Below are 72089 nucleotides of genomic sequence, written 5' to 3' on the forward strand. Positions count from 1 at the left end.
GCAGCGTCTCTGTATTGTTCAATGCATGTTCACATTCAGTGTTTACTGGCTCTGGGTTTGAACAGGAAGCAGCGTCTCTGTATTATTCAATGCATGTTCACGTTCAGGGTTTACTGGTTCTGGGTTTGAACAGGAAGCAGTGTCTCTGTATTGTTCAATGCATGTTCACGTTCAGGGTTTGCTTACAGTACTTACTGTTTTGCTGTAAATATTAACTAGTTAACTAGCTAGTCAGCTGATGACACTGATTTAAAGTACCTCCAGGGAATAATGACATTTATTAGCCTGCCTGAAGCCTAGATAAGAACCACAGCTGTGAATGGTTGTAGATACATCCATGTCATCACTGTATCTGAATGCAAAAAACAAAACAAAAACAACCATGTCATCAGTGTAGTTTGCTGAAACTGACAGTGTTGTACTGCACACATAAGTTTGCACTTGTTTAGTACACCATGTTTATGACTATTGTTATTATCACTATTGTTATTATCTCCATGTCACCTTTAGATGAGCACTAAGCGTGAGGACCATGAGGCCATGGGAGACAGAGAGAGAGTGGATGGTGAGGCTGAGGGCATTTGTCAGCTCTGGGGTGTGGTCTTCTGGAGGAGCCAATAGACCAGCCCCAGGGCAGCAGAAATGACATGAGCTCTATCAGAAATGAAAAGTGTAGAAAAATTAGTACCTGTTACTTATTACGCTCATTAGTTTGCAGGTCACTTGATGACAGAATGGGCAATGCGATGGTGTGGACAGTATCAGTCAGGTGAAGGACTGTACGCTGATTAACTCTCTCCAGGCTAAATAATGACTGTGATTGTTTCAGACTGAGAAATGCCCCATGCAGGCCCGTGGACAGACCAGCCTCTTTGCAGCGTCCGTGGCCTGTAATCAGAGGTGGGTAGAGTAAGCAAAAACTGTACTCAAGTAAAAATGTCAAGGTTCGGAACGGAGAATCGGACCCAAAAGCAGTTTCAGTTCGATGTTTTAATAAAGAAAAGATCTCTCAACACAAAAAGTCTTCAGACTCTCCAGGGAAAAAACAGGAACACAAGAACAGCACACAAAATGGCTGTAGAACAAAACTCAGGCAGACTAACTAAAAGGCAAAATGACAATTTCAGAACAGGTAGTATTCTAACAGGCAACTGGCAGGAAAACAAAAACAGGCTTTCAGTCTAGACAGACTCAGTCAAGATACTGGGACAATCTGACAAACCAGAGACAAGCAGAGGAAGGTATAAATAGACAGAGTAATCCAAACAAAAATGAGAAACAGGTGAACTCAGAAGGCGGGAAACGGACAAAGACAGGAAGTAGAAACACAAGTGAGGGGCGGGGTCGGAGTGACAGGGAAAACCAAAACAAACAAAAGCACATGGTAAAACAAAAACACAGAGTGACCAGCAGGAGGCCACAGAGTGACAGTCCAAGTGCAGGTGCTGACAAAAATATTGTTATTTTATTATAATAATGACTCAAGTAGAAATAAAAGTACTCATCAAAATAATAAATTGAGTATGAGTAAAAAAGAATCTCATAAAATGACTATTCAAGACGTGAGTGACTCCATGTGATGATTTATTACATCTATACTGTTTTACATTCAAATGTATCAGAATATCAGTTATGCCCAAAATAAAAATATAAAGATGCACTACTGAAATATCAGCAGTACAACTTATTACTGACTCATCTAAAGTTGGCAACACAGTGTCTTTCACTGATTTTCTCTGTAACATTTATTTGAAAAAGGTATGCATGTGTGCAGGGTTGTAGCTAAGAGTTCTGAGCCCCCATGCTCCATTACCAAGGGGTGGGTTGTGGCTAACAACCTTTTCTGAGTTTATTTCAGAACATAAAGCAACTAGAAAGAAGATCTCTGCACTGTTGTTTATTTGGGGACGTTAGAATTTGAAACGGAGAATGTTGCTACTTCTCTGTCAGAAGAGACAGAGACCAGAGGTATCAAAGCAGTGAATGTCGTAGAAGGTGTGCACATGTGGATAAAAATAATTTAATAAATAAAAGTAGCGAGAAGTGTTTAGTCTAATGTAATGGAGTGTAAGTATATTTTTTAAATCGTAAATGTACTCAAGTAAGTGAGTAAGTGAAAAGTGTTGTGCATTAAAACTATGATTTATTTAGTAGAATTTATTGGAAAAAGTTACTTAAGTACATGTAACACATTACTACCCACCTGTGTGTGTCTGTGTGGGCTCTTGTGTGTGTAACAGTGAGAGTTGATTTATATTTGTAAATGTATATGTAAAAGATCCATACATTATTTTCTCTATCACATGCACTCTCTCTCACTTTCTCTCTCTCTCTCTCTCTCTCTCTCTCTCTTTCACTGTCTCTCTCTCTCTCTCTGTTTCTCCTTCACACTTGTGTACACACACAGGCAAATACACTCTCAACATTTGAATAGAAGGTTTATGAGTCTTTGGCTCCAGATCTCAGGGATTGGGTGGTTAATAATTACACTATAATAACACTGAGAATTCAGCTGAAAAGTTTTAGTTTGACCAAATGCAATAGAAACATTTCACCAAACAACTCTTGGTCTGACAGCTGCACAACTCATCTGTGTTATCTTATTTTTGGTCATGCCACACTGAACTCTTGCAGTTCAGAACAGGAAGTTGTGTGGGAGATTTGTGTGGTTTCCTGATACAGCTACATCGCATGTCTGCTAAAACACAGATCATGTGCAGTGACAGGACTGACAAAAGTGCTGCACAGACACTCAGTTCCTGAAGAGATACTGCAGTGTAACAGGAGTGACTGTAAACAACCAACACATACGTGACAAAAAGAGTTCCTCATTCTGATGAAGTTCTGTGTTACCTCTCCATTAGTTCATACACTGTCATGGGCTCCACCACATTTACTCCACTGTCCAGTCTGTGTTCAGAGCCAGACACAGTCTGTGTTCAGGGCCAGACACAGTCTGTGTTCAGTTCCAGACACTGTTTCTGTTTGAGTAAAGCTTTTGGGACTCAGAGGTGGTAGAGATAATACCTAAATGTTGTAACATGTCCATATCACATGACTCTCAGACAAGCTTCCTGGCCTGAGCTGCAGGCCGTGTCAATCAAAGCCAGATGCTCTGTCATATGTTTCAACTAAAGATTATGAAATGTCAAAATAACCTGATCACTGAACAGAAGAGGAGGTTGAGGTCAGGAGCCCCACTGTCTGCTGGTCCTTCTAGTAACAGAAAGTGAAAACATGACTTCCTCAAAGTTCATTGTCAGAGTATCTGTTGAAAGCAGTTTCTGACTGGGACTCAAGTATTGGGGCAGGACTTCCTCGAAGAGCGGAAGACCAAATGCCAACTGAAACTTTCCGTGCACCATTTTAACATGAAAACATCCTTCAAGGTAAATGAATTTTATTTACTCAAACATTATGAAATGTACATTATGCATATACAAATGTTTGTATTATATGCTGTTTACTATTTTAGCTGCTTTACCATTACATAAATATTGAGTTTAACATGAGTTTAAGTTGTGAGAAATGTTGGTCTTTATCAGGAAACAGAAACGTGCTGTGGACTGAAGTTGTGTATTATCTTAAAATGATTGAGAAAAGTCACTGAGTAAAAACTAGTTTGTTCTGCCATTTGTCAAAACCACAAAGACTGTCTTTCATTTTTACACTCTAAACTCCAAACACTGATTGACACACACACACACACACACACACACACACACACACACACACACACACACACATACACACACATATATATGAATATATATGTGTGTGTGTGTTTATATACATACATACATACATACATATATATATATATATATTAACATAATGTGTGTTGGCCCAGAAAAGGGTGGACCATTTAGTTTGCCACACACATCAGACAACCAGCCAAATACCAGGTTCTGACTGTACTTATGCTTTTAAAAAAAAAAAAAAACATTGTAATTTTGACATTAAATTTTAAAGTAAAATGAGAAAATCATATGGAGTGATGTCACACGTGATGAGCATAACAGGTGTTTAACAAACATATAGTAAGCATTTAATAATCTCAGAGAGATTTATAAATCTCATTATAAATAGTAAACTGTGATGTCGATGCACTTGGTAAAATGAGACATAAAATTCACTTCCTTCTTCTTCTTGCATTGTTCAGGAAATGACCATTCGATGGCAGCAGTATAACAAACTGCAAAACTGCAATGTTTTATACAAGCGCTCTTCACAAAAAGCTGGTAATTCGCTGATGAGTAAACTAGTATTTTTACACTCTAAAGTCCAAAGACTGATTGACAGACCAATATTATATAGATATGTATCCCACTGGTAAAGAGCAGAGAGTGTAATTCTGCTATCAGGGGACACCAGAGTTGAGTTCTTGCGATGCTTTTTGTATATGAACCTGCCTTATCTGCACTTTTATTGTACTGCTAATTGTGTTAAATCAAATGAAGTTAAACCTTAGATTTTATCATAACAGAGGCAACACTGAAACTGAAAAACCAAGAGAGTTGCGTAATGGGTGTTGTCCCAGAAAAGGGTGGACCATTTGGTTTGCCACACACATCAGACAACCAGCCAGATACAAAGTTCCAATTGTACTGATGCTTTTTCCTAAAACATGTTGTATTTATTTTGACATTAATCAGTAAATTTTAAAGTAAAGTGAGAAAATAATATGGTGTGATGTCACACGTGATGAGCATAACAGGTGTTTAAAAAACTTTAATAATCTCAGAGAGATTTCTAAATCTCATTATAAATAGTAAACTGTGATGTGGATGCACTTGGTAAAATGAGACATGAAATTCACTTCAGTGTTCTTCTTGCATTGTTCAGGAAATGACCATTAGATGGCTGCAGTATAACAAACTGCAAAACTGCAAAGTTTTATACATGTGCTCTTTCCAAAAAAAGAGGGTAATTCAGTGATACAGATGAGTAAACTGTTTCTTTTACCACATGACAAAAGACAGAGTAATAGACTTCAGCTATAGTGATGCTCTATTTAAAACTAGTTCTTTTACCACATGACAAAAGATGAAGGAATAGATTCCAGCTGTGGTGATGCTCTATTTAAAACTAGTTCTTTTACCACATGACAAGAGATGGAGTAATACATTCCAGCTAAAGTAATTCTTTATTTAAAACTAGTTGTGCACAAACTACCAATTAACAAGTGTTTAACAAAAAGTATTTCCCTGGCATTTAAAAATCATTTCATGATCATAATAAATATTGACTGTGTACTCATCCTAAAACAGGTCTGAACTGTTTAGTGTCCATTATGCAGGATAGTCTGTGTGGTGGATGTGCATGGTGGAGACAGGTGCAAACACTGTTCTTTATATTAAAGTGTGAAATGTGGACTGATCTCTGGGCTGTGTTGTTCAGGACTCCTCAGCAGACTCCTGGGCAGGTCCTAAATGACTTATTAGTCTTTTAGAAGACTTCACATGCTTTGACATAATGCTTTAGTGATTTCTGTCCTATTGATGCTTCATGTGTATCATTGTGAAGTAATTATGAAATAGACATGTTGTAAATTAGACACTTATAAAATCACTTTAATCATAACTTTAATCATAGTCACCTATGTGTGAGCTCTTGAGACCTATTATATCAGTCAGGTCCTAATGATGGACTATATCACACACAGTCCTGACAGTGTGAGCTCTCATGACCTATTATATCTGTCAGGTCCTAATGGTGGACTCAGTCCTGGCAGTGTTGTAGGTGAAAACATTGTAAATGTGGTCTTTGAGCTGAATATTATTTTATAATAATGTCTCATTCTTCACATGCTCCCCAGTGATTCAAGATGTCAGCTGTTCCACAGATCCTGCTGAGAACTGTGGAAGAGCTGGAGAGAGCAGAACTGAAGAGGTTTCAGTGGTACCTGACTACAGAGAATGCAGTAGAAGGCTTCTCTCACATCCCAAAGGCTCAGCTGGAAAATGCTGATGTACAGGACACAGTGGATAAGATGGTGGAGAGATATGAACCAAGAGGTGCTGTGGAGATCACACTGCTCATCCTGAGGAAGATGGAGCAGAATAACCTGGCTGGGAAGTTAGAGAGTAAACTCAGAGAAGGTAATACAGCTCACATGACATTTACAACACAAATGTTTATGTTTCTCAAGGATAAGGTGTTACCTTCTGTGAGTAAAGCAAATACATAAAACAGTTTTTGAACAATGTGGAAATATAAGTATGATTAATGGAGATGGAGCATGAGGCTTCAGCACATAACACACAGCAGTATAGTGTTCTCTGAAACATCTGAGAGTTTCCTCAGTTTGTCCAGTGCAGCCTTCAGTAACTGTGTTTTATCAGAGTGTAATCATATCAAACGATAACAGTGCATCTCCTCATGATACAATGGAAGAAGACTCTTTACTGAATAGAAAGTTTCACTTGACGTGTCTCTTTGGATACAACCAATAGCATATGCTTCTGTTGATGGACAAAATTTAATGTTCAAAGGTATACAAAGTTGGAATTACAATGTATACATGAAGCTTTTGGATGATGATCCTGGCAACTGATGCCGGGGAGTTTTTTCACAAAGAAAAAGTTTTGATTGGCTGGATAAATGGGATCGAACATCGAAACCGTCCAATAAGAATGATCATCAGCTCCTCTCCGTTTTGACTTTTAGCACTGACAGGGAATCACATGCTTAACAATTCTGCCTCAGCCAAAATCATGACCTCATGCTCCACAGTGAGAGTTTTTGATTTTTTAATTTTTTGATTTCCACTTTTTCATGTTACAGCATCTACCTTCCAGCTGCTCCACTCTCATTGACTATTGTCAGTGTCAGTTCTGACAAGATTATCTCACACCACACAGCCTGTGCTGTCTTAGATCTCAGACAATATGTTACAGTAAAACCCTGCCATCCCAGACTGTCTCTCTTTCCTTTTAATTAAAACTATATCTACGAACCATCAAACCACTCACCACTGAATACAAACCTTTTATGAGGCCTTCATCTGACCAAATTCATATTTGCAAACAGTTAACATTAATCACAGCAACGTGACATTGATACATATCACAGAAAAACAAATTCTGAATAAATCAAGCACACCTCAGCTGTCTTATTTAGTCCACAAATACCCAGCAGCTCATTTTAATGGTAACATTATAACATGGGTTGATTTCACTAAATGTGGATCAGTGCAAGTTCATAGCAGGTCACAAAATATGATGCTAATGGGAGAGGATCACTCATTATGGTAAAAATTCCAAAATGAGTGCAAAGCATGAGAAATCCTGCTGGTAGTCTACAGACTCATGTCCTGCTCTCAGAGCAGCTTACTTACTGTTTATTTCCCCTGGACTGATCAGTTTGGTTTTAAATCACATGCAACAGACATGTGACCAAAAACCAACTCCTTACACTGAAGTGGCTGATTAAGGGCACATGCCAGGAAACTGTATTTATACTTGTAGTGAAAATTTTATCTACTCACTAAATAAGTAAAAGTTGAGTAACTGGAGGAAAACTGAATGTTTGCTGAAACTAAACCTGTGTCTCTTTTTCATCTGTTAATGTGTTTATGTGTGTCATATACAGTCAGTAGATTTTTTACATCATGTTCATTTAAATTATCTAAACATACACACATTTGAAAAAAAATACTGCAATTGTATATATATGATTGGAAAAATGCAGTAATCATAATGGCATGATTCACAGTTTCTCTCTTTCTCTCTTCCTCTGTCTGTCTTTTTGCCTCACTGTGGGACTGAAATCTGAAGAAGGGTCTATTCAGAACAGTGCAGTCACTCCAGCTGAGTCCACTTCACTCCAGACAAACATCTCAGCTCAGAATGAAGGTTTGGTTCATTTCGCTCAGACAAAAGACATTGCATTTGGACAGCTATGAACTGATTTGTCATTGCAAAAATCAGTTTTTGATGCTCCTCTCAGATGCAGATGCAGGGAGATTATTCTGACTTAGTCTTTGGGTCACACATTTAAATACTGGTTCTATATCACCAAGGGGTGAATGATCTTCCCTGTCAGATCTCACCACTACACTCATCATCTGTGTCAAATGTCCCATTATATTCTGTAGTTTGACTTCAAAGTATTTATCTTGTTTTGAAAAATCTTCATTTTACTGGATTGCTGGATTTCATTTCAGTTATTTTCACATTTTACAGATTAACTTGGTGTAATAATTCCCTGTTTTATACAGTTTCTCCTATTACAAGGCACATCAAAGTCCTATAAGCTCATAGAAAGCTGATATTGATAGTTTAATAGTGGTAAACTGGATGAGTAGATCAGTTGCCATCAGAAGTTTCTGAGACACTGTCTCTCTCCCTTCCCTCCTCCCACCACTGAAAAAAAAAAACAGTCAAAAACAAAAGTATTTATACTGATCAGTTTCTGGACCAAATGAAATCACATCAACACAGAGTAATGAAAATGTGACTGCATACTTTGAAGACACGTATATATATATTTAGCAAGCCAGTGAATTCTGATTTCTAAATTTGAAATTGTCCATTTCCTTTGACCCAGTTTTGCCAGATTATGAAGCTGTCAGAATCAAACTGAAGTCCAGTCTGAAGCAGAAATATGAGCGCATTTTGGATGGAACATCAGTGAGAGGCCATAGAAAGTTCCTGAATGATATTTACACTGATCTCTACATAGTGGAGGATGAGACTGGAGGAGTCATTCATGAACATGAGATTATGCAGGCTGAGGCATCAACTAGGAGATTTACTACAGAGGAAACTCCAATCACATGCAGTGACATTTTCAAAGTCCCATCTGATCCAAGTCGAAGAAACAGAAAAGTGCTGACTATGGGAATCGCTGGAGTGGGGAAAACTGTCTCAGTGAACAAATTCATACTGGACTGGGCAGAGGGAAAGACCAACCAGGACATAGATTTTATTTTTCCACTTCTTTTTCGTGAACTGAATTCAATAAAAGATAAAAACTACAGCCTGACAAAGTTGCTTCATGAATATTTTGAAGACTCTGCTGAACTACAGTCTCTTCCAGTTGGTGATGGTAAAGTCATGTTCATTTTTGATGGACTTGATGAGTGTTACTTTCCTCTTGTCTTTACTGAGACAGAGAAATTGAAAAAGATTGATCAGAATACATCATTGGGCACACTAATAACAAACCTAATCAAGGAAAATCTGCTTCCCTCTGCTCTCATCTGGATTACCTCCAGACCAGCAGCAGCCCATAAGATCCCTCGAGACTACATTGACCAAGTGACTGAAGTACGAGGATTCAGTGATAAACAAAAGGAAGAGTACTTTAAGAAGTACAATGACAAGGACCAGGAAATGGCCAAAAATATGATCTCACACATAAAGAAATCAAGGAGCCTCCACATCATGTGTCACATACCAGTCTTCTGCTGGATATCAGCCACTGTGCTTCAGCCAATGCTAGCCACAGACAGTAGTGAAGAACTCCCCACAACTCTGACGGGGATGTACACACAGTTTCTGATTTTCCAAATAAATCAAATGAAAGGGAAAGCAGAGGCTGATAACATCAGTCAAATGAAAGAAGGAGATATGGCTGAACACATCATTGTGAAGCTTGCAAAGTTGGCCTTCCTTCAGCTGGAGAAGGGTAATCTGATATTCTACAAGGAAGACCTGAGAGAATGTGGCATTGATGTCATTGATGAGGGTTCAGTGTACTCAGGAGTTTGCACACAGATATTCAGTCAAGAGCAGGGAGTCAGTCAGACAGTGGTGTTCAGCTTTGTGCATCTGAGTGTTCAAGAATTCCTTGCTGCGGCCTATGTGTTTCTCTCGCACTGCAATAATAAAGAGAATGTTCTTCGTCCTGATGCATTTTGGGATATCTTTAAAAGGAAGTCAAAGAAATTAAGTGATCTCCACAGATGTGCTATAGACAAGGCCTTAGAGAGTGAGAACGGACACCTGGACCTTTTCCTCCGCTTCCTTCTTGGCCTCTCACTGGAGTCCAATCAGCGACTCCTGAAAGAACTACTGCCACAAACAGCAATCAGAGCACAGAGTGTGGAGAAAACAGTCAACTACATCAAGAAGACACTCAACAAGAACATCTCATCAGAGAGGAGCATCAATCTCCTCTACTGTCTGAATGAACTGAAGGATGACTCCCTTGTGAATGAAATTCAAAAGTCCTTGGGCTCAGGATGTCTCTCAACAGAGAAACTGTCATCTGCACAGTGGTCAGCTCTGGTCTTTGTCCTGCTGATGTCAGAGGAGACTCAAGAAAAGTTTGAGCTGAAGAAATACAGAAGATCAGATGAAGGGTTGAAGACACTTCTGCCAGTACTGAAAAACACCAAACGGGCTCTGTAAGTATAAGAGTTTAGTGGTGCAGTTACTTTGGTTCATCATGTGTGCTCTAATCTACAGTGGCAGAACTTGCCCACTTGTTTCCTTCCAGAGAGAAGGACTGACAGGACTGTATCAGAGGGCAAGGATTTGGCTGCTTATGTAACATTCAAATGAGAACTCTGTATAATAATTAATAATAATAAATAAAGACTTGTAATAGAGTAACTAATCGACAGAGGAGTGTGTAATTTTAAAGCATTTTTTCATGAACTGTAATTATTTCTTTCTCTGTAGCTCTACTGATTACATCCATCAGTAAAGTAAACATCTGTCTGTCTGTCTGTCTCTCTCTCTCCCTCTCTCTCCCCTTAGACTAGCTGGTTGTAAACTCACTGCACAGTCCTGTTCATCTATAGCCTCAGTTCTACAGTTAGTAAACTGTCCCCTGAGAGAACTGGACCTGAGTAACAATGACCTTCAGGATTCGGGAGTGAAGTTTCTGTGTGTGGGACTGAAGAATCCACACTGTAAACTGGAGATACTGAGGTCAGTATTAGTCAGGAACTGAAAAATGGCAGGTTATCCTCTCTCAGGGCAGTTATACAGCCCCACTATTGAGTCTCTTCTGTGGAAACTGAAATGAGACCTTAAGTGGTTTCCAATAGCAGGAGACTATTGCACACCTGTCTGGTCATGAAGGCGTCTCCTCTCTCCATGGTACCTCTCAAGATTTCTTCCATTTTCTCCCCTTCTTACACCGGGGTTTTTGGGGGGATTTTTTTTGTCTGCTATGAGGACTCAGGGTTCCCATGCGTCCTGGAAAACCTTGTGTTGTGCTGGGAAATTATTCCAACATTCTCCTATTTTCATTTAGCTGAGAATGATCTACTAGACTAGCTATCAGCGCTCCCAAAGACGGATAGCATTACCATCTGAAAGAGCTAAGTTATGTTCAGGATCCTGACAATCAGTTGCTAGTTTATGGATGAGAGTATTTTGAATAGGCTGCTCTAAGTTATGTTGCAACAATTTATGTCACGTCCCATGGTAGCACATGCAGGTTGGATGACATTACAGTTTAAGTGGCCGAAACTCCAAATACAGCCCCTCCCCTGCTTACAACCTATGCAACTTACAATCATCTGTACATACAACCGAATAAAAAAATACTGTATAAATGTTAAAAAATAAAGAAAAAATACATGTAAATATAAAAACTACGGTTGGTCGTACGTCTACCAGTACGGCTGCGTGTGTACAACAGTGACTGTGAGACGATCACGGCATCTCTCTCTGCTCTGGTTCTCAGTTGCCGTTCGATAAGAACACATTATTCAAGCAAATCTAACGTCCCACTTACTTCTATTTCGAGATCTGACCAGTCAGTCAGAACGGAACATCGGACATTTATCAGAAAATGTAATGAAAGTTACATTATCCTTCAGATGTAGATATTAGTCACTGCTGGATGGTAACTGAGGTAGTTTTTTAAAGTTTAACATTACTTTCTTCTCTAGTTGTTATAAACAGTTCAATGCTATTAAATTGGTTCATGTTTGGTTCAGTTGCTAAAGTTGACATTTGTAATTCAACTCTGACTAGGAGCAGTAGTTATAAATATGTGTGGGCATTGTTGAGAGAGTTGAATGGGAAGCTGGGGTCAGAACAAAAATAAGAGCCCAACTGTATGTGAGTCAGATAATGGCTAAATACTGATGAGAATCAGCGGCATTTAAGACTCCTAGCAAACCCAACTCTACCTTTAAATCATACATTTAGATATGTAAATTAGGTATCCAGTTGTTTATTTTTTCAGTGATATGTTTTTTGCAGCATGAGTGAAAAGCGCCTGTATTTTCTCTAGACTTTCTGACTGTGGTATAACAGGGGAAGGATATGCAGCTCTGGTCTCAGCTCTTAAATCAAAACCCTCACACCTGATAGAGCTGGATCTGAGAGGGAACAACCCTGGAGACTCAGGAGTGAAGCTGGTCACTGATTTATTACATTTACTTAATAATACGGAGTGTAAACTGAAGACACTGAGGTGAGAAAGTTTCACAAAAGAGCATATAGTTGTGATAGAGCTGTAGAAGGCTGATTTCCACACCAGACTGACATGGTTAGAGTGAATCATTTTAACTTCTGTTCTTCCTGTGTACAGTTAATCATGCTGTTGGTAAACTAAACTGGGAACACCCCCAGACTCTAAAGGGGGGGTAGGAGCAGCAGTGACATATATATGTGTGTGCATATGTGTGAATATTTTTAAAACAACGATTCATGCTGCTCTCTCTACAGATTGTTGGAAACTGATGCTGCAGATAAAGCTTGTGATTTTCTGACTTGATATTTAGGCAGAAACCCTTTGACCTACTCAGAGCTGGATCTTGCCTTATTTCTTTCTCAGATATTTAGGACAATTGTAGCAGCAGACAGTTATTGAATGATGATTAACATAAACATACTCTTCCTCTCTCTGTAGGTTGTTGAAGAGTGATGCTGCAGAAAAAGCCTGTGTTTATCTGACTGAAGTTGTAGAAATAAACCCCTTACTCCTGACAGAGCTGGATCTGAGTGAGAGGAGGCCAGGAGACGCAGAAGTGAAGAAGTTCTGTCCTCTTCTGGAGGATTCACACTGCAAACTAACTAAACTTGGGTTAGTGGTTTCATTTGTTTTATTTATTCATTTATTTGTTTGTTTGTTTTGTTTTCTTTTTTTATTTTATTTAAACCTGACAACGAAAAATCTTCCAGATATAAAGAGAGTGGATGACATTCCTCTTTGTTTTCCCCCAGTGTACTGACTGCCAGAAAAGCATTACTGTACTGTAAGAGTGGACACTGGTTTTCATTTACATAAATAGGGAGAACACCCACCAAACATTAGAATAGTAGAGTAATGGATATTGATGAGATTTTTTTATCTATGTAATATTTTAGTGCAGTGCTACACGAAAGCTAAACAGTTTACTGCAGAAGGAAAAAAATATTACAACATTCATATTTTCAACAATCACCAGTATATTTACCAATATTTACTTTCCAATTTCTTTAGCAGAGGAAAGTTTACTAATAGCTGTCTCACCATGGAGAGCCAAACATTCAGAATATTCTTAAGAGATGCATTTTCTGCCATGTCATGATTTGACTTCTGGAATCAGTAATGGTTGTCATCCACCCTACCCCACCCCAACACTCTCTCTCTCACTACAGGCTTAATGACAGCAGTATAACAGAAGAAGGCTGTGCTGCTCTGACTTCAGCTCTGACATCAAACCCCTCACACCTGACAGAGCTGAATCTGAGTGGGAATAAACTAGGAGACTCAGGAGTGAAACACATCTCTGCTCTACTGGGGAATCCACACTGTAAACTACAGAAACTACTGTGAGTAATATGATGGTGAACAAAACTTTACATTTCTAAGATGACTTTGTATAGATGTAGTGTTTGCATTAAAATCTGTGATATGTTTATGACAGTAATACCTTATATTAGAAAGACATGGTGGGATATAAATGTTGCTGTTAAACTCTGTCCTAAGACACAGTGAGGCCAGTATCAGAAAATGAACATGTCCAATTGTTGATTTTTTTCAATGATATGTTTTTTTGCAGCATGAGTGAAAAACTCCTGTGTTTTCTCTAGACTTTCTGACTGTGGTATAACAGGTGAAGGGTATGCAGCTCTGGTCTCAGCTCTTAAATCAAAGCCCTCACACCTGATAGAGCTGGATCTGAGAGGGAACAACCCTGGAGACTCAGGGGTGAAGCTGGTCACTGATTTACTACATTTACTTAATAATACGGAGTGTAAACTGAAGACACTGAGGTGAGAAAATTTCACAAAAGAGCATATAGCCGTAATAGAGCTGTAGAAGGCTGATTTCCACACCAGACTGACATGGTTAGAGTGAATCATTTTAACTTCTGTTCTTCCTGTGTACAGTTAATCATGCTGTTGGTAAACTAAACTGGGAACACCCCCAGACTCTAAAGGGGGGGTAGGAGCAGCAGTGACATATATATGTTTGTGCATGTGTGTGAATATATTTTTAAAACAACGATTCATGCTCCTCTCTGTACAGGTTTTTGGAAACTGATGCTGCAGATAAAGCTTGTGATTTTCTGACTTGATATTTAGGCAGAAACCCTTTAACCTACTCAGAGCTGGATCTTGCCTTATTTCTTTCTCAGATATTTAGGACAATTGTAGCAGCAGACAGTTGTTGAATAATGATTAACATAAATACACTCTTCCTTTCTCTGTAGGTTGTTGAAGAGTGAAGCTGCAGAAAAAGCCTGTGTTTATCTGACTGAAGTTCTAGAAATAAACCCCTTACTCCTGACAGAGCTGGATCTGAGTGAGAGGAAACCAGGAGACGCAGAAGTGAAGAAGTTCTGTCCTCTTCTGGAGGATTCACACTGCAGACTGACTAAACTTGGGTTAGTGGTTTCATTTGTGTTGTTTATTTATTTATTTATTTATTTGTTTGTTTTGTTTTATTTTTCTTATTTTATTTAAACCTGACAACGAAAAATCTCCCAGATATAAAGAGAGTGGATGGCATTCCTCTTTGTTTTCCCCCAGTGTACTGACTGCCAGAAAAGCATTACTGTACTGTAAGAGTGGGCACTGGTTGTCATATATATAAATAGGGGGAATCGCGATTTGAAACAATGCTGTTAGCAAATCGCAAAGGCTGTGATTTAGGATATAGACGTTATGGAGCAGGTCTGACCTACGGTTCCTCTGAATGCTGAATGGGCCATCACAGTGTTGGGAGGTCTGATGTTTCTTGATAATGACAGCTGAAAAAAATGAGTGAGGGCTGCCATTGGCAACGGGTTTTGTGCTTCTGATTCACATCTTTATATCATTCCGCAAGTGGTCCGTTCACTTATCATAACGGAAATAAACAGCCAATCTGCAACAAGCTGATGAGTCTTTGTTTGTTTTGTTTTATTTTATCTAAATCTGACAACAGATATAAAGAGAGTGATGACATTCTGTGTTTTCCCCCAGTGTACTGACTGCCAGAAAAGCATTACTGTACTGTAAGAGCGGACACTGGTTTTCATACACTGTAAAAGATTGTCATGTAGATTAACAGTAGTGGCAGCAGGGTTGGCAGTAGTGTCCTGTTAATTTTACAGTTCTCCTACTGTACTCTACCTTACAGCGTGTTACTGTAACAGTACTGTCTACTGAATTACAGAACATTGCTGTGATTTCCTGATTTAACAGCAGAGTACTGGCAGCAGGGTAGGCAGCACATTACCATTTTACCAGTTTATTACTGTTATAATACCGTGTACTGAAACATGGTTTAGTGCTGTATTTTACTGAATTTACAGTTTACTAGTGGCAGCAGGGTAGCCAGTACAATATTGTTTTTTTACATTAACAATTTGACTATAGTCCCAAATACAGTATCATGTAGTCATTTTGGTAAACAGAGCATTAAACTGGTAGTATTGATGACAGCCAGTTACTAAGAATTAAGCATTGCTTTTACTGTAACCTTGATTAGCAACTGTAATGTGATATTCTATACAACATATACACTCTGAATGATTTATACAGGATTCAGACTACATGAATTCAGTCTGATTTTGACACAATTTGTCGTCGCGGATGAACTTTCACTGTCCGGCCCGAATATGAATGTCGGGAATGACCAACGGGCGTCTTTACGTCTTGTAGTGTGACATCTAAGAACAGTGATGTCACATCTGGGACGTCCAACGACGAAACACAACACACAACACGAGAAGTCTAGCATGTCAGAATTTTTGGTGTTTTCCGTCTAGTCTGACATCTCCTATGACATGTTCCATGACGTTGACCAATAGAACGAATGACAGTCGTCCTCCCCGACGACTAATGAATTTCTTCAAGGTCTTGAAAGGCAGCATATGATGATTGGTCAGGGTCATACTCGTAGTGTTGTCAGTCTCCCAGCCAAGACACCGCAAGAATTTATGGCACAATGATCGCCTAATCTGACATAGTGGCCATCGTGAAAGACAAAAATATCATGTGTTCTGATCTGATTAGTTAATTAAGATGCAGCAATAAAAACATTCTATGGAAAAGAAGAGTCTTAGAAAATATTAGATCAGTCATGTAACCGAACATTTATTAGAAAAAGACAGCACCAACTGAAACACTTAATTTGTTGATACAAACATACAGGTTTTTCCATAACAGTTGAAAATTTCAGGTTTCCATAACAGAACATGGCAGTTATGCAGTCATTCATCAACTGTTTAATAAACTTGGGGGAATGATGCACCTCACCACTGTGAGTATCACTGAAATCAGCCTTACCTACTAAATAATAATAAAAAAGTTAATGTTACTGCTGTTCTCTCCCGTCACATCGTGACAAGTGAAGAGGACGGCATGAGAGTGCTGCCAGTTCCACTCAAACAATAATCTGTTAAATGAACACAGTTTAACCAGAGCACAGATCTCCACCTAAAAGAACCAGGTGACTGTGATGGACTGGTGACCTGTCCAGGGTCTTTCCCCACCTTTCACCCTGTGAGCGCTGAGATAGTACTTGAGCGCATGGCCTAGTACTTAACACACATCAGTGGCATATCTCCTAACTAAAGAGCTCTACAACTTTATACTACTACAAGATGAAAACTACTAAAGTCTTGCCATTGTGAGCAGTTCATTGTTTACCCTCAATTAGGTTTGCTAGGTTAGTTACTAGTCTTTAGACTTGTAATAATTTACAGAAAACATCACACTTAATTTGCTATGCTAGTAACAGGGCACTACATCTTTTACAAAGACAATTACATTCACGGTGCATAGTTACCGTTACAACTACCACAATTAACAATCAACACAACACAAAGACTAAATGATAAACAATACACATAAACTTCTACTCGTCACAAAAAGGGAAACACAAACTGAACAATAATGAACTGGGGCTATAAAACTGTCCATTGCCCCAGGACATGCTGGGAAGTTCCGACCATATATCCCGGGAATATGGAGCATGTGCAAAAGATAGCATGCGGCTCACCCTCACCCTCCCTGAATCACTATATCTTGATCTATTTCATCAGAATTTTTGTTGCTTTACATTGAAGAAAACAAGAACGAATCATATAACAAATATAAACACATAAACAGTGAAACATATTTCTATTTTGGTAATAAAACACATGCCTTTGTTGGTCTTTTTGAGTGTAGCTTAGTTACCTTACTGAACACAAACAAACTCTGACTGTCATAACAAAGGTGACAATATTAAGCAAACATTGGCAGACAGATCAAATGTATTTCAACTCACCGTATGATTTGCTCAAAAAGTGCAGGATTCAGATGATAATCAGAAAGAAAGTCCAGAGTTGGCTTCATGACTTTGTGTTCAGTGTCTCCTCTAGAAATACAGTAGAGTTCTGTATTCACAGGGCCTCTCTGCAGTTGATTCTAACATCACCCCCAGAATGCAACACTGTTCACAGTGTATTGCAGTATTTTATGGGTAATGGCAAGCTGCCCATATATAATGCCCAGAATACATTGTTTTCTATGGTATAGTACAGTTTTAATGGGAAACAGGATGTTACTGTCAGAATTTGACTGTTTTCTTACAGTATTTTGTCACAGTGCATATAAAGTAATGAATTACAGTATTTGATGAATGAGGGTGGCTGCAAGAACAAAATGAAAGAAAAAACAGTTCAGAATTGACTTCAGTCATTTTCTCCATCCAGTAATTTACATAATTTTCAGAACCTCTGCGATGTCTAGACAAAGCTGATGTGTTTAGACAGGTCACAAAGACATTAACAGCAGTGTCTGAACCTCTCTCTCTCTCTCTCTCTTTGTCTCTCCCTCTCTCTCTCTCTCTCTCTGTCTGTCTCTCTCTCTCACTCTCTGGTTGGATGCTGGGTATGTGAGAGCATGTTCTCAGTGAAAGGACTGGGGAAAAAGGCTGTTCCCTTGAATTCTGTTTGTGTGTTTTTTTTCCTTGTCTGAACCATGAGTGAAATGTTTGTTCCCTTTACACAGCATTGTCTCACCCTTCATCCACAACATGAAACTGAGAAAAAAATCATGACATACCTGTGTTATCAGTCTACTGGACCAATGAAATCACTGTTATACACTGTTATTACCTGTTATTTATCTACTCATCAGCACTGATGTTTTAACACTGCACGAATAATATAGTATTGTCTATATTATGGATGCCTCCTGGGAAATGCTGTGTTTATGGAACAGCTACAAACGCGATATTTCAATATTTGAATATGAAAGATGGTTATAACATCAAAAATTCAATCAAACAACCATTTGTATGGATTAACATTTTTAATAATGTCATGATAGAACATCACCAAAGTACAGCCCTAGAAGGGATTTACAGGATCATTTTATTCTTTAAAAAGTCAATGTTTTGTTTTCCTTCTCCCTGTGTAGACTCAGAGACTATAACCTCACTCAGCAGTCCTGTGAAACTATCGCCTCAGCCCTGAAGTCAGTGAACTGCCCCCTGAGAGAACTGGACCTGAGTAACACTGGTCTTCAGGATTCAGGAGTGACGATGCTCTGTGCCGCACTAAAGAATCCAAACTGTAAACTGGAAATACTGAGGTCAGTCATTCTGAATTGAACAACTTGTTGATCATGTTTCTAGTCATTCTATTTATGTAAGTATTTTGTTCCAAACAAAATAAATATTTGGACAGTCTAGACAAAACTGATGCTTATAGACAGGTCACAGAGACATTTGTATCAGTGTGTGAATATTATCTTCTCTCTCTCTGATTGGATGCTGGGAGTGTGGGAGTGTGAGAGAACATGTTCACAATGAAAGGACGTTTTCCAAGGACATGAGTCTGTCCCTGTTTTTGATTTCTGTTTGTTTCTTTTCTTTCCTTGTGTGGTGGGAGAATGAGGAGATGAGAGACAGACAGACAGTCTAATGGGAGCTAGGCTGTAGCCAATCAAATCATGTTACTTTCCAGCTATTCATTGTGTGTTTGATTTAGATTTGACCATAGAGATCAATGACTTCATACTGATCCAGTCATGAGTCCAGTATAATGAGTGCACTCCTTTATATGTACTGTGATGGGTTTTCTGCTTTTGTTCTTTTTCCTCTGAGCTCTACACAGTCACTGATCCCCATAGTTAACACTGCAGTAGTGTATGAATCAGTCATGAAGTGAACACATCAAATCACATTATCTGACTTGATGAAAAAGATCAAAGCTGGGTCTAATGACAATAGTAAGACCAACAGTCAGGAGCAGAGTCACTCTCCAGAGGGAACAAACAGCATCATCAACAATGGCAGGTTTCTGATATTTCTAATCTTCTCACACAGTAGACTCTAAGAGTACAGTTACTCGTGTGAATAGGTTTGTTTCATTCATAATGACCTAGATTTAGGGTTTTGCTGTGCGTGTTACTTACTTTAATTCCACTCAAGCTGGACACTGGGACAAAGGGCAGTTTGATTAGTGAGAGTGATATCAGAGCAGTGAAAATAAAGCCTCACATTCACGGGAAGGCCGTACAGCTCAAGGCCTACAGTGGACAACACATGGAAACTAAGGGCACATACAGACTCAGAGTTAAAGTAAAGGAGAGAGAAGATCACCTTTTGTTTGTTGTGATATCAGATGGGCGTGACTGACTTTTGGGTGATGAGACTTGTGAGGACTTAGACCCAGTTAAAAGGGTTTACTGTATCAACAGCTCCAATGATCAGAGTCATAGTGTAGATGTAATTGTGAAGAGATTTCCAGATGTCTTTAAAGGGTTTGGTACTCTAGCATTCACATATACGATATTATTGAAGGACGACATACAGCCAGTAGTCCATGCTCCCAGGAGGATCCCAGAGCCACTTAGAGATTGTCTAAAGAAAGAGTTAGACAGAATGGTGTCTCTAGGAGTGATAAAGAAAGTGGAAGAGCCCACAGAATGGGTGAATTCAATGGTCTGTGTCAAAAAAGTGCTGATCTCCACATGTGCATGGACCCAAAAGATTTAAATGTGAATATCAAACCTAATGCAAACACGTTCAGATTTCTACAAGGGAAGACCACAAAGTACAGCACAAAGTAGTGTACATTTAGCACTACATTTGGGCATTTTTTGCTTTGGAAGGGAGCTTTCGTTTGAAATTTCCTCCGCTCCTGAAATATTTCACTGTGCCATGGGACATATTGTTGAGTGCATAGACGGTGTTTATGTTTATGTAGACAACATTGTGTTATGCAGTGTGTGTGTGTTTATGTAGACAACATTGTGTTATGGGGTGTGCATGTGTTTAGGTAGATGACATTGTTCTAAGGGGTCCACACTGGAGAAGCACAATGAAAGACTCACCAAAGTGCTTCACAGCATCCAGAGACATGGGTTACAGCTGAACAAAATAAAATGTCAGTTTGCTGTTAGAGAAATCATGTTTTTGGTGACAAGCTTTCAGGAGATGGTGTGAAGCTGGACAAGAACAATGTGCAAACGATCCTCAAAAAGCCCAGACCCAAAAAGTCTGTAGTACATGCAATGGGGATGATCAATCTCAGAAAATTCAGACTGAACCTGTCTTCAGTGTGACCGGTGAGAGAAGCTGTCAGATCTCGGCTCTTTTTGCTGTATTCATTACTGGAGTCATTAATCAATCTGATCAATCTATCATTATATAAGCAGAATTTATGAAATTTCATAGAGGACTTTGCAATCGGTCTTGCAATTTTAATATGAACTTGACTGACAGTTTTGTAAGTGCTGTCCTTTTTGATCGCTTATTTCTTATTTAAATTTTCATTAGTCTCTCCAGTTTAAAGTGTACAGTTAATTACAACTTGCGCTCATCCCATGTCCAAAAATTTCATACTGTGTGTTTGAGCAATTTAAGCAAATTTTTCTCTAGTTGAATTAATTCACCTAAACTTATAAGTTTTCATGCCTTTTCTTGTGTGTCTTTTGCTGTTGTCTGGATTAAAATGATCTCTTGTTATGCTGATTTATATGCTGAAATCTTGCTGTGCTGTGTCCAAGTGTGAGACAGAAGACATCACAGGATAGAACTGTACTCCACAACTAGTTTACATTTTACTTGTTCATATTTAACCATTTACTATATAGGGGCATCAGGAACCTCATATTTAAAGAGATTGCCAGAAGTAGTTTACTGAAATTACATGGTAATAAAACATACAGTATGATTATGTAAGAAACATCGTCATTCTATGGTCAACCATCCTATAAACCCACAAACAACAAACATGTCTTTTACTGAGACAGTTGGCAGGGGTTGGGGGGTGAAGAAAAAAAAAAACCTCACAAGGCATATTGAAGATTTCGACCTCATTGTAATATACTGATAGGGTGAAGCAGAAAACAAATTAAAGTCATTTACGCGTAAACATCACCGAACCGTAACTATATCAGTGAAAGAATGATCTCAGAACAGACATCTACAAATCCCAGCCATGGTGACTTGTGGGGCGCTGCTCTGTGGCTGCTTTGCTGTGTTCCACATTTTGCATTTGGATGTTTATCGTGTTGTTTATGCTCCTTACTTCACACCTTGCCTGTACTGAAGTTTCAACTATAGGTTTTGCGTTATGGTGCGTGATTGGATTGTTTACGGTGATTTTAAACTCATATCTGACCCAAGGACGCAACCACAGTTATGTTGCTGGTGACACGATTGTGAGATCCAATACAGCAGAGAATTCTTACTGTCGTTTCACAGTCACAAATCTCCGGACTATTCAGCTGTTGCAGACCGCACTGTCTTAGAACAGATCCTAAGAGAGGTACTACACAGACAGAGTGAAAACGTGGATGTAAGGGCGGTATTCGTCACCGACTGAGAGGGTTGAAAAACAAACTCCCTCTGCCTTCTATCCTGCTCATCAACACACAGTCCCTAAGAGCAAAGACAGACGAGTTGTCAGTCAATACCCGCTACCTGCACGAGTATCAGAGCGTCTGTGTCTTGGCAATAACTGAGGCTTGGCTGGATAGCAACATTGTGTCCAGTGAGGTGGAGCCTTCAGGTTTCTCCGAGACCCCAATATCACCGGGAAGGCTCACGGAGGCGACGTTTGTCTCCTCATCAGGGACGAGTCTAGTCGGGCAGTTGTGGTGAGAGAGCACCTGTGTACTCCTGACATCCAGCTGCTGTGTGTCTCTCTCTATGACCTTTCTATCTGCCCAGGGAGTGTCCTCAAAATTTCCTCACTGTGGTATATATACACCCAAAGGCAAATTTTAATAAGGCATTAGAGATGATATTTAATATCTCACAGAAACTCGAGTCACTTTCACCTGATGCACCCAAGTTTAAATTCTTGGAGATTTTAATAACTGTTTGGTTAAAAAGTGCCTTAGACATGTGTTACGGATCTGTCATAGACGCCTACACTGCATCCCTTTTCCCACCACTAGGGGCGCCTGACCACTGTGTGGCCTATCTCCACCCTGTCTATCAGAGGCTACTAGAGAGGGAGAAGCCTCAAAAAAGGCCTGTCAAAGTATGGAACAACCACAGCATAATGGCTCTACAGGGATGTTTTAACTGCACATTATGGGAGGTCTTTAATAGCCCTAATATTAATGATCAGGTTGTAGCAGTGTCTGATCACATCAGTTTCTGTGTAGACTCTGTGATACCTACTAAGACCTATAAAACCTACCCTAATGATAAGCCTTGGGTGTCCAACAAATTAAAGAAACTTATCATTAAGAAGAAAAAAGCCTACAGAAACCAGGATGAAACAGCTAGAAGGGACAACCAGAGACAGATTAAAAGACAAATACAGCTGGACAAGTGCAGCTACAAAACAAAAGGTAGAGGCCACTCTGGCATCCGGAGATCCCAGACAGACATGGCAGGGAATTAAAACCATGACCAATGTTCCCCACAAGAGCAGGGGAAAACCAACACTCATCTTACATGGTAGTGAGGGACTGGAGATGGTAAACCAGCTCAACACCTTCTTTTGTCGCTTTGAGAGTAGCAATAGTGCTGAACCTGCCACTGTGATGCCCCCCCCCCCCCCCCCCCCCAGCCTAACCTCACCATCAAGGAATCAGAAGTCCTTCAGCTTTTTAGACTGTAACCCACAAAAAAGCCCAGGTCTGGCCAATATTTGGGGAAGTGTTCTAATGCACTGTGTTGTATAAGTAGCACCTGTGTTTACTGACATTTTTAGGTCCTCTCTTAATCTTCTAAAGGTCTCTACCCTAAGGAAAACATCTACAGTTGTACCCGTGCCAAAAATTCCCAGACCCATGCGGCCCAACGACTTTAGATCAATAGCATTGATATCGCTGGTCGTGAAGTGCTTTGAGCGTCTAGTGAAGAGGTACATTGTATCACAAACACAGCACCTCATGGACCCTCTGCAGTTTACTTACCAAGCCTCTAGGGGGTGGAAGATGCCATTCTGACTCAATTGCACTTATCTCACACTCACCTTGAGAAACCAAAGACTCATGCCAAGATTTTATCTGTAGACTTCTCATCTGCTTTTAATGCTGTTCAACCCAGTCTTTTAACAGATATATTGGCTTCAGAATTTTTACTTGAACCTTTATCAATGGGGAGCCAATACAACTTGTCACGAATTATAAGTACCTTGTCATTGTGCTTGACCTTAAGCTGGGGACCTGTGGACTGACTATATAAACACTAAGACACAACAAAGAATGTACTTTTTAAAGAAATGTTTATCCCTTAATGTCCATAACAAAATGCTTTAAATGTTTTACTGTGCTTTCATTGAAAGTGTTTTAACCTTCTGCATCATCTGCTGGTTTGGCAATGCTACTGAGGCCCAGAAAATGACAGTCAGAAAACATGCTAACAACGGCCAATAAACTTTTTGGGATTAAATGACCAAGTATAGAATGCATTTACAGAGACAGGATGATGAATAAGGAAAACAACATCGTGGGTGACAACAGGCACCCCCTTGCCTCTTCTTTTAAACTGTTGCCATCTGGGCAACGACATTGCACCCCTTTATTCGTTAAAAATAGATCCAAATTTTAATTTGTTCCACAAGCCAGTAAGTTTTTAAACAGGTAATGTATATAATAATAGGCAGGATGTCTAGCTGGTCTAGCCAGCCTAATCTACTGCATGGTGCAAAGTATGAGTATCTGTACAGCGTATGAGTACATGTGTGTGTGAGTATGTGTACAGTGTATGAGTATATGTGTGTATGAGTATGTGTACAGTGTATGAGTACATGTGTGTGTGTGAGTATGACTATTGGTCTATTAGTGACTCTGTGATGTTGTGATGAAATGCCTTGTGATTGTGCTGCAAGCCAATTTCCCCACGGGGACAAATGAAGTATCTATCGATCTATCTATCTATCTATCTATCTATCTATCTATCAAATAAGCAAAAAAGATGATTCTAGGCTGTCATCGTTTGGCAACCTCACAGCCAATAGCAAATCGAGAGACTAGTTTCTGAAGTCCGCCAAAACAGCAAGCGCATGTAACCCGCTCTGCGTTGTGTTTACCACTGGACTCGAACCGGCGATCCTCGGGATGGGAGGCGGGCGTGCTAGCAAGAAGGTTACAACCCATGGGCGCTAGCGTCTGTCGCTAGGTATACTCACTGCGCAGCACTCTACTCGCTGGCTACCGTTACACGTGCTCATCCCCCTAAACTTCACGGCACCAATGTTACCCGCTTTGTATACTACTGGACTCGAACCTGCGAGTGAGATATACTCACTGCGCAGCACTCATCCCCCCTATACCTCATGGCACCTATGTTAGCAATGCACTCTACTCTGTGGCTACCGTTACACGCGCACGGCAAGTTTCTTAGGTAAAAGTAGAAGTAACAGTCATTGTCAGAAAAGATTGGAAATAACTGCAATCCACTCCACTTTCTTCGTCCTAAATACGTTAAAACACAATGTAAGTATGTGTTTTGTGAAATCTGATGCATTAGTAATCGGCGAAATATTTAAATTATCCGTTTAGATTTGTGTTTAAGCGGTTTTCTTATTTGTCTGAGACACATGTTAGCTACAGCATGTGCGGGGATTTTCTTTTCAGATCTGACACAGAGTAAATGTAACCGGCACTGAAAAAGCTTGAAATTACAACAGTACAGTCCACTTACTTTGTCCTTACACACAATGTACGTATCCTTTCTGTGTATTTGAATGAAGAGATCATCAGACAAATATTTCGACTATCCGTCTTTATTTGAGCTCAAATGGTTTTCTATTTAGTCTGTGACACGTTAGCTGTAGCATGTGAGGAGATTATTATTCCAACCCTGACAGAAAACCGAGAGACTCATTTATCAAACCCGCGAACTGCAGGAACAGAAACGTAAAAGACCGAGCGAGTTCTCCGAGTCTTGTTCCCTCAAGCAACATAAAATGAATTTTTATTTTAGTCACCTTATAAGGTGACTAATGTGCTTTAGATGTGTGTTTAAACAGTTTTGTAGTTAGCATCTGACTCGTTAGCTATAGTATGTGAGGGGATTCTCTCTCCAGACACAGCGTGTCCACTTTCAGTCGAAGACCGGAGAAATCTCTGACTGAAATCTACTTTTCTCCAGCAGATTCTGTAGTTTGCTGTGTTCACATTGGTCATTAACGCAGTAAAGGGTTTTAAATAAATGGACAACTGAACTTGTTGGTAAAATAGAGAAGTACGCCTTTGAGAAAGCAGTGGAGACTTAATAGTGTGATTCAGGGGTTTAGCCGTATACGGTAGAAGACAGTATATAGAGCGAGAAAGTGAGGGGACAGGTTATTATGTTGGGAATGAATGTTGATCTCTAGTCATTTGCCTTATACTTCACTTACAGATCAATTTTGATAGTTAACAAACGTGTTGACTGGAACGTGTTTGGATCTTGGATCAGATGGTGATTATTTTAAAACTAGTCAACTAGTCGTGTTATTGTTATGTCACTTTGGTTGACTACTGTCACCTAGTTGAATATATATGAACATGTGAATATGACTGTGAAGATAAATATCTGTGTTTGTTATGTCTCTCTCTCTCTCTCTCTCTCTCTCTCTCTCTCTCTCTCTCTCTCCAGACTTGCTGGTTGTAAACTCACTGAACAGTCCTGTTCATCTATAGCCTCAGTTCTACAGTCAGTAAACTGTCCCCTGAGAGAACTGGACCTGAGTAACAATGACCTTCAGGATTCAGGAGTGAAGTTTCTCTGTGTGGGACTGAAGAATCCACACTGTAAACTGGAGGTACTGAGGTCAGTATTAGTCAGTCATTGGAAATACAATATTTATAATATGTTTTGTCTGAATTGCTGTTTAAGCAGGGATGCAGACTAACTTTTTTCAGAAACGTCCTAGAACTTTCCTGAAACTTTGTCTCAACTATCCCAAAGTGAAAACTGACTGTCCCAAATATGACATTGCTTTTATTTACATAACTGCTACATTTATTTCTCAGATGAAGTGTTTGTGTTGCTATGATGTCATCAGCCATTTAAAAAAAACGATATGATTTTGACTCTCTGTAGTTATGGACAGTCTTTTACCATTGTTATGTCCCTGGTGGAGTGTGGTGTCTAGGGGTATGTAGGGGAACGTAGCATAAAGGACCCACCACTTGTGCTGGTTTTGGGACGGTGTGATGGGGGAGGAAAACAAGGACACGGGGAGTCAGTGTAAAAGAAAGTGCACAATATATTTGGGAATATTTACAAAGTGCTATATACAACATATTTACAGAGATATTTACAAGGACACACAAAAAAAAACCACACGAAGGTGGGAGAGGACACCACACGGTGCCAAAGAAATGAAACTAGTAAAACAAAAACCACCCTAACTGTCTGCCGAAAAACACACACTGAACTACAAAAGAAAAAGGTGGCAGAGCCAAAGGAAACCTGACTACACTAACTAGACCAGATATTCTGACTAGAAGGGAAAACACAGAAACTATAGTCCATAAAAAGTGAGAACTTTACCCACACAGTTAATCACATCTCATTCTTCCTGGTGAAAGGATAAAAAAGATTGAAACAGGTCATATGTCCTCTTTGCTGCTCTAATAACTACACAGCCCAGATCAGGAGCTGTTTCATATGTTTAAAACCTTTAGATTCACATCCCAAACTCTAAAATCTCTCTCTCTCTCAGTGATGTTGTTTCTGTCTTAATCTTTTGGTCAGATGGTGGGTGGTTATCAGTCATAGCCATAAAGATGAGTTTGTTTCCTGTGCTGTGTCTTGTGTTTAAATCAGCAGTTAATCAGTTATCACCACTCTCAGGGCATCAGGGATTACACTGAAACACTCATACACACTCTCCATGTCATTAGAAATTAGGGAGGCAAATTCTCTTGATAACTAAAACCAAACTATCAACTATTTTCTCTAGCTTATGGATAACATAACTTTGATATTAGTTTGTTATGGACATGGAAAGCCCTTTGACACTATAAATGGTGTTACAGGACTCTAAATAAACCTGTATTGTTATTATTATTATTATTATTATTATTATTATAATTGTATCTTACCACTAACACTGAATCTTTCTCTCTCTCTCTCTCTCTCTCTCTCTCTCTCTCTCTCTCTCTCTCTCTCTCTCTCTCTCTCTCTCTCTCTCTCTCTCTCTCTCTCTCTGTAGGTTGTCTGGTTGTTTAGAGACAGAGGAAGGTTGTTCTTCTCTGGCTTCAGCTCTGAGTTCAAACCCCTCACACCTGAGAGAACTGGATCTGAGCTACAATCACACAGGAATGAAGCTGTTCTCTGACAGAAAGAAGGATCCACACTGTCGACTGGACACACTCAAGTATGTAGAACAGGACTGTGTGTGTGTGAAAGAGAGAGAGAGAATTTTTATGTGTGTAAAAGAGAGGGAACATGTATGTGTGTGTGTATACAGATGAGGATGTGAGCGTGTGTTTTATTGTACATATCTTTATGAGAAAGAGATTAAGTGTGTGTGAAAGAGTAATTATCTCTGTATTCATGTGTGTCTGTAGGAGAGAGTGGGGTGTGTATTTGGCTGTATGTGACTGTGTTTGTGTGTGCGTGTGTGTGTGTGTGTGTGTGTGCGCATCCATGCGTGTGTGTGTGTGTGTGTGTGTGTGTGGCACAGCTAGCTCACGGGGGGTTGCGACCTGACTGCTCACTCATGACTCAGAAAAATGCTGTTCCTCACTAAGTAAACTATGTTTTTCTAAAGTACATTGTTGTTATTGGTAAACCAAACAGTGTCAAAATGTTTCTTTGGTTAGGGTTAGGGTGACGGTTAGGGATAGGTTAGTATTCTTTAGCTACAGGTGTGTGTGTGTGTGTGTTTTGGTGTCTGTGTGAGAGAGGTACCTGATTTGTATTTGTATGTGTTTGTGTGAGAGAGAGATTATTTGTGTGTGTGTGTGTTTGTGTGTGTGTGTGTGTTTGTTACAAGTGGGAGTCTATGCTGATAGGATAGTTCAAATCACTGTAGAGAGTCCGGTTAGAACTCTAGCCTTGTTGTAAGAGAGGGGTTCCAGTCACCAGTCTTGTATTAAGGATTCTTTATTTTCACTCGATCATGAACTTGAGGTAGTTACTTGAAACTTGTGTTGCGTGTGTGTGTGTGATTTCTAAACGGAGTAAACAGAATACAAATATAAAGTATTGCCTTAATATGTAAAGCACACATGCATTATTGCGCATGCGCCTATAGGAGTGAACAGGTTCATCTCCCCCGAAGAGGGAGGAAGAGAACTTGTGTGCGTTTGTATGTGTGTGTGTGTGTGTGTGTCTCATTCATTATCTGATCTGTGTTTTCTGTGTTTCAGTGTTCATTGGATTAGAAAACGACAAGAACTAATAGAGTGTAAGTACAAACACACACACACAGAGTTGAGAGTGTGTGATGTGTTTTCTCCTCTAATTTCTCTTCTTCTCTGTAGATGCCTGTGATCTCACACTGGACCCAAACACAGTAAACATACAACTCTCTCTGTCTGAGGGGAACAGAAAGGTGACATATGTGAGAGAGAATCAGTCGTATCCTGACCATCCAGAGAGATTTGATTACTGGTGTCAGGTCATGTGTAGAGAGAGTCTGACTGGACGCTGTTACTGGGAAACTGAGTGGAGTGGAGATAATGGTGTTGAAATATCAGTGACATATAAAGGAACTGGGAGGAAAGGAGAGAGTGATGACTGTGTGTTTGGACTCAATGAAAAGTCCTGGAGTCTGTGGTTCCGTGGTAACAGTGACTTTGCCCGTCACAATAATCAGGAAACTGTCATACCTCACCACCCCTCACACACATGCAGAGTAGGAGTGTATCTGGACTGGTCGTCTGGAACTGTGTCCTTCTACAGTGTCTCCTCTGACACACACACACTCACACACATACACACATTCCACTGCACATTCACTGAACCCCTCTATGCTGGGTTTAGAGTTTATTATGACTCCTCAGTGTCTCTGTGTCAGATAAAATAAATAAACACACACACTCTGAAATACACACACATTCTTTTTCTCTTTTTCACATGGACACACACAATGTTCATATGTATCATTTACATTTATTTACACTTCCACTTGGACACTCACACACAAGTGTGTGTATAAAGTACAGTCAGAGTTTTATTGATGTATCAGAAATCTGTGACTGTAATAATAAACAATTATTCATTCATTTACAAAGTTTTGTAGAGATTTGTTTGTTTTTCTTTGTTTTTTCAGAAATTCCTGTCCATTCACTTTTAAATTCTTGTTTGTTTTTATTTTGTTACAAACACAATATAAACATGCACATGTCAGAGATAAAGACACAAATAAAATATCATTACATATAAAAACATTGAAAGTGTTCCTGATGCTGAACACACACACACACACTCTTTCTCTCTCTCCCTCTGTTTCTTTCTCTCTCACACACACTCTCTCTCTCTCTCTCTCAGTCTCTCTCTCTCAAATACAGACACACACTCACTCTCTCAAACACTAACACTACCTGCCTCTTCCAATTCACACATATGCTCTCTTTTTTCCCTCCCTCTCTCTCTCTCTCTCTTTTTCACACACACACACACCATCTCTCTCACCCCCCCTCTCTATTAATTGGACCAACTATCCTTACAATGATAATTCAAGTTTTAGTATAGACAAGTTGTGACGGTAGTGGGACTATTTCAATTTTAACAGTTCGGGCGCCAGGTGAAATCCACCACCACTCAGACAGAGTAGTTAAAAAAATAAAAATATTATAATAATAAGTGTTAATGATGCCGGCCGAAACTACAGTGAGCCAAACACAACGGGCACAGTTATGCGATTATTTTTTTATTGGTCTAAAGAAAAGAAAAGAAATCCTGACCGCAAGCTTTCAAAAAAAAAAAAAACAATTTCCAAACAATTGCGTTCAAAATAATACAAGTAATACGACAATCCGACCTTTAAAATTGCCGTAACAGAATAACTTTAAACACAATTTCAAAATACATCAACAGTAAGAGGGCACCCCGGGCGCCATAGGAAAATAACAATAAAATAAAACAAAACTGAAATAAACGGAGAACAGAAGAGCTATCCCTAGGTTAACAAAAACCCCTTTCGGAAAAAAAAACCCCAAGCCGTAGCCCAAGGTTACGGCTTCTAAAGAGCGGTCAGTATGGAACCAGTCTTTTAAAAAAAAAGATTCGTCTCACCGCTGCCGTGTCACCTGCTAAATACGATTAAAAAAAAAATCACAATAAAATCGTAAGCAGGAACTGAACACGGCTTACCGGTTGAACTTGTTCTGGTTCAAAAAGGCTAAGAATGGAGGAAAAGAAAACCTCGCTCTCTCTCCGATACTCAAAAAAAAAACAAAAAACCAAGCGCGTCCTAACAGCGCAGATACCTCAAGGTGTTCTAAAACGCACAAGCGTGACACACCAGGCAGAGGAAGTGGAGGAGAGAGCGCAATGTTACCTGGGCCAGGTATTTATAGACACGGATCATGGCCCGTATGCAGACGCCATGTTTCTTTTTTTTTTTTTAAATATTTTATTATAAGGGACATGGCTCTTATTGCCACAAAGTGAGCGTAATTGTATCAGACAATAAATATCTTTTAACATGTTGTCTGAAAACCCCTTGGAAATTCTACGAATGCTTGAAATAAAAAAAATAGAAAAGAAAGAAAAATGTTATGCATCCCCCTTTCTGTGGCGGTTTAAATTCTCAGTTAGCTAAATGCTTTTGTTTACTTGATATACTTGATATAATGGATTGATAAATAAGCGATAAGGCAATATTGAAACTTAGAAATATTCTTATAACTTCTGTTACAAAATTCATTGTTTGTTTTGTTTGTTTTTGCATTTTGTCACCATTTTGAATGTGACTGTTTATTAGCTAAAAACAATAAAAATGATCTGCTCTTTATTTCTGATCTACAATCAGTCACTCTCTGTGCATAATATAAACATCAAAATAAAGTCATTAAGATGTCATCACTACCAGGCCATACTGTGATTTACTGAGGTGCTTTTGGTGAAGCCGATACATATGTATATCAGAGATCCAGATAGATGATGTCATTATGACCATGTCAACGTGAAGCCGCTCAGTCTCCATATTGGTCCTCCCTCTCCTGACCTGATCTTCTGTAACCCAGGACACCTGGACACGGGTGTCTTCAACCAGCTGATCCAGGAGGCCAAGGAGAGCAGAGGTAATCTAACTGTTGTCTGGTTTGACAATACGTATGGATCCCTCACGACGTCATCAACGCAGCTCACGTTCAAGTTTATTTTAGAGCCCGATACCAGTGTTCACAGTTTCAAAGGGCTTAACATGCCCACAGGTTCACAACAAACAAAACAGCACCACACCCCCTGACTTAATCCTCATAGCGGGCAAGAAAAAACTCCCCCCAAAAAACCCAGGTGTAACAGGGGGAAAAAAATGGAAGAAATCTTGAGAAGGACCACAGAGAGAGGAGACCCCTTCATGGCCAGACAGGTTTGCAATAGGTGCTGCCCCAGAGGGCAATTACAAGTAATACAGTCATAATGCAAGAGAAAAGACACTAACAAAAAGACCAAATAAAGATGATGAGGAGGAGGCCGACAGAGAGGGATGAAGGGGGGGCGGGGCCACACCTGGTAAGAAGACAGTCACACTCACACAAGGCATTCATGCTCAAGCATATGAGACACAAACACACACACTCACACACACAGAGAAGATTTGGGGGGGGGGGGGCATTAGTGGTGTATCAGGACTTAATAAAGCAGATAAAGAATATGTAGTGCATAGATGCATTAACAGAGCAAAGCTAATGGCTGTGGAGGGTGCAGGAGGAGCAGGGCCATGCAGGGCCCAGCAGGGCCAGGGACCACAGGGCATGGGGACAAAGTCAAGCCCCCACCTAAAGATGAGAGTCACGTCTATGCAGCCAGACACAGACAACAACCACTCACCCAGCCAGAGGAGAAGGGGTTGGTCAGAGAGAAGAACACGGTCGAGACAGAGAGCAGAGGAGAGAGAGAGAGAGAGAGAGAGAGAGAGAGGAGAGAAACTGTGAGAGACCTCTAAAGCAGCAGGGTCATAGGTTATGGGTCATACATTACAGGTTATAGGTTGCAATTTAGTCAGACAGGTAGGTTGATGCAAGCCCACATGAAATTTTAATTGTCAATAACAGGACCTTAAAATCTGTCCTTGCATGAATTGGGAGTTAATGAAGGGAAGCCAGGACAGGTGTAATGTGATCAAACATCCTTAGTCTGGTAAGGACTCGTCTGTGCTTCATATCTCAGACAGTAACGAGATATTCAGCCAGTTTGCATTCTCGTTTTAGGGCCAGATAGCAGGTAAGCTTGTTTTGTGTTTTAGCTCGGCTGTTCCAGTGTTCCAGATAAATCGTTTTATTTTGTTGAACAGTTTGGTTGACTCTGATTTATGTTTGTGAAGCAGTGCTGATCTGAGATCTGATATTGTTAGGTGTTAGATGATTAGTTAGTCTCAGAACCAGCTGACTTAGTGGACTCTTTTCAGGGTTCAGCTCTTGGGATTGAAGTGTATGAAACTGAACTGCTGTTTTGGGACTTGATTTGAGATGCATCCAGAATCTGAGTGCCCTTTTTTATAATGTTTAAAGCCAATGGATATCGTCCTAATCCAGCCCTGTATGCATTGTTTGGTGTTTTTCTTTGGATGTTTAGAGTTGTTCAGCAGAATTCTTCATGCAGGGCTTCAGCTGGATGCTTCTCCCATCTAGTGTAGTCATGCTGACTGAGTGGAGCCCATACATCACTTCCATATAAGGCCACTGGCAGGACTACACTGTCACATAGTTTTGACCAAATTCTAACTGGAATCAGTCTCGTAGAACTTCTCTCTGATTGCACAGGCCTTTTCTTTCAGTGAATTCACTGCCAGACCAAAGTTTCCTGACACACTAATTTTCAGTCCTAGGTCATCATAAAACATTTTTATATTCTCTCTCTCTCTCTCTCTCTCTCTCTCTCTCTCACACACACACACACACACACACATCTGTATTTCAAGGTTTTTTTTACTTGTAATAAGGGTTATTTACTGTATATGTATCCTCACATACATTTACATACAAACATGTCAATAAAAAAGAAAGAAAGTAAGAACTCATGAAAAACAGAAGTATTAAAACATTTTTGATGTTGATTTCTCATTGTAACCTTTACACATTGTGTAAGGAACCCTCATACAGGACTGAATGTCAGACAGTGCCTGCTCTGACAGTGTGAACTGGATGGTAGATGGTACATGTCCACTAGATGGCAGCAAACACCATCAACACACAAACTGGGGACCTAATGAAAACTGAGGACCAAGGAGAAATGTCCAATCATAAACAGAGAGAAGAGAAAGAGATTGTTGTTGAAGATTAGACTTTCATTAAATGATAAAATGACTCAGTATGTTTAACACCAGTGGTCATTAAAGGGGATGTAGTGCTGGTCTGAAATGAATCTTCACCTTTTAACTCCCAGACACCTAACAGTGATATGTTCAGTTAATGGATCGGCCTCTGTCATCTCTCTGGTCTCCCCCTGCAGTATTAAATGACCAAAACCAAACCAGTTCACAATTAGTCACTTCACTGACCATTCTAACAGTGATATGTTCAGTTAAGACTTGAGAGGAGGTCTTTTAAAAACATGAAAATGTCAACATAATACAGACCTGTTCTGCTGTGTTCAGAACTTGTGTGTTGCTGAGATCTTCATAGATTGTTTGATGACAGGCAGAATCCAAGTCAGGAAGTGTCTTGACCCTTGGATCCAGAGCAGTGGATTAGTGAAGGAAGTCCTGAAGCCCAGGGTCAGAGTGTCTGTTTGACAGGTTTTCTCTGATTGACAGGCTTCATTTCCCTGACAGTGGGAGTGTCGTCATCATTTGGTTCCATGGATTTCAGGATCACTGTTTTGAGTGGTAGGATCGTTAAAAGAGATGGTGTTATTTCAGTCTCAATACTGTAATGATTGTCTTCAATGGCCTCATAATCTCAATCTCATTCTCTGTGAAGCTGACCTACTGGTCAGACAGACTGACAGTTAGTGTAGAGTAAACAGCAGCTTGCTGTTCAAGACACCGCTCAACCATGTCAGAACTGGAGCTCCAGCGTGTGGACACATCATTGGTGAGGCTGTGTTTTGGCGAGTCAAGCATCTCCTGCGTGCTCCTGGTGGAGTAAAGAAACAGCTCTTGGGGTTTTTCCCAGGAGTGGAGGTACCTGGTTGACTGCCATAGCGTTACGTGATGCGTGTGCGTCCCTTAGTCACAAACATATGTAAAATAACATACATAAAATCATGTCTTAAGAAGTCAGTAACGAGCGAGAGTGAGTGTGTGATTCTTCGAGTATTATATCGTAAGTGGGCGATCGACATATGTAAAAACGAGCTGTGATATCTGCATAGTATTTGGGGGCTTCCGAATTTTCGTTACTGACTTCTTAAGACATGATCTGTCATAAAGTGGCAACCCTAAACACTGAATAGATGTCACCGTTTGTATTGAATGTTTCGATGGTCCACTAATTTACATAATAGGCCTAATTTAATTTTTCATAAAACTGATTTGTGTAATTGAAAGAGGACACTAGACCTTATCTTGAAGAGACTTACCTACACATAATAGTCAAGAGACACAATCAAAACAACTGCCATGCTTTTAAAAACTGTAACTCCACAATTAGAATTCCATTTTCATTTGCTTGTGTGAATCTGACCGCTGACTTTATTAAATATTGGTTAGGAAAGATTATGCATAAGTGCATCAGTACTTACTGGAGAGTGGAACATTTCAAGAACTTACATTCTAATACAAAAACGGCTTTCTGGCAAACACTTCTGGCAAGCCTCTGGTAAAGTTGCCGCAAGTTTATAATAAAATAAATGGCCAAACACGTAATTTACACACACTTCATTTAGTGATGTATGTTTGCGACCCAGAGACACACACTGAGTCACACACTGAAATAATCACATCGACGCAAAATTGAGAAAGATTTTAATTCACACGTAATTTAATTTGGTGATTTCCATTCATAAACACAAAGAAAATCAGATGACAGGTCGTTTTTTTGTTTTCCAGTTTTATTATTAAAACCCTACAGGCTATACGTTTCCCTATTTCTAAATGGTTGTCGGGAAATAGCCTGTGTCCTGATTTTGGTTTTCTCATTTCAAAACGAAAATCCGTTGGCCGCCAAGTAAACGGATCGATTTAAGAGCTAGTCTCAAGTAGGCCCTAAACCCAACAGCCCTACCCAACCCTTAACTCGCACTGTAATCCCAGTGTTGGAGGTGTGCATTCAGACAAGGGGAGTTAGAGAGAGAGAAAGAACGCATGCAAGATCTATTCCTCATGAGTCATAAACAAAGGAAAATAACAAGCCGCAAAAATCGAATTGTGCGTGAGATAGTGTGTACATTCAAATCACAAAAGAATTAAAATAACGACACTTTCTTCACGTCAACTACATACAACCTTAAATCTAAAGTGTGCTCAGATGCCAGCCTTACTTTGAATCGCTCATTGCGTGGGGATCGAAGATGCGTCTTTGGTGGCCTGATGAGCAGTAAGATTCGCAGGTCCAGGGAGTTCTTTTCCTTGTCGCTTGAAGATCTTCGGGGCTCCGTCGCTCGTCCGATGATCTTGAAGGGTTCTTGAGTTAGTTCATCGATGTTTTAAGAAAAAAAAGGGATCCGGTCGCCTTTTCCTCCGTCGAATACTGTGTGCGTTACAGTGTTAGCCGGTTGAAGTTAAAGTCACAACTGCGAGAGAGAAAGTACATTAAACATAGGCTGGAAGTTCGGTGCAAATATCCCGCCTCGTTGTTTCTTAGCTCTTTTCTTCCGCAGAGCAATGGTGTCTCTTTATGCAGGTAGGATCACTTGCCAGAGAGATCCAATGCCAGAAAGTAACGTTGTCTCTTTATGCAGGTAGGAACACCCGCTAGAGACACCCACTGCTAGAGAGAGCCGCTACTGAACTGCTGCCAGAGCGAACTGCTGCTGGCAACATCCGCTGCTAGAGACAGAATTGGAGAGCATTAGAGAATTAGAGAGTGTTTGGATTTTTCCGCGGTTTCATGGCGAAAATTGAGTCATCAGTGTATCAGGTATTTGGCTTTCCAGCTGCATCCAATACCATTACAATGAAAACTGAGACGATGGGTTCAGATTACCCATGAGGTCAAGCAGGGAATTATGGGTAGTATGGAAACCCCAACAAGGATTTAATAAGATGTACTCACAGTTCTTAAAACAGATTGAGGGAACAATGCAAAACACACACTCACACACGCACACACGCGCACACACGCACATACACACACTCACACACACACATACACACACACACACAGTGTGTATATGTCTTCTTCAACTGACATATGTTCAACATTCCTCAGCAATGGAGAAAATGATAAAAATGCATCAGATGTCTCACTGGTGATCTGACAGAGGAATGCTGTCAAACCTCCTCTCTCTCTCTCTCTCTCTCTCTCTCTCTCTCTCTCTCTCTCTCTCTCTCTCTCTCTCTCTCTTCCTTTCTTTCTTTCTTTCTCTCTCTCTCTTCAGGAAACAGGCTTTAACATATCCAACATAACAATACAGAAAAGGATTTTCATCAAATTCCTTATGAATACAAACATAAATGATTATCACTACATGATAGCATTATAAATTATAAAAGTAAAGTAATATTTCTGTATGAATAGTCTGAAAGTTCTTTTCTCTTGTAAACAGGGCACATATCAGAATGTTACATAGTTTCACTTTCATCTGTTGTTTATCTGTTGTTGTGTTTCTGTCTTTCATGGGTCATGTGAGAGCAGAGAAGCGAATGAACATGTTTAAAAGAACTGCGTATGGAGTTTGAAACTCAAACAGTTCTAATGAAAAACAATGAAAAACACACAGATTGATTATGAAGTTAACGACTGTGTTAGTCAATGAGATCCAATGAAATGACTGTTAAAAATGAAAGGGGTGAAAGAATTAAAGCCCTGTGTTTCTTCTTAATCCTGGATCTTCAGTCACTTGGAAATTCTTTCACTACACTACCACTGTCATATACTAACACTCCTCACACTATTTCACTACACTAACACTGTCATATACTAACACTCCTCACACTCTTTCACTACACTACCACTGTCATATACTAACACTCCTCAAACACTACACTACCACTGTCATATCCTAACACTCCTCAAACTCTTTCACTACCACTGTCATATACTAACACTCCTCAAACTCTTTCACTACACTACCACTGTCATATACTAATACTCCTCAAACTCTTTCACTACCACTGTCATATACTAACACTCCTCAAACACTACACTACCACTGTCATATACTAATACTCCTCAAACTCTTTCACTAACACTGTCATATACTAACACTCCTCAAACTCTTTCACTACACAACCACTGTCATATACTAACACTCCTCAAACACTACACTACCACTGTCATATACTAACACTCCTCAAACTCTTTCACTACACTACCACTGTCATATACTAACATTCCTCAAACTCTTTCACTACACTACCACTGTCATATACTAACACTCCTCAAACTCTTTCACTACACTACCACTGTCATATACTAACACTCCTCAAACTCTTTCACTACACTACCACTGTCATATACTAACACTCCTCACACTCGTTCACTACCACTGTCATATACTAACACTCCTCACACTCTTTCACTACCACTGTCATATACTAACACTCCTCACACTCTTTCACTACACTACCACTGTCATATACTAACACTCCTCAAACTCTTTCACTACACTACCACTGTCATATACTAACACTCCTCAAACTCTTTCACTACACTACCACTGTCATATACTAACACTCCTCAAACACTACACTACCACTGTCATATACTAACACTCCTCAAACTCTTTCACTACACTACCACTGTCATATACTAACACTCCTCACACTCTTTCACTACACTACCACTGTCATATACTAACACTCCTCAAACTCTTTCACAACACTACCACTGTCATATACTAACACTCCTCAAACACTACACTACACTACCACTGTCATATACTAACACTCCTCAAACTCTTTCACTACCACTGTCATATACTAACACTCATCAAACTGTTTCACTGCTCTCATTATTCAGTACTGATGTTTACAGTGTTACATACTTTTATTTCACAATATTCTCCATGTTCTATTAAAGCCTGTGTATTTGACAGTGTAAGTGACTATGTGATTACTTAACAGGAATCTGTGCTGTGATATGTTTAAAACTTGAGCTATGTAAGTCACATTATGTGTGTTTACTGTCTGTGCATGTGTTTGTGTGTGTGTGTGTTCATTTCTTTTCTTATGTACTGTACTATCTACTGTAGTAATCAAATTTTCCTGGTCATGTTTTGTACTTGCAGTGAAATCTAAACAGGTAGAACTAGTCCTTACATCTCCAGTAAAACGTCATATTTCTTGTATGTATCATAGAGAAGGAAGATGCAGTCAGATTATTTCTCAGTTTGAGTTTTGGCAGTTTCACACCTGAGTTTGAGTTTGCAGAACAGAACATGGAGTAATCAGAATATTGGAGGAGCTTTGATGACTATACTACATGTACTACACATCTTTATGAAAATGGACATCTGTGAAAAGCAATAGAGTCATCTAACAGACAGTAAGACAACAATTTAAATAAATTTCATTATTTCATTATGAAATTTTATGATTTACAGTATTATGTCTTTTATTTATAAGAATTACGGGTGTATTCCCCTTTGACGTACTACATACCATGGACCGAAATATCTAATTTCAGAATCCACAGAAACTGATCAATTATTTATAGATCAAGATCAACATCGTATGTATTACTGATTATTTAAAATTACTGTCCGTTCCAGGAGAATCTGTGGATGCTGAAAAAGCTGCGGATGCTCTGAACACTTATATAAAGTTACATAATTTTACTTTATACATGTTCGTAACTTGAAACCCCATTTATAGGTAATGCTAAGAACTGCTAGAACCCACGTAAATTATACTGATCACAGTATTCTACGAAAGCACCTTTGCTTTGCCTTTTTGGAGCCATATTAACAATAATTAGCAATTAAGGGCGGCGAAACTGCGCTTTAAAAATGCTGCACGAAGCGAACCCCGATGGCTGATACAGCGGGACTAAGGGTTGGTTGGGTTGAGTCCGCCGTCACTCAGCAGCATTAGTCAGCGCGTGTTGTTTCTCGTGTGTATTTAGCGGGCAACGCTGCACACGGTAATTTCAAATGTACTTTTTTGAAAATATTCTGAATTTTCAAAAATATTTTTGAACCGCAGTTGGTCAGAACCACGAATGCCAAACCCGCGGGTAAGGCAGACCGACTGTTATTTATCATAAGACTTTGTAAAACTAGAGTCAGTTAAAGTAGATTAAAGACCCATCAAGATCTGTGAGGAGGATAAATAAAATCATTTTCTCTTTGTAAAGAATCCCCTTTAAGATTCATTTGATCTGTGGGCTGATAGTTCCGTATTTCTGTAAACAGGTCACATGACTGGAATGTCAGTAGTTGTGTCTCTAATGTTCTATAAACTTGTTGAACTGGACAGACTGTCTGTCATGTGTCAGAACAGGGATGAACGTGAGGAGAGAAAACCTCTATGTTTAAAGACAAACTTTAACAACAGACAAAGAACACATTTACAGAAGGCTGAGAGTGACTAATGTAGATACTGTTTTTGACACATTCTGGACATTATAATGGATAAAAGGTTCAGAGCGAAACTAGTCAAAAGATAGCCTGTATATTTGTTAGCAGATCAAAGAATACAGCTGTGAATGCTTTTTTTTTTAAACTGAGGTGACATGTCTAAGATTGTATTTGAGGACATATTTGTTTATGTGACCGGGCGAGGAGGAGAAGGAGGAGGGTAGATGGGTAGATGCAAATGGCACCCCCTGGGACAACGTATGTACCGACAACGCCACTTTGGGAATTTCGCCCAAAGAAATAGTTTTATACCCAATCCTTTGATACATTAAGTATTGCACAGGTCCTTTATTGTAAAGAAAGAGCAGAGATGTGGTTAAGTATCAGAGTAAGTATTTCAAATTGCTGCAGTGGAAGAAAGAGCTGCAAGAGAGTTCATGCAAGGAGAAACAACTTTATTCAAATACTAAATTTAATTTACTGTTTAATAAACCAATAAAAAGTTTTAAACAAAGTGTTTGCCTACAACTGTCACTAAGGTTACCAGAATGTTATACAAGAGGGGCACCAAAAACAGGCTAGGCCAGCTGCTGAGGGGACTCCACCATTAGTTATCTATTGGAGAGAGATCTACTTACCACCACCACATGTGATCGTGAACATGCACTCACACATACACTGCAAAGAAGGTGCAAACAGGTCAGGTGCAAGAAAAGCACATCAATTAAGCATGCAGTGGCAAGGGTTAATAGTGGGGGACCCAACGATAAACTTCCCCTCAGCACGACCGCCAGACGCTGAACACTTGCATCAGTCGAAAAAAAACGAACTAAATACTAGAGAGCAGCTGGTTTACAAAATAATGCAAAAAAACTCAAGTAAATGGTAACTCATGTCCAACACAGTAAACAGGCAAAACAATGAAATAGTAAAACAAACAAAGAAGCAAAACAAGCAAAACAAGAAACCATAAAGCAAGCAAACAAAACAAACAGTATTGCCAGCGACACAAATACAAAAGGCAAAACGGTAAGTAAAGCAACAGGCAAAACGGTGAATAAAGCAATAAGGCGAAAACGACAAAACAATGAGGCAAAACAAACCAATAAAGGCAAAACAGCAGTGGCTGTAAACCTTGGTGCCTCAGGGTAATGCTACGCTGTCGTGAGCAACCGCTCTACAAAACTAGGTCGGCTCCTCAAACTGGACTACCAGCAAACCACGAGGTGAGCAGAATCAGGGATCCTATGATAAAACTTGCTCTACCAAAGCCATGATGTTACTTAAAACTTCTGGCAACCCGACTGTTCATAAAAACAACCATCCGCAGCACCGGAAACCCAAGAAAACGTTTTCTCAACTGGATGAGGTGTGGCTATTTATAAAATGGAATTAAAATTGGGTAATTGAGTGGGCATTCCCAAGGTAAAAGTATGACACAGAGCTTGCCATTAGGGGGAAACCCTCTCCCCATAACATTTACAGGTGTACTGAGTGTGATGTACTGAGCAGTTTGTTCTATTCACACAAATCCTTTATAAAACAATCAGTTTGTCTTGTGCTGCCACCTGCTGGATAAAATACGTTTGTACGTGACTTCTTTTAGGTGGGTTGACTTCTTTATCTTTTATATTTAGATGAAAATAAGTTTGTGTGTGACTTCTATTAGGCAGGTTGACATCTTTATCTTTTATATTTAGATGAGAATAAGTTTGTGTGTGACTTCTATTAGGCAGGTTGACATCTGTAACACAGCAGTGTATCAGTGTATGTTTCTTATTGGAGTAGCACAGTGGATCAGTGGTTAGCACTGTTGTCTCACAGTAAGAAGGTCCTGGTCCTGGGTTCACTGCTCACTGCTCCTAGTGTGTGTGTGTGCTCACTGTTCCTAGTGTGTGTGTGTGTGTGCTCAGCACGCTTAGTGTGTGTATGGGACAGTTTAGAGGATGAATTTCATCCCCCTGTGTACTGTGTATTATAGGGCTGGGATGACAGTAAAGGAATTTCATTCATTCATTCAATCATTCATTCATTCATCCATTCATTCATTATGGTGTAGATCAAACCAGATCAGGTTTTAGCTGCTGTTCTGATTTATAGCAAAAATACAAATAGAATGAAACCTCTCTTTGACTTGTTTTCTGAAAGTTAACACAGACACACACACACACACACACACACACTATATAACGTCTCCTTGGTTTGTCATCTATTGTCATTGGCTATGACTACAGCAGAGTCAAGAGTCTCCTTTATAGAGTGATAACCATAGTTATATTGTATCAGACACGTTTTGGCATCTTTAAGGCAGAAGTGTTTCATTGCACCTCATCATGGCATAGTTCAAACCAGATCCATTTTTATCTGCTTTTCTAATCTATTTACTTTCTTTAATCTATTTACTTTCTTATCTACTTACTTTACTTTTCTAATCTTTTACTTTTCTGAGTGTTGAAGTTGGGCAGAAACCAAGCAGTAAATTGTTGACTGTTGAATAAGTCATTAATTCATCCTTCATCCACTAGAGGGGGATGTAGCAACGTGATTCGTCTCCTTGACTAATAAGGCTGCTTGTCATCTATGGCTACAGCAGAGTCAAGGTTCTGCTTTATAGGATGAACAGAGTTATATTGATTCAGCTCCACTGCCAGAGTCTTGTCTGTTAGCTGTTAGCTGTTGTCTGTTTATTATTAACATTATTATTATCATTATTATTATTATTAAAAATAAATTATAAAAAATTATGAAGATGTTAATGTCAGTTGAGTGTGTGAGTGTGGAGAGTGTCATTCACACATGTTGTTTTCTCAGAGGGGTTTGAGTTGGGGAGGAGGGCACTGGTTCAGATTGACTCTAATGTGGGTCACATGTCAAAAAGGTGGAAAATCCCTGTTTTAGGCTATCATTATTATTATTATTATTATTATTATTATTATTATTATTATTAATAATAATAATAATAACAATAACAACAACAATAATGATAATAATCATCATCATCATCATCATCCATCACTTATGATAGGGTCAGTATAGTTAATCATTACTAATGATGGGGTTAGTATAGTCAATCATTATTAATGATGGCTTTAGTATTGTTAATAATTACAGAGGATGGGGTTGGTATTGTTCATAATTACTAATGATGGAGTTCGTATAGTTAATCATTACTGATGATGGGGTTAGTATAATTAATCATTACTGATGATTGGTTTGGTTTTATTCTGCCCTCCAGGCGGTTGGTCTAATGTTTTAGTTGTTTTAGCACCACCTGGTCAAATGTGGTATTGCAGCAGTATGAACAGGAAACAGGAGGCGGGCTACACGCTTCAGTTGTAAGGGAGATCTAAGCAGATCAACATAGCATCCTAACATCTGTTGTAATTCTTCCATTTGCCCATCGTAAGCATTGCCTGTGAGTAATCTTTTATTGTTTGTAAAGTTACCTTTCAGTGTTGACGAATCTTGATTGTCGATGGGACGTTTCTATGCTTATATTTGATTAAAGTTAGATACTGGCTGATAGGTGCCCTTACTATAAGACATGTTACATTGTGCCTCTGTAGTATATAATTCACATTTACAATACTTCGAGCACAGTTCGTTCTGTTTTGGCTTTATATGTAGCGCTTGACAAACATATGGCTATACATTTATTATCCGTATATATGTGACTTGATGCATATTTCTATCGTTTCAGTTTTACTCTCTTACCTTGTCAACATGTTGTACAAGAGTCCGCATTAAACTTGGAGCTAGAAAGCCACGTCCTGACTCTCGTGTTGCTTATTGAGGGAGTTTGGCTGGCTGTCTAATTTTGGTTACAAAACATAATTAGGAGGGCAGCACAGTAAAAAGGCAAGTGGCCAGCTGATGCAACATCAACCATTACAACAGATCAAACACAGCTTGTAAACTGCATCATGGATCCAGCCAAAGAGAACGACAGAACCTCTCAAGTCAGTGCAAGCAGCGATCACACATCTTCATCCTCAGCCAGTGCAGCAGCAAGGGCCCGTGCAAGGGCAGAGGCAGCACGTGTACGCGCATCATTTGCAGAGAGAGAGGCTAAGTTGAAACTGGAACAGGCTGAGAGAGAAGCTAAGTTGAAACTGGAGCAGGCTGAGAGAGAGGTGAGACAGAAAACAGAGGATGCACAGGTGCTTCTGGAGAAGGCGAGACTGGACGCTGAATTGGGAGCTTTGGCTCTCCAAAGAGAGGCAGCTGCTGCCATGGCACAGGCAGAGGTCTTGGAGGCAGCTGAAGAGCTAGTTAGAGCACCTTGCAGCAAGGGCAGTAAGATGTCTTTAAAGAGAGAGATTGACGATCGCACAAGTGCATATGTAAAACGACAGAATGAGTTACACATAACCTCACTTCATGATGTCCCTGCACCTTCCCCCATCCGACCAGACAACAGCCTGGTCACATGGGGAACTGCATATGGAGTTATGCAACCTAATCCCTTGTGGGAGAGACTCCCCGGTCTGGGCCAGATAAGACCGAGTCCCTTCTCCACACTCAGTGCTCTATTTCCTATACTAAGTTCTTCTTTTTTAAAAAATAAAGTCTAAGTTTCAAAAAGCAGTCAAAGTCTTCAGGAGTCCGATGCAGTGTAAGTTTATTGCATTCAGCAGTGAACAAAATACAACAAACTGAGTCAGGTCCCAGGGAGTGACTGAATATAATACAGAAAATCATGCCCTTATATCTAAAATTTTACCTGCATGCTAAACCTGTGTAACCAATGAACGCATAACACAGTTGTATGGTAACACCCCTTACATCATCGGTGTTTTGCATGGTCCAACCCATTTGCTTCCAGAAATTTCCCCAGATTTACCCAGAATTCATTATTCCATACGCCATTATTTCCGGAGTGTCCTTGTTTGGTCAAATAAAAAATAATATTCAACCGTGTCCTCATTTTACCTCGGATACTCAACCATGTCCCCAATTTCACTTCAGACACTTTAACCTTAATGCAGGTGTTAACTATCAGCGTTGGGCTTAACACTAGAAGCGGCGAGCGCCAGTCATTTGACCGCTGTGACGTCTTACTAGAAGCGCCGTGCTGGTTTGACCTACTTATACCTAGAAGCGCCGCGCGCCGGTCATTTGACCGCAGTGACCCAAAAAAAAATTAAATCTTTGCACTCGGTCAAATTTCAGGACCGTCCTTTCATGACTTTTCCTAGATTTGTGCATTTTATCACCCAGTATCCTTAAATTTTCAAAATCACCCCAGTACAAGCTAATTTAAAGCTATTTTGCTTCTAATTCTGTGAAACTGCTGTCAGCCTCGCGTTCGGTCATGTTGTTTCCTGCCTTTCAAGGCTGCGATTCTCTTTTCTCGCAGCAGATGGCGCAAGGGTTTGCTCGTACTAGTTTTCTGTCTTTTATTTATATATATATATATATATATATATATATATATCAGGGTTTTATATATATTAATATATATATATATATCGAGAGTTATACGAGTCATACATTAATATTACATAATGTGCAAAAATGACGACAATTTAATAACTATGAAGCGCAGTTTTGTTTTATGTAGGCCTACACGGGCGTATCAATTGTCACTGATTTTTGCACTAGCCTACTTGAACCGTGCGTAATTAGTCATCATATGACTGATAGTTCGTGTGTAAACTAGGGTAAGCTTTATTCTCATGTCATGACATTACATTATTTTAGAGCTGCAAAAATAATTTACAGTATTAAAATGCAAATGTTTTGTAAAGCGGACAAACGTATAATAAACGCATTTTTGTTTCACGTAGAGGGGCGTAACTAATTATTATATGACTTAGATAGTGAGCAGGAATTTTGCGAATGCTAATTCATTCAATATAATAACACCCTACGCAAGAGACGGCACAGTATGGGTTGAACAAACTGCTGGCGCGAGAGTGCAATATCATGAGAGAAACCCCAGGGCCCACATGTTATGCCAAGGACAATATTACAAGTCCATTGGGCAGTTTAGTGTGTTTGACTGACACAGAAATGTGGTGAAAGATTCAGAAATACTCTGAAGCAGAAACTGATCGAAATGATGATCGAAAATAAGTTCAAACTGCAGGTCTCCTTTATTTGTGAGGTCTTACGGGCGGTAAAATCATAAACCCGGACGACTACTGGTCTGCTAACGTAGGAAATCCGGATGTCTCGACAGAGATTCTACGATATCATGCGCTATCTGCGCTTTGATGACAAGAATGCAAGGGCTGCCCACCTTGTGACAGATAAATTAGATTTTCGATAAAGTATTGCTTCTTACACACCTAGTGAGAACATAACTGTAGATGAACAACTGTTCTCTATCAAGTTGTTACTGTGTCGTTTCACACAGAACATGGCCATTAAGCTAATTTGCTATTAAATTCTGGGTGGCCGCTGACGTTGAAACAAAATACATGTTGAGCGCAATTCTCTATCTAGGGGAAGATGACATTAGGCCGGCAGTAGGCCGAAAATTTCTTCACCTCGCTGGCACTGGCAAACAATCTTTTGGTCTACGTTGAAGGGAACTTCTGAGTTGGTGATTCATGACGCGGTGGTTGGGAGGGGGTTGGGATCACACCTAGGCTATTGTTCTAGGCTGTCGGTCGAATATCTCTCCACTTGAATTGGGAACACAAAACATCGAGGTACAACATTCCCTACTTGGACAGGCTGTGTAATAGTGGTTACAGCATCCCGACACACAGGATACTAAATAGCTCGAAAAGTACTTTATCTGTTTATTTACTTAGTGCATTTCACTGTATACACTATCTCGTGTATCTATCGTGTGTAATGTATATTTCATTCTTTCTTAAGTATTTGTATCTGTAAATAAACTACACAGCTGTCGATTTACCAAAAAGAAGGGATTTTTTCGTGCTGTAATTTAGTTTCAATAAATGGTAAAAATTCGGCCATCTTATGCTACGTTATTTACTCTAAAAGTCTACACACCTCACACAGCTTTGTTTACGAAAATCCATTGCGACATACATATTTTGTAAAAACAACATCCATGCATATTTATTCATTTCCAAGCGGTGCCTACATTTTCTATTACATGTGTGGAATTAGATTTAGCTGAGACTCATGATAGACGGTGGTAGGCTACTCGTGGTATGAACTAGTTTTGGCCAAATCATTCTAGTGCGGGAGACTAACAATAGACTATGGCACTTTATTGGGAGGGGGTTGGGAGGTGTTACTCGTAGGTTACTTGGCAGGCTAGGTGTTAGGCATCTCATAGCCCACTGAATGCCTTGAAACGTCGTAGTGTTTGCTTCTATCATGGCATAGAATGATCTGTTAGTTGTGGTAGATAATTAATTTATTAAAATGCAAGTGTAAAGCTTGATATGCTCGGATGGGCTTATTATGTGGTATAAGCGATAATTTCACGGAGACAGACGAGTTCGGAACTGAAACGCTTTAGTCTACTTCTCCAGCGCCACCCAAAACAGTCTCACACTCTAAACTTCCTAAAGTTTTGATTCACACGCATTGTAATTCTCAACCAATTACTGCCTGTCTTGTCATTCCGATAGGTTGTTCTACTGCGTAAGCATAAAGTCCAGTTTATAGCTTACTCCGTCACCCGACATGTCGCCCAACAATAAGAATGTCCAGATCTGTAATCGCTCCCTACAATAGTTAATTTACAATCACAATTGTCTAATTTTTGCACTACATGGACCGTGCCCTTACAATAAATTAATCACTAGGGGCAACGACGTGATCATTGTCAGTCGACAACTGAATGTTGATACAGTCGGGCTACGCATTTACAGACCAACCGCAGTCTAACTCGCAACGTGTGTGACATCCCGTATAATAAACTAATTCTCCAAGGTAGAAGATTAAATGTTAAAAAACAAATACTATGAAAAAGTTTTCTGAACTAGTCTTGTTCAGATGGTTTTCTCAGTTGAATTTGATCAAGACTTCCTCCGGAATTTATGCCTTTGAAAACACGGTTGCCACAAATAAATAATCAAAACATTATGTTGAATGATGGAAGGGTTGGACAACAAACGTTCTAATGAAATAATAATCGACTGCTAACACTGAAATGAATGATACATTGGCCGAACGCGAGTTGATCTTGTAAGCAAACTATTTGCTTCGTGCAAGAAGCGCCATCTAGCGATCATTATGTGTCGGTAACAGTGTCCTTGTCTAATGACTCGGCGGTCATTTGACCGCCCAGCCGTGCTTTAAGTAGGTAAAACTAGCACGGCGCTCCTAGTAGGTAGTCACAGCGGTCAAATGACCGGCACTCGGCGCTTCTAGGTATAAGTAGGTCAAACCGGCGCGGCGCTTCTAGTGTTAATGCGGGTGTTAATTATCACGCGTTGGGCTAGTCCATGCAAAACGGATGCTGAAGCAGCTACATCCTGACCATTGTTTATGTTTCCCTATCACTATCCTAGATTTTACCCTTTTTATGTTGCCGTCATGCTTTGCTGGCCTTGCATTTTCCCTTTTTTGGTATACTGAGGCCTTCTTCCGTTGGCTTCAACTTACAGAGGCCTTCTCCCATTTTAGAGGCCTTCTTCCATTTCTCCAACACCCTCTACCCAGAGGCCTGTCAATTGCCTACAGAGCATGGCCCGTCTTTCGGCTTGCCGCCCTCCAAAGCACTTTCTCATGCCAATAAGACCTATTGGGATGAAGATCGGCTACACACCAAGCCACATATCCAAAATACGAACCCCTCAGCTCAACCTTATACCCCTCATTACCACACCACATCAGCTGACCCAGTTAAGACCCCTGTGATGACAGACTTTGTTGAGTACTTAGCACGTCGGGAGCTAATCACTACAGGGCTCAACCGGTTTGATGATCGACCTGAGAGCTTTAGAAAATGGCAGTCTTCCTTCCTCAACGCCATCAGAGGTCTCGACCTTTCAGCCAGTGAAGAATTGGACCTCTTGACCAAGTGGCTAGGCAAGGAATCATCCCACCATGTCAGAAGGATTCGTCAGGTGCATGTCAATAATCCTGAGGCAGCACTGAGGAAAGCGTGGGATAGACTGTGTAAGTGTTATGCTTCACCTGAGGTAATCGAAAGTGCTCTTTTCAAGAAACTGGATCTGTTTCCTAGGATCTCCAGCAAGGACCATATCAAACTTAGGGAGCTTGGAGACCTCCTTATGGAGTTTCAATCTGCAAAGGAGGATGGATACCTGCCCGGGTTGGCCTTCCTGGACACTGCTCGCGGCATCAGTCCCATAGTAGAGAAACTCCCACATGCTCTTCAGGAGAAATGGATATCTCAAGGCTCCAGGTTCAAAGACGAACATAATGGCCTCTTTCCCCCATTCTCCTTCTTCGCTGCATTTATCTGCCATGAAGCACACATCAGGAACGACCCAAGCTTCGCTCTCCCCAGCAACAGCAGTCCTCCTGTGAGAGATAAACCAGTCTATCGGACAGGGAGAATCCCAGTATCAGTCCACAAGACAGACATCTCCCCAGACACTGAACATGACACAAGCATCTCTCCGAAGCAAGTTGAGAATCCAGGAAAGAACTGTCCAATCCATCACAAACCAAGCCCATTAAGAAAGTGCCGTGGATTCAGAGCAAAACCACTTGATGAGAGAAAGGCCTTCCTCCGTGAGAATGGAATATGCTACAGGTGTTGTGCAGCCAAGGTTTGTAAAGTTTCTGTGAAATGCAGCGAGTGTGAGAGTGATCGACATGTCACAGCTATGCATCCTGGCCCAGTACCTCAGACACTTAAAGTCCCAACTCTGGCACCAGAGCACAGCGAGGAGGGAGAAGATCTTACGTCTGCACCCACTGTCACCTCACATTGCACTGAGATTTGTGGCGAAGGGCAGCCAGCAATGTCCTGTTCTAAAATATGTCTGGTTCGAGTGTTTCCCCAGGGGCAGCGCGACAGGGCGATCAATATGTACGCCATACTCGATGAGCAGAGCAATCGCTCATTGGCAAGGCCGGAATTCTTCGATCTATTTGATGTCAAGAGCCACTCCTGTCATTACTCGTTAAGAACATGTGCTGGAGTCATCAATATGTCTGGCAGAAAGGCGGACAGCTTCCAGATTGAGCCGGTGAATGGAGGAGTTATCCTTGTGTTACCACCACTGATCGAGTGTAATCAAATTCCCACCAACAGGTCAGAAATACCAACTCCAAGGGTAGCTCTCTTCCATCCTCATCTGAAATCTGTGGCAAGTCACATCCCGGAACTCGATACAAATGCCCAAATCCTTCTTTTGCTGGGGAGAGACATTGTAAGAGTACATAAGGTGAGACAGCAGATTAATGGACCACACAATGCCCCCTTTGCTCAGAGATTGGATTTGGGCTGGGTTGTGGTTGGGGAAGTGTGCCTTGGGAATGCCCATAAGCCTAGCATGAGCACCTTCAAGACCCACGTGTTAGACAACGGACGCCCTTCCTACTTCACACCCTGCAACAGCTTCATGGACCTGAAAGAGAGAGTGTGTCACGGCGGGGAGCAACGGGATAGTCTCGTCAGCACACAAAAATCCAATCTGGAAAGAGTCACAGAGCATAATCTGGGTCACAGTGTGTTCCAAACAGCTGAAAACGACAACAAGCTCGCTCTATCCATTGAAGATATTGCCTTTTTAAAGATTATGGACTCAGAAGTGTACAGGGATGAGAAAAACAACTGGGTTGCACCACTACCCTTCAAGGTGCCACGAAGACGACTCCCAAACAACCGCAAACAAGTGCTTACTCGCCTTACCTCATAGTGTGGAACCCTAAACAGGAAACCGGTGATAAAACAACAGTTCACAGCCTTTATGGGAAAGATTTTCGAGGACGATCACGCCGAGCCAGCCCCTCCTCTGATGGAAGGTGAGGAGTGTTGGTACCTGCCAACATTTGGTGTCTACCATCCTCAAAAACCTGACCAAATTAGGGTGGTGTTCGATTCCAGCGTGCAGGAAGGTGGCATCTCCCTAAACAATGTGCTGTTGACAGGCCCCGATCTCAATAACAGCCTGTTAGGAGTCCTCATCCGTTTCTGTAAGGAGCAAGTAGCAATCATGGCAGACATCCAGAAAATGTTCCACTGCTTTCTTGTCAGAGAGGACCATCGCAACTTCCTGAGGTTCTTATGGTTCAGGGATAATGATCTGACAAAGGACATCATTGAGTACCGGATGAAGGTCCATGTTTTTGGCAATAGCCCTTCACCTTCCATTGCCATCTATGGACTTAGGTGTGCTGCCAAAGAGGGTGAAAACAAATATGGTAAAGACACACAACAGTTCGTAGAGAGGCATTTCTATGTGGACGACGGGCTCACGTCCCTGCCCACTGACACAGAAGCCATCAGTCTTCTCCAGAGGACCCAAGCATCTCTTGCTGAGTCAAACCTCCACCTTCACAAGATCGTTTCCAACAGCCCAGCCGTAATGGAAGCTTTCCCACCAGAGGATCATGCTCAAGTCATAAGGGATTTGAACCTCAGCGGAGAGACCATACCTATACAGCGGAGTCTTGGGTTGTGCTGGGAGATAGCTAACGATGCATTTACCTTCAGAGTGTCAGCGAGTGACAAGCCATTCACGTGGCGCGGGATCCTGTCCACCATAAACAGTGTCTTCGATCCCCTTGGTCTGGTCTCTCCAGTCACTGCACAAGGAAGAGCTCTACTGCGGGAACTCACCAGCGACACATCTGATTGGGATGCTCCACTCCTGGAGGAGAAACAGCGTGATTGGGTAGTCTGTTGAGACTCACTCCAGGAGTTGAAACAGCTGCATATCCCACGTACCTACACACCATATTCCCTCTCCAAGGCAAGACGCACAGAACTGTGTGTGTTTTCTGATGCCTCCACCAAGGCTATTGGTGCAGTGGCTTACCTCAGGGCCATCGACAAAGATGGAAACAGCAGTGTCGGCTTCATCCTAGGGAAAGCCAAGCTAGCTCCTCAGTCTGAGCCTACTATCCCTAGGCTCGAACTTTGTGCTGCAGTCCTAGCAGTAGAAATGGCAGAACTCATCCTTGATGAGATCGACCTCAAGATGGATGCAGTAAAGTTTTACTGCGATAGCAAGGTAGTCCTTGGATACATACATAATGAGGTAAAGTGCTTCTATGTGTATGTGCACAATAGGGTCCAGCGGATACGTCAGTCAACCAAGCAATGGTTCTACGTACCAACGGAGCACAATCCAGCTCATCATGTGTCCAGGGCTGTCCCTGCATCGCACCTTGCAAAGACGACATGGTTCAGCGGACCAGCTTTCCTTCATAGACTATACCTCACCACGGACTGGTTCAAGCGCTTCTCTACATGGGACTTACTGTTGAGAGCTGTTGCCCTCCTCATCCATATAGCTCGATCTCACAAGTCTACAGAATGTGCCAAAGGATGTAAAGGGTGGCATCGGTGCAAACAACCCCGCACTCCTGATGAACGTTCTCAAGCTAAGGATGTCATCACAAATGCAGTACAGAAAGAAGCCTTCCCAATGGAATTCACTGCCCTTGCCGATCGCAAAACCCTGCCCAAGAGCAGCCCACTCTTCAAACTCAGTCGTGTGCTTGAAAAAGGCCTCATGAGAATTGGAGGCAGACTCAAACATGCACCACTGGAACATGCTGAAAAATCCCCCCTGGTTCTACCTAAACACAACCATGTCTCTGCTCTGCTAGTATGCCACCACCACAAGCTAGTGAAACATCAAGGCCGCCATTTCACCGAAGGGGCCATCAGATCTTCTGGCCTGTGGATCATCGGATGCAAAAGGCTTGTCAGCTCAGTTGTACTCAAATGCATCACCTGTCGAAAGCTCCACGGCAAGACGGAGGTGCAAACCATGGCAGACTTGCCACCTGAGCGCCTCAGCACATCTCCCCCATTCACCTACGTGGGACTGGATGTCTTTGGGCCTTGGAAAGTCACTGCAAGGCGCACAAGAGGCGGGCATGCTGAGAGCAAGCATTGGGCGATATTATTTACCTGCATGAGCACCAGAGCAGTGCATATCGAGGTCATCGAGTCCATGGACACCTCTAGTAGTATCAACGCTCTGAGCCGGTTCTTTGCAATCCGTGGACCTGCAAAGCAACTGAGATCAGATTGTGGAACAAACTTTGTTGGCGCCAGCAATGAGCTTGGACTGACCAACCAGCAACAAGGATCCGGTATCCAGAGATACCTAAGCGAGCAGGGCTGCTCCTGGGAGTTCAACCCCCCTCATTCTTCGCACATGGGAGGTTCTTGGGAGCGTCTGATTGGAGTAGCTCGCCGAATACTTGACTCCATGCTGCTACAAAAACATATTTGCCTCTCCCACAAAGTCCTGTGCACACTCATGTCCGAAGTTTCTGCCATCATCAACGCCAGACCCCTTGTTCCAGTCTCTACTGATTCAGGCGCCCCCTTTATCTTGACACCTGCAATGCTGCTTACACAAAAAGTCGGTGTTCCCCCTCCGCCCAGAGGGCCCAGGGAGGAACACCGACACAGCCCAGGGAAGTCCAAGGACATTCCTGAGACCCGTCTCAGAGGTCATCCTTCTTTTGGCTAAAGACGACCAAAAGTCAAATTAATGTGCAAGATAGTGTAAATATTTAATAGTGGCATCACAGATGCCAGGTGGGGTGTATTCTGCCCTCCAGGCAGTTGGTCTAATGTTTTAGTTGTTTTAGCACCACCTTCTGGTCAAATGTGGTATTGTAGCAGTATGAACAGGAAGCGGGCTACACATTTCAGAGGTCTAAGCAGATCAACATGGCATCCTAACATCTGTTGTAATTCTTCCATTTGCCCATCGTAAGCATTGCCTGTGAGTAATCTTTTATTGTTTGTAAAGTTACCTTTCAGTGTTGACGAATCTTGATTGTCGATGGGACGTTTCTATGCTTATATTTGATTAAAGTTAGATACTGGCTGATAGGTGCCCTTACTATAAGACATGTTACGTTGTGCCTCTGTAGTATATAATTCACATTTACAATACTTCGAGCACAGTTCGTTCTGTTTTGGCTTTATATATAGCGCTTGACAAACATATGGCTATACATTTTATTATCCGTATATATGTGACTTGATGCATATTTCTATCGTTTCAGTTTTACTCTCTTACCTTGTCAACATGTTGTACAAGAGTCCGCATTAAACTTGGAGCTAGAAAGCTACGTCCTGACTCTCGTGTTGCTTATTGAGGGAGTTTGGCTGGCTGTCTAATTTGGTAACAAAACACCATTAGGAGGGCAGCACAGGTTTGATCCTCAGGAGAAATTTCCACTGAAATAAAAATTAATTAATCACAAATTAATTAATCCATAACTTATGTCTGCAGCTCTGTGTGTGTAATAAACACCAAGAGTTCTTTCACTCAGATGACAAGGAGAGAAAAATAGGTTACAAATCCCTGTTTGTACTTTATAAAGATCCTGATCTAATGAAGAAGACATCACATATTGACCTATTATATCAGTTAGGTCCTAATGGTGTAATGATAAAAGATATCAAATAGTGTCCTATTATATCAGTCAGGTCCTAATGGTGGAATGATAAAAGATATCACATAGTGACCTATTATATCAGTCAGGTCCTAATGGTGGAATGGTGGAATGATAAAAGATATAACATAGTGACCTATTATATCAGTCAGGTCCTAATGGTGGAATAACAAAAGATATCACATAGTGACCTATTAAATCAGTCAGGTCCTAATGGTGGAATGACAAAAGATATCACATAGTGACCCATTATATCAGTCAGGTCCTAATGGTGGAGTGATAAAAGATATCACATAGTGACCCATTATATCAGTCAGGTCCTAATGGTGTAATGGTGGAATGATAAAAGATATCACATAGCGACCTATGAGATCAGTCAGGTCCTAATGGTGGACTATATCAGACACAGTGTTGTAGGTGAAAAACCCCGCTGGACTGATCTTTCTCTCAAATTCATACCAACACATCTGACATCAACACCTCAGCCCCTCTCAAATTCACTTTTCCACACAGTTAGAGCTCCACACTGAGAAACAGGGCTTACCAGAGTTCTCATTTCCTTTGCCTTTTGATCATTGAACTATATGTCAAGCAGTGTGTTCCACACAAAGTGTACAGCTAGTAACACAGTGTCTTTCACTCATTACAGGTTCCTGGTCCCCAGAGTCTGAAATAATAAAATATCCAGTAGTTTCCCTGGGTTGTTTACCATTTTCCATAGAAATAATTTAGTTGCAAGAGCATGCATGACCAGTTAAAATGAAGTGATATGTAACATCATGACAGGACCACTCTCTGTTTATTTTCTCTATTTAATCTCCATGTCTACTTTCCCTCATATGTCCAGTGATGTAAGAAGGTGAACACTTCTCAGCTGCTACTAACCACTCTAGATGAGCTGGACAAAGATAAATGCATTGCAGATGTGGTCTTTGAGTTGCGTGCTATATAATAATGATGTCTAATCTCATTCTTCACATGCTCCCCAGTGATTAAAGATGCCAGCTGTTCCACAGATCCTGCTGGAAACTCTGGAAGAGCTGGACAAAGATAAACTGAAGAGGTTTCAGTGGTACCTGACTACAGAGAATGGAGTGGAAGAGGTCTCTCACATCCCAAAGGCTCAGCTGGAGAATGCTAATGTACAGGACACAGTGGATAAGATGGTGGAGGGATATGAACCAAGTGGTGCTGTGGAGATCACACTGCTCACCCTGAGGAGGATGAAGCAGAATAACCTGGCTAAGAAGTTAGAGAGAAAACTCAGAGAAGGTAATACAGCTCACATGACATTTACAACACAAATGTTTATGTTAGGATTGTCGAGGTTAAGGTGTTACCTTCTGTGAGTAAAGCAAATACATAAAGCAGTTTTTGAACAATGTGGAAATATATGCAAGTATGATTAATGGAGATAGATCATGAGGCTTCAGCACATAACACACAGCAGTGTAGCGTTCTCTGAAACATCTGAGATAGTTTCTTCAGTTTGACCAGTGCAGTCTTCAGTAACTGTGTTTTGTCAGAGTATAATCATATCAAATAGTAACATTGCATCTCTTCATTTTACAATGGAAGAAGACTCTTTACTGAATAGAAAGCTTCACTTGCCTCTTTGGATACAACCAATAGCATATGCTCCTGCCGATGGGCAGAATTTATTGTTCAAAGGTACACAAAGTTGGAATTACAATGTATGCATGAAGCTTTTGGCTGATGATTCTGAATGAATCAAGCACACCTCAGCTGTATTATTTTGCCCACAAATACCTAGCAGCTCATGTTAATGGTAGCCTTATAACATGGGTTCATTTCACTAAATGTGGATCAGTGCAAGTTCATGGTAGGTTACAAAATATCATGCTAATAGGAGAGGATTTCTCATTGTGGTAAAAATTCCAAAATGAGTGCAAATGATGAGAAATCCTGCTGGTAGTCTACAGACTCATGTCCTGCTCTCAGAGCAGCTTACTTACTGTTTAGTTCCCCTGGACTGATCAGTTTGGTGTTAGGTCATGAAACAGACATGTGACCAAAAACCAATTCCTTACACTGAAGTGGCTGATTAAGGGCACATGCCAGGGAACTGAATTTATACTTGTAGTGACAATTTTATTTACTCACTAAATAAGTAAAAGTTGAGTAACTGGAGAAAAACTGAATGTTTGCTGAAACTGAACCTGTGTCTCTTTTTCATGTGTTAATGTATTTGTTATGTATATCATATACAGTCAGTAGCTTTTTTACATCATGTTCATTTGAATTATCTAAACATACACACATTTGAAAAAAAATACTGCAATTGTATATATATGATTGGAAAAATGCGGTAATCATGATGGCATGATTCAGTTTCTCTCTTTCTCTCTTCCTCTGTCTGTCTTTTTGCCTCACAGTGGGACTGAAATCTGAAGAAGGGTCTATTCAGAACAGTGCAGTCACTCCAGCTGAGTCCACTTCACTCCAGACAAACATCTCAGCTCAGAATGAAGGTTTGGTTCATTTCACTCAGACAAAAGACATTGCATTTTGATAGCTATGAACTGACTTGTTATTGCAAAAATCTGTTTTTGATGCTCTTCTCAGACGCAGATGCAGGGAGATTATTCTGACTTAGTCTTTGGGTCACACATTTAAATACTGGTTCTATATCACCAAGGAGTGAATGAACTTCCCTGTCAGATCTCACTACTACACTCCTCATCTGTGTCAAATGTCCCATTATATTCTGATTTTGACTTCAAAGTATTTATCTTGTTTTGAAAAATCTTTATTTTACTGGATTGTTGGATTTCATTTCAGTTATTTTACAGATGAACTTGGTGTAATAATTGACTGTTTTGTACACTTTCTTCTATTACAAGGCACATCAAAGTCCTGTAAGCTCCCACAAAGCTGATATTGATATTGAGCTGATATTGATAGTTTAATGGTGGTAAACTGGATGAGTAGATCAGTTGTCATAAGAGGTTCTGTCTCTCTCCCTTTCCTCCTCACACCACTAAAAAAAAACAGTCAAAAACAAAAGTATGGTATTTAAACTAATCAGTTTCTGCATCAAATGAAATCACATCAACACAGAGTAATGAAGATGTTTAGCAAGCCTGTGAATTCTGATTTCTAAATTTGAAATTTTCCATTTTCTTTGACTCAGTTTTACCAGATTATGAAGCTGTCAGAATCAAAGTGAAGTCCAGTCTGAAACAGAAATATGAGCGCATTTTGGATGGAACATCAGTGAGAGGCCATAAAAAGTTCCTGAATGATATCTACACTGATCTCTACATAGTGGAGGATGAGACTGGAGGAGTCATTCATGAACATGAGATTATGCAGGCTGAGGCATCAACTAGGAGATTTACTACAGAGGAAACTCCAATCACATGCAGTGACATTTTCAAAGTCCCATCTGATCCAAGTCGAAGAAACAGAAAAGTGCTGACTATGGGAATTGCTGGAGTGGGGAAAACTGTCTCAGTGAACAAATTCATACTGGACTGGACAGAGGGAAAGACCAACCAGGACATATATTTTATTTTTCCACTTCTTTTTCGTGAACTTAATTCAGTAAGAGATAAAGAATACAGCCTGATAGAGTTGCTTCATGAATATTTTGAAGATTCTGCTGAACTGCAGTGTCTTCCAGACAGTGATGGTAAAGTCATGTTCATTTTTGATGGACTTGACGAGTGTCGCTTTCCTCTTGTCTTTACTGAGACAGAGAAACTGAAAAAGATTGATCAGAAAACATCATTGGGCACACTAATAACAAACCTAATCAAGGAAAATCTGCTTCCCTCTGCTCTCATCTGGATAACCTCCAGACCAGCAGCAGCTCATTAGATCCCTCGAGACTACATTCACCAAGTGACTGAAGTACGAGGATTCAGTGATGAACAAAAGGAAAAGTACTTTAAGAAGTACAATGACAAGAACCAGGATATGGCCAAAAAAATGATCTCACACATAAAGAAATCAAGGAGCCTCCACATCATGTGTCACATACCAGTCTTCTGTTGGATATCAGCCACTGTGCTTCAGCCAATGCTAGCTAAAGATACCAGTAAAGAACTCCCTACAACTCTGACAGGGATGTACACACAGTTTCTGATTTTCCAAATAAATCAAATGAAAGAGAAAAAGGGGGCTAAGAAGATCAGTCGAATGAGAAAACAAGATAAGGCTGAACGCATCATTCTGAAGCTTGGAAAGTTGGCCTTCCTTCAGATGGAGAAGGGTAATCTGATATTCGATGAGGAAGACCTGAGAGAGTGTGGCATTGATGTCAGTGAGGGTTCAGTGTACTCAGGAGTGTGCACACAGATATTCAGTCAAGAGCAGGGAGTCTCTGAAAGGATGGTGTTTAGCTTTGTGCATCTGAGTGTTCAAGAATTCCTTGCTGCTGTCCATGTGTATCTCTCACATCATAACAAGAAAAAGAATCCACTTCATGCAAGCACAGTTGCGAACAGATTTAAATGGCTGTTTAAGAGCACAGAAGCTTTCTATGAATCTGCTATAGACAAGGCCTTAGAGAGTGAGAACGGACACCTGGACCTTTTCCTCCGCTTCCTTCTTGGCCTCTCACTAGAGTCCAATCAGCGACTCCTGAAAGAACGACTGCCACAAGCAGCAATCAGAGCACAGAGTGTGGAGAAAACAATCGACTACCTAAAGGCAAAACTAAATGAAAACATCTCATCAGAGAGGAGCATCAATCTCCTCTACTGTCTGAATGAACTGCAGGATGACTCCCTTGTAAATGAAATTCAAAAGTACTTGGGCTTAGGACATCTCTCAACAGAGAAACTGTCATCTGCCCAGTGGTCAGCTCTGGTCTTTGTCCTGCTGATGTCAGAGGAGACTCAAGAAAAGTTTGAGCTGAAGAAATACAGAGGATCAGATGAAGGGTTGAAGAGACTTCTGCCAGTACTGAAAAACACCAAACGGGCTCTGTAAGTATAAGAGTTTAGAGGTGCAGTTACTTTGGTTCATCATGTGTGCTCTAATCTACAGTGGCAGAACTTGCCCACTTGTTTCCTTCCAGAGAGAAGGACTGACAGGACTGTATCAGAGGGCAAGGATTTGGCTGCTTATGTAACGTCCAAATGAGAAATCTGTTTGTAGCCATGTGTGAATTTTTCAGTGATAGTTAAACAGTGGGAAATATGGAGGATTATTTGTAAAACAAAACAATAGGATACAGATACTTTCTCCCCTCTTCTCTCCCTTTCTTATGTTTTTGCTTTTCTCTTCTTGATTTTATTTTATTTATTACAATATTTCAGTGTCTTTGCAGTTTATTGTCTTCTGAATCATATTTGCCCATGTCCTTTCCCCTGTGCTGTATAGCTTATCTGTTAATACCAACATATAGGTTATTAGTTAAAAGGTTTTTTATAAAATGTTGGCATTAAGAACATGTTTCAGAGAGAGAACATATGTAAATGGAAGAGACAAAAATGAGAAAAAGATGGACTTTTTTGTTATGTGTATTATGATGTAATAGACTTTGTGACAGGGTATTTTGAAACCTATTTGCACTGATTATATATATATATAGAGTAACTTTTAATAGAGTAATTAATAGACAGAGGAGTGTGTAACTTTAAAGCATTTTTTCATGGACTGTTATTGTCTCTTTCTCTGTAGATCTAGTAAAAGTAAACATCTGCCTCTGTATCTCTCTCTCTCTCTCTCTCTCTCTCTCTCCAGACTTGCTGGCTGTAAACTCACTGAACAGTCCTGTTCATCTATAGCCTCAGTTCTACAGTCAGTAGACTGTCCCCTGAGAGAACTGGACCTGAGTAACAATGACCTTCAGGATTCAGGAGTGAAGTTTCTCTGTGTGGGACTGAAGAATCCACACTGTAAACTGGAGATACTGAGGTCAGTGTTAGTCAGTAACTTGTGGAATATTAACTTATGAACAATCAGTCTGGTTTTATTAGGGTGACCATTAGTCCTCTTTCTCCCGGACATGTCCTCTTTTTCAGACCTTAAAAATGCTCCCCGTCGAGATTTCTAAATTGCCAAAAATGGATTTGGCTTTTGCTTTCCACAGTTGTCATTCATCATATGTGTATTTGCATTGTTTGACCTTTTTCTTTAGGTCCCGCCCTCTTGCCAATGGATGGTCATGTACAGTATCATGCCATAAACATTGGTTAAACTGCATCTCATTCATTACCGTTAACACCACAGCAACAGCCAAGAGACCTTAAGAAAGCTGTAACATCACCAAAACTTGAATGGAGAGACATAAGATCATTTAAACACTGTTATTATACTAGCAGTTATTTGTCTTATTAAAGACTGGCTGGCTATGTATTGTGGCAGTTAAGTACAGATGCAGTTTCATATTGCATTGGCATTGTCAACCATCAGCCTTACATGTGCAACGACAGGAACCAAAAGTGACAGACTCTTAAATTTCCCCGTAAGTTAGGAGGGGAATGCATTCCCCCCGCCACCCCCCTGCCGTCCTCTTTTTTGAAAACCAAAATATGGCCACCCCAGTTTTATTCAAGAACAGATGGGCAGATCATCTCAGATTTAATGCATATATCAGTTACAAAGTCATTTTTTCCTCACCTGAAACTAATTTTGCCATGTGAAGACTTCTATTTGTCTGTGTATCAGTTAAAGTAGTTTTAACTTTGTTTGTTAAGTAGCTAACTGTGGCAGATGGGTTTTGTCACTCAAGAAACTAACATTGCCAGAATTGCAACCTTATACAGTTATTTGCAGAATAACGACATTCCTGCTGATTCAGAATCATTGTGTACATGGGTTGCTAAAAAATCTTAAATTGTTAAATTTTCTCCCCTGATGTCTTAAATCAGTATTTTCTCACATCAGTTCTCTTGTGTCTTTTCCTGTGTTGTCTGTATTGAAATGAACTCTTGTTATGTTGAGTACTGTGCTGAAATCTTGCTCTGTTGTCTTACTGTGTATCAGAGTGAGACAGAAGACATGACAGGAGAGTTTTCAGAGAGGCAGAAAATATCGAAGTCGCTATATTAGTGGGTAGTTTCTTAAAAGTACAGGTTGTGTATATTGTTCTGTACACCACAGGGAGTGTACATTTTTCTTACCTGTTCATAATTAACCATTGCTGCACTTATTAAACACAATTAATTTCATTTTCATTGTCTAGTACTGACTTTTAGAAATGGAACTGTATGTCTTTATACTAGAATTTGGATCCTTCATTTATAGCGTTCTGTGTGTGTGTGTGTTGGTGGCAGGTAGATTAGAGGTACATAAGATTGCCATCATGTTCTTAACAGAGACGTTTAATGAGGTAGATTAGACTGGCATCACGTTTTTGACAGAGACATGCAGTGATGGAGATTAATGAGGTAGATTGGACTGACATCATGTTCTTAACAGAGACATGCAGTGATGGAGATTAATGAGGTAGATTAGACTGACATCATGTTCTTAACAGAGACATGTAGTAATGGAGTTTAATGAGGTAGATTAGACTGACATCATGTTTTTTACAGAGACATGTAGTGATGGAGTTTAATGAAGTAGATTAGACTGAGATCATGTTTTTTACAGAGACATGTAGTGATGGAGTTTAATGAGGTAGATTATATTGACAATGAGGTAGATTATATTGACATTATGTTTTTGACAGAGACATGTAGTGATGGAGTTTAATGAGGTAGATTAGACTGACATCATGTTTTTGACAGAGACATGTAGTGATGGAGTTTAATGAGGTAGATTAGATTGACATTATGTTTTTGACAGAGACATGTAGTGATGGAGTTCAATGGGGTAGATTAGACTGACATTATGTTTCTGACAGAGACATGTAGTGATGGAGTTTAATGAGGTAGATTAGACAGACATCATGTTTTTGACAGAGACATGTAGTGATGGAGTTTAATGGGGTAGATTATATTGACATTATGTTTTTGACAGAGACATGTAGTGATGGAGTTTAATGAGGTAGATTAGACTGACATCATGTTCTTAACAGAGACATGTAGTGATGGAGTTTACTGATGTAGATTAGACTGACATCATGTTTTTGACAGAGACATGTAGTGATGGAGTTTAATGAGGTAGATTACACTGACATTATGTTTTTGACAGAGACATGTAGTGATGGAGTTTAATGAGGTAGACTGGGGCATGTGGTGGGAGGGGAAGGTCTTTCTCACTCATGGTTCTAATGTTAGTGATGGGGTTCATATCCTTTTTTCCAACAAACATAATTCTAATGTGCTTTCTGCTCATTGGGTAGAACAGAGGTGTATTCTTACAGTGACTGTAGAAATGAGGAGATGGAGATATTATCAGGTTGTGAGAGAGAGACTACTCAGAGAGACTGACTTTACCTTAGCCGATGCTGTGAGGATATGTCAGGTGAGTGAATGAACCCTGATACACAATAAAACATTTGGGAAATGGTGGGAGCCATGGTCAGTGAAAGCACAGCAGTAGCCATAACGGTGTCTGGAAAAGCAAAGAATTACTGATCAAAAAAAGTTCAAAAACAATTGCAGGGAGACACATTTAATTGTAAAAGATGTGACTTGTGACATGTTCCAAAGCAATGTCAAGTTTATGGCAAATACTGTGCAAAGTGCAAAGGAAAAATCATTTTTACAAATCATTTTTTTCCAAGGGATAACAGAACAAGGGTCAACGTGTGTGTATGGTAGAAAAGACTGATGTTAGTGACATGGGCATTGGTAACTCATCATAATTCTGAACAGACACACACTGAACAGTCTAATGTGAGCAGTGTTGAAAAGGATGAATGGATGATGCCATTGCAAATGAATAGAATTTTAATTCCACTCAAGCTGGACACTGGGACAAAGGGCAGTTTGATTAGTGAGAGTGCTATCAGAGCAGTGAAAATAAAGCCTCACATTCACGGGAACGTCGTACAGCTCAAGGCCTACAGTGGACAACACATGGAAACTAAGGGCACATACAGACTCAGAGTTAAAGTAAAGGAGAGAGAAGATCACCTTATGTTTGTTGTGGTGTCAGATGGGCGTGACTGACTTTTGGGTGATGAGACTTGTGAGGACTTAGACCAGAGGTCGGCAACCCACAGCTCCCGAACCGCATGAGGCTCTTCAGCCCTCTCTAGTGGCACCCTAGCTTTGCCGAAAAATATGGAAATGACTTTTTTTTTTTTTTTTACATTTTGTTATTATTGTTGTAGGTGTGAAGTCATCCTTACATTATCAAATTGTAAAAATATGAAGCCTATCCACAGAATAAAAATAAAAAAAATAAAAAGAAATTTTTAACACTGTCAACTAAAATGTGTGTCATATGCTACATCACAGCCTGGTGCCTCTTTGCTGAAGTCTTTGCGGTGACTTGAGTGGGTGTTTTCCACAGTTGCCAGGTCCACTTATTATAAGCGACTTTGAGCTTGTTTTTCTGTGAAGTCAATTATAAATACTGATAGTCTGGGTTGTGGTTTTTTAAGCTTGTTTCCAAAGTGTAGTTGTTTATTTGGGTTTGCTCCCTATCTCCTGACTCTCTCCACTATAACTGTCTCAGAGATCCGTCCACAACCCTGTTCCCTCCACCCCTCCCCTACCCCAGACAAATCAAAACAAATCACAAATCGCGTGACTGATGGAATTTCTTTAGCTAGTTCACTAACACCAGGGACTAAGTGGCTAAATACAGAAAAAAAGAGTGGGAGAAAGAGACACAGATCCATCATGCAGATCTCCTTCAACATGGAAGCGCTTTTGGGAAATAGTGGGAGCCATGGTCAGTGAAAGCCCAGCAGTAGCTATAACAGTGTCTGGAAAAGAAAAGAATTACTGACCAAACAAAGTTCAAAAACACCTTAGGGAAGACAGATTTAATTGTAAAAGATGTGACTTGTGACATGCTCCATTTTATGGCAAATACTGTGCAAAGGAAAAAATTATTAGTACGAAACAGTGTTTCTCTAAAGAGAAACAGAACAAGAGTCAAGGTGTGTGTATGGTAGAGGAGACTAATGTTAGTGACATTGTGGGCATTGGTAACTCATGATAATTCTGAACAGACACACACTGAACAGTCTAATGTGAACAGTGTTAAAAAGGATGAATGGATGATGCCATTGCAAATAAATGGGGTTTTAATTCCACTCAAGCTGGACACTGGGACAAAGGGCAGTTTGATTAGTGAGAGTGATATCAGAGCAGTGAAAATAAAGCCTCACATTCACGGGAAGGCCGTACAGCTCAAGGCCTACAGTGGACAACACATGAAAACTAAGGGCCCATACAGACTCAGAGTTAAAGTAAAGGAGAGAGAAGATCACCTTATGTTTGTTGTGGTGTCAGATGGGCGTGACTGACTTTTGGGTGATGAGACTTGTGAGGACTTAGACCCAGTTAAAAGAGTTTACTGTATCAACAGCTCCAACGATCAGAGTCATAGTGTAGATGTAATTGTGCAGAGATTTCCAGATGTCTTTAAAGGGTTTGGTTCTCTAGCATTTATTTATAAGATATGATTGAAGGACGATATGCAGCCAGTAGTCCATGCTCCCAGGAGGGTCGCAGGGGTCGGCAACCTGGTGCTCCCAAGCCGCATGAGGCTCTTCAGCCCTCTATAGTGGCACCTTAGCTTTGTCAAAAAAAATGGAAATGAATAACTTTTTTTTTACATTTTGCTATCAGTCTTGTAGGCGTAAAGTTATCCTTACATTATCCAGTTGTAAAAATATGTAACCTGTACAAAGAATAAAAAAATGTTTTAGCACTGTCAGCTAAAATGCTACATCACGGCCTGGTGCCTCTTTGCCGAAGTCAAAGAAATCATTCTGAAGTCTTTGCGGTGGCTTTCCACAGTTGCCAAATCCGCCTATTATAATTCTGTGAAGTCGATTACAAATATTGATAGTCTGGGTTGTGGTTTTTTAAGCTTGTTTCCAAAGTGTAGTTGTTTATTTGGGTTTGCTCCCTATCTCCTGACTCTCTCCACTATAACTGTCTCAGAGATCCATCCACAACCCTGTTCCCTCCACCCCTCCCCTCCCCCAGACAAATCAATTCTACACTAATCCCACACCAACACCAGGGACTAAGTGGCCAAATACAGAGAGAAAAAAAAAGAGTGGGAGAAAGAGACACAGATCCATCATGCAGATCTCCTTCAACATGGAAGCACTGATAAACCTAAAATAAACACAGCACCGTTCTCATCAGTGAGGCTTACGGACATTGGATCCACAGTCTCAAAGCAAAACCAGACAAGACAGAGAAGTGAGCTGAAGGTAGCAACCTACATAGCCTGTCACACATCCATTAGTTCTGTTGACCATCTCGGTGAATGAATTGGATCTACTTGTGATAAACAAATCAAAATGCACCAGACCAAATGCACAGCGTTAATCAACCATGCAATTGCTCCATGCATGTTCAAAGTACTGCGGAGGGATATTAGAGATGCCCAGTGCTCCCTCATGACTGAAGATTCATTTATTCATATCTTTTTTTTTGGCCATTTGGTTTCATTCAACTTGTGTAGGGTTAAAAAGAAAAACATAAAATCACAGGTTAGAGGCCCCCTATCTCACATGCAGCCCCTAAAGGGCCCTCTTCTTTTTGAGCACAAAGAGCTTGATATTTCTCGTAATACCAAAGATTGTATGGTTACAACTTTTGATACAAATAATTACACTGATTCATCCCTACAGCAATGGTTACATAATTGTTACGGTGTTTAAGCAACGTTAAGCTTTTCCCTTATAATGGGCCTCAACGGAGACAAAAACACTTAACGTAACATAAGGAATCTATTCCTTAGATTTTGGTTTTGATATTTTGACATGTGAAAGTGTTCATGACAAGATATGTGTGAGATAAATTTGGTGATCATTGATCGCTGTTTAGGTACATTATGCCACGTTAAGCTTTTTCCTTACAATGGGCCTCAACGGAGAGGAATGCTTAATATAACATGACGAGTCTATTCCTTAGATTTTGGTTTTGACATTTTGACATGTGAAAGTTGTCGTGCTGGGAAAGTCTTTTAGCGTCGCGGATCTTCCGTAGCGGTGAGCCTAAGCCAATTCTTCGAGCAGGACGGAACAGACAGACTTACATTACGGCTGATACAACCGGAGCTCAGCTGGAGCTGAACCTTAGCGCAGCTGAACTGAACTTTGGCGCAGCTGAACTGAACTGTAGGATAGCAGAGAGTCTGGCATTTTATCTGATTTGCAGATGGGGGGGGTGCCGCTATCCTTTTGGGGGTGTCTCTGCCTGAAAGGAGGAGACACTCCTTGGAATTTGGGAAGTATTAATTTGAGCTCGGTTGAAATAATTTTACATAACGCGAATCTACCGCATTTTATGCTCCCGAACAAGACCAAATGTGGTTTCTTTATCATTAAAAACAGCACAGTTACACCGATGGTCATACAATTAGCTGCTCATAACTTGGCTCCTGGCTACTTTTAAGTTTTACCGCGCATTTATGACTATACGAACAGTTATGACTCGATATGCATATTTAACTGATAATATCGTATGGTTAGTTTCATTTTTCTTTTGTTCTACATAGTTTGTGCCCGAGTGGAGCGATGCAGATGAGGCCTGTGACATGGTCTGAATTCCATTCTCACAGGGAAACTAACCTCCCGAGGTGATCTAGTCTCCCTCGCAATTAAACGTTATCAGCATTTGACCAAATGGTCTGGGGGTTGCTGCGCTAAAACATCGAGCCTGGCGTCTGTTAGGTGTTACCGTGAGTGGTTTCTGCTTTGGTGTGCATTGGTCCTACACGCAGGGAGGCCTAAGCCATAAAGAGAGAACTGGGATCAAAGGGGATAGGGATAGAGAGGCAGAGTGAGGGTGATAGAAATAGATAGAGAAGGGTGAAAAAGAGGAAGAAAGTTTACACAACTGCAACTTTAATTACTAAGGAACACTTAAGGTTAACAAATGTCCTTTTCTTTCTGAAAGCTGCACAGTGTCTGCCTGACAAAGTGTTCATGACAAGATATGTGTGAGAGAAATTTGGTGATCATTGATTGCTGTTTAGGTACATTAAGCCACGTTAAGCGTTTTCACGCTGTGGGTTAGCACCCGAAGTCCAGTCACTGAGAAAAAAATAAATAATTTGTGTATGTGAATGTATGTGATTGTTTTTGTATCGGACAAGCAGAACCCAGTTTGTAAGGTTATGAATCCACCACAGTAGGGCTTTCTACAGGTCAGTGTGATCAGTTTGAACCGGCGAGAGAAGCTGGCAGATCTCGGCTCTTTTTGCTGTATTCATTATTGGGGTCATTAACTGTCTAAGAGATTCTACCTGCTCACCTGATCAATCAATCATAAGCAGAATTTATGAAATTTCATAGAGGACTTTGCAATCGGTTTCTCAGGCTATTTTAAGCCGTCGTGTTTTTAAGCAACCAAAGCCAGTGGGAAACCGAGAGACTTGCTAACGGCTGGAGCGCAAGGGGGTGAATTTTCTGAAGTAAAATTTGAGAGAGACCGACGAGCGTTGAGTGTCTGGGAAATGTCGGATTTTCTCTGTCTTTCTTCTTTACCTTCGAGTTCAAAGTAAGTTTCGTGTTCGTTTTAAATGTCTGTGAAAAACCGCCAGTGAAATGTTTAGTGTATTTATTCAGACAGGTTTTGAATTGTAATTAGTATTAATATATTAATATTGTAATTAGTCTCTGAATACCGTTATTTACACGTGCTGTTAGCCTCAGTGCAGTGGCGATGGTCACGGAGATGAAAAGTTTCTCGTCGATTTGACGGCAAGTAAGTCAACATTTAGGATAACATTTTCAACCGTAAATGAAAATGCCTTAAATTTTATGTGGTAAATTTCAGCTTCTTCTCGTACAAGTAACCGTACTTGTCATCAAATTCACAAACTGTGCTTTTGATCTTTACATGGCTATGATGGTCTTCCAGAAGCATGATGTGTCACCATTGCGTCCTACACTATATTTAAAATATAAAGTACGATTGTTTCCCACACTATATTTAAATGGACAACACCACTGTTTTCTATGCTATATTTCAAATAGAACATGTCTTGTCTTGTATGTAGAATGACAGATGAAAATGGCACTCCATGTTCACAAAACACACATACATACACACATATACACATCACAACACACATACACACACGCGCCTGCACGAGCATACACGTCACCACACACACACACTTACAAACACACCTGACAATGTTTCATTGTTTACTGTCAGCCATATTTGCCTCAGTGATGGATTTTTAAAGCAGCCAGCCCCAGTGCCCATGAAAGCTGCACAGCCATCTGTCTTAAATACAAGAGAACAAAGCATAGGAACATGTTAGAGCATACATTCGAACACTTACGTATATTTTCTGGTATAACTCCCATCTCCCTTAGTCCAGCGTCCATGTTTCTTCGCCGAAAACTACCTGCTTAAATCGATTAGTTAGCCAGTAAACAGGGTGTCTGTCTCACTTTTGTTCTGTGTGGAACATGGCTAGTCCTTTTAATCTGAACTTGACTGACAGTTTTGTAAGTTGTCCTCTCTCCAGTTTAAAGTGAGCAGTTAATTACAACTTGCACTCATCCCAAAAATATCACACTGTGTGTTTGAGCAATTTAAGCAAATTTTTCTCATCATTTAACACCTTTTTGTCAAACTCTATCAGTACAATTTTTAAATCTTAAATAAGTGAATGCTTGTGTGCGCTCTCTCTCTCTCTCTCTCTCTCTCTCTCTCTGTCTCTCTCTCTCTCTTTCTCTCTCCAGACTTGCTGGTTGTAAACTCACTGAACAGTTCTGTGAAGCTGTAGCCTCAGTTCTACAGTCAGTAAACTGCCCCCTGAGAGAACTGGACCTGAGTAACAATGACCTTCAGGATTCAGGAGTGAAGTTTGTCTGTGTGGGACTGAAGAATCCTCACTGTAAACTGGAGATACTGAGGTCAGTGTTAGTCAGGAACAAGATCCCTCTAATTTTTCATGTGTCTGAGCAAACACACAAACACCCTGAGCGGTCCCTTGTACCACTGTGAGCAACATCAGACGTGTGCACTGTGGTCACGCCAGCATCGCATCCATCCAAGTTACATGGTTTATTAAAAGAATCAAATTACAGCATTTACATTTCTGTTAGAATACTTTTAATTAAGTGCTTTAGCCCACTTACAATGAAAATGACAAAAATCTTGTTCATGACCTGTGTAGCATGTTAACGCTATTGGAAGTATAAATATTTCATTTTAAATATGGCAAAACATGAACTGCCAACCAAACCAAGCCACCTATAAACTCCAATTTTGAAAACATACTTAACATTTTTATTATTATTTATTATTGTAAATAAATGACACTAGATGAGCATAAATCTGATTGAGGACTTAAATTTCACCTTATTTTTCCTGTGTGTCCTTCTCACTTCTCCAGTGGTTGCACACTTTGTCCCAGTTGAAAACCCCCGTCTGCTTCTTTCACAATGGGTGGGACTCCTGCTCTGGAGGAATTGAGACATGTACACCTTTTAGAGATAGAATTTTGTTCACATTAAAACTTTCACATTTTGCACAATGACATGTGTGCTGTAGCACAAGAGTTTAGAGTTTAAGAGTTTATTTGTCATATGTAGGTTGACACAGGGTCAACGGTACAATGAAATGTGTGAGAAGAGAGAAACAGGTCAACTCAGCAATAAGAGCACAAGGAGTAGAAGAGCAAAACAGGGGATTAAAAAAAATAAGAGTAGGGGAATAAGGAGTATCCTAAGAAAGAAAATATAAAAGAGAGTTATTAATATATAAAAGAAGTTAACTAAGAAGAAAAATATAAAAAGAGAGGTATGCATAATGAAGAATAAGGTACACGGAGGGTGCGCAATAAATGTAACAGAGTATGGAACAGAATATGAAATATACACTATATAAATGTAAAAGACGCTTAAATTTAAAGTTTAAAGTGGCGAGTGTGAACAACGGTATTGCACATGGGGGATGTACAGCTTTATGTACCAGTGTAAGTGTCAGTGCGATACGGTGAAAATTCCATTAACTCTGTAAAATATATAATTACACAGTTTTTATTAGCATTTTTACTACTCATGGTAATAGCATTTAATGATTATTAACCATTATAGATGAAAATTCTTAATAAATGACACTTGAATAAGTGCAAAACTGATTGAGAACTTAAATTTCACCTTAATTTTTCTGTCTGTCCTTCTCACGTCTCCAATGGTTGTACACATTGTCCAGGTTGATGGCCTCGTCTGCTTGCAGCTTTGACTTTATGCACATAAGCTGGTCCAAATGGTCCACTTCAAGACAATTTCTGGATGCTGTTTTGATACCATTCATTAAACTAAAACCTCTTTCACAATCTGCACTGGATGGCTTCGCAACATGTTTTGCAGAGCAGACCTTTCTCGCTCGAAAAAGAAAAAATCTCACCCAGTTTCACCGTTTTTTCTTCTGTTTGCACATACTCTGACAGCCATTCCAAAGAATCGCATTTCTTTTTTACTTTGGCTTGGTGAGGGGATGTGCCACTGCCCGTTCGTTTTGCCATTATTATAAAGGGTCAACATAAGCAGCACTTAGCATCATTAGCGTGTTTTCACTCCACATCGGCCACACCGCTTTGCTAGCTAAAACACCGATGGCGGCACATAAGGACACTGTCATAGCCTGTCAATGACGATGATTAGCTGCCTAAATACATATGTGAATCGCATCATTGACTGGAGCAGCCAGTCACCGGTCACTCGCTGACTCAGATTGCAAACTAGCACAGAATGAATTATGTGTTTATTTTATTTTCAATTCAGGTTGGATTTTTTTTGTGCGCAGTGCAGATTTTCTGTGCGTGGAGACCGTGTCAGCTGTGCGCAATTGCGCACGCGTGCAGCTTAGAGGGTACAGTGGTCAGGAACATAAATAGAGTGTTTAAAATGACTATGTTCACATTGAAATGAGACCAGGTTGATTTATAGTATGGTTATTAAAGTACTGTTGTGTGTGAAACAT

At 40.2% G+C, this 72089-nt stretch overlaps 3 pseudogenes; all 3 read left to right on the forward strand.

Moving 5' to 3' along the window:
• LOC115821736 (protein NLRC3-like) overlaps positions 1–621 on the forward strand; it is a 28053-nt pseudogene extending 27432 nt beyond the window's left edge.
• A 5206-nt stretch (positions 622–5827) lies between these two features.
• On the forward strand, positions 5828–35045 carry LOC115821737 (NACHT, LRR and PYD domains-containing protein 3-like; annotated as a pseudogene).
• Positions 35046–56078: 21033 nt separating this feature from the next.
• The window catches only part of LOC115821066 (NACHT, LRR and PYD domains-containing protein 3-like), an 18316-nt pseudogene continuing 2305 nt past the window's right edge, over positions 56079–72089 (forward strand).

Source organism: Chanos chanos, chromosome 9 (assembly GCF_902362185.1).
Source record: "Chanos chanos chromosome 9, fChaCha1.1, whole genome shotgun sequence".
NCBI classification, from domain to species: domain Eukaryota; kingdom Metazoa; phylum Chordata; class Actinopteri; order Gonorynchiformes; family Chanidae; genus Chanos; species Chanos chanos.